We start from the raw sequence: 72,089 nt of genomic DNA on the forward strand, positions 1-72,089 counted from the left end.
GGAGCTGCTCAATTTCTGCCTGTCTTTCCCTCCCTTTTAAATTGCTGAAGTGCCATTTTGCACCAACTTCATTTGTGAGCTTAACTTGTCTGGAATCTATGGGGAGTGGTGTGGTGTATTAAGAGTGTGATTTTTAAACTGCTTGATTTTAGAGAAATGTTATACAACTGATGTGTAAAGAAATGTATATTCTTTTACTCAGAAACCTTAAGTCAGTGTTTGTTTGAATCATAGTAATTGCTTTCCTTTGTGTAACTATTGATACTGCTCACTTGCTCTTGAGATAGGTCTGGCTGCGCAGCCATTGCTACCACTTTACTGTGTAGTACAGGCTTGTACCAAGGGTGAATTTGTACTGTCACTTGTAGTCTTAATGGTTCGTGGTGTTCCCAAAGGGTACTGCATATAATTCTGTCTAACACTGTGGCATGTTCAAACTCATCACTGATTATGAAAATGACTTGACTTGCCAATATGCCTGTCCTGCTCTGCCTTTCCTGTGCATCACCTGCCTTAGTGGAAATCATGAACAGAGAATTGTGCAATGCAGTCCCTTGTCTTTTCAGCCCCATGTAGCAATGAGCTGCCCAAAAAAAGGAACATGAATACATCACATAAAGATAACTATGTTGTTTTTACATTTTCATTTCACAAGTTCAGGTGGAAATGTGGAGATTGCATGTGCAGTCTTGTGACAGCCACCAACTCACTTTGGTGATGCTAGGAAAAACTTGTGTCTTGATCAAGCACCACATGGTTGACTGTGGGACCTCTTCTAGTTGCAGTTCTCCCTTCCTCTCACAAATTCCTTCATGAATTGAAGATTTGCAAGGTGACATCTGTGCGTTAGAGGCACAAGTGCAACGTGCCCTTACATCTATGCACACAGATGTTTATGACTTGGGACGATTGCTTTTAGTTCTATACTGATTATATGAATGTACTTTTACAATAATGAATTCATTAGATACATTTTTTCTTTTTACATGTTTATAACTCACATAAACTGAACTTTGTGCAATCGAGAATACTGCAGCATATAATTGATAAAGATCTAGAACACTCACACTTATCCACATTTGTGCTACTTTTGAGACACTATATTTCATTAAATGTTACACTGGAACAGATTTGACATTTGTGTGCTGCAACACAACAATGAAATTGGAGAAGAAATGGAGGCGGATGATGCGGTGTATTTGCAAGGGAATGAATGTATTTGCAAATAAAATGGAATCAGACATTTGTATTGTGTGGCACCTATGTTCCCGCTCTCTGCCATGTGAAGGGCAGACTGCAAGATATGCAGGAGAGAGTTGATGGAGGAGAGGAGGAATTTAAACCAAAGAGAATACAACAATACTTATATTTTTTTTGGCTTACAGCATGACACGAATAACATCACATTCTCACACATTTTACTTCATGTAACCCACTACATGTAACATCTCAAAAAGTGAGCAATTTCGGATGTGGGCTTTAACAATACCAATTTATACAGCATACAGGCTTCACGATTATAAGGTTGACATTTACAAGGTTGCCTTTGCTAGCAAAGTGACAGCTTGTGCTCTTTGTCCTGTGTTTAGCATTTTAAAGTTACTCAAGAGATAGAGTGAATTCTTGCCTACTGGATTACATATACATATATAATACATGTGCTGGGAATTAGCCAAGGTTTCCTAAAGGTTCAGCTGCCATGGATTTAAGGTATCTGTGCTCAATGGCAAAGGAAGGCTTCAACCTGTATTGCAGAAACAAATGGGTTGTCTGCAGGTTTGAAACACAATGTTATAATTAATGTCCTAAAAGATTCCTGTAGTGTCCCCATATTGGAGATCGTCAATGGCTTCCTATTGAACTTTATCTCCAACATTTTAACTGCATTTTAGAGGTCATCTGTCACAGTTTCTATCTCATTTTTTGTCTACTTTTCATTATAACAATCTGAGCTTCCTTCAATACACTGAGGACGTTTATATTTCTAGCCATAATCCATCCAGATTGGTGTTCTGGTGCTGGAGGTATACACCATAACAAGCCACACGCTCTTGGTGTTTTGTTTCACATGTAAGCACGTGTTTTTAATTTGTTTTATTTGATTCTACACAGTGGCAAGAATGTATTAAGTCAAGTATACATTAGCCTTCATATTTACTTGTGTATTTCATGTCACTAGTTGGCAGAGAAAGTGAAATATGTCCGAATCCGATTCGCTTTGCGCCAATCTGCCATTCTGTCATGGCCTATATCGAAAAAGAGCCATGTGAAGTAAGCTGGTGAGATAGCTCAGTGGGTTCAGTGCTTGCTGCTGTGACATGTGTGTGATCTACAGGATGCTGGCACGAATCTCGGGAAGGCCAACTAAGTCTTTCATCCTTTAGATGTTGATAAATGAACATCAACTGCAGTTGGGTGATATTGTATGTAAATATGTTCTCTGTAGAGTGCTTTGGCAAAAGCACTATATAAACAACACATCATTATAATTCTCGTGTTGCTGCGTGATCTTAGCACAAGTTGAAAAAAACCTGTGCAAAGTTTCCTGTGTCACTGCACAAAACTAGTACTGATTGAAAAAAGACACCTATGAAGTTTCTCGTTTCACTACAAGAATCAACATGGGAACGAAACACTAAGCCCCACGTGAAACTGCTCAAAAACGGGTGAAATGTCAGTGGTGGCGGAACCATAATTCGCTGGTTGACATTTCGCCCACCCACTCGTACGTTGGTGCTATGCTATGATCTGAGCGTATCTGATATTTTTCTCTTCTCTCTAGACTTTTTTCCCATTTATTAAAGCAAGGTGTTCCTTTACTGCAGACTTCTGACGTTAGCATCCCATCAATATATCTATATTTATTTATTTAGCATTTTTAAAGCGCTCACACAGCCGGCAGGCATCGAGGCCCTGTTAGAGGAATTGTTTTGTTTTGTTGTTGCGTAATTGCTTTTTTTTTCTAAGCACGGACCTGGGGATCGAACCTGTGTTGGTGTGTGTTGTCTTGCTTCCAAGGCAAGCATGTTGCCACTGAGCTATCCTCCCGGGACTAGTGAATACAGAGTGAATTTAAAGCAAAATAATGGCACACATCGATGGTTACTAACATGGAAACTTATGATGTTCTTTCCTTTTGTTTTTAAATGCAATGTGCTTGCATATATGAAAAATTGCTGAGTGCACAGCCAAACAATTATACTTAAATTACACGAATATTTACTGTGCACAATTGTCAAACTGAGCCCTTCTTACACTTCAGGAAGAAAGAAATATTGGATCAGTCCAATGTTGTTCTAGAAAACATGTTCATTCATTGTTAAGAATTCACTTCAATTCATGGCTACGAAGGAATAGAAACAACCACGTTCATCGGGCACCACCCTTCCAGATTTAGCCAGCCAGTCAAAGCCCAATTTATGTGAGTGACAGTCTTCTGAACTGTATATGTACTTATGGAAAAAAGTGCTTATGCCCAAACCAAATCCTGAGTGGCAATATCTTCAGAGGCTTACAAACGGCCACAGTCCCAAAACAATAGTCTCTACTCTCCAATGGGTGGGGAACCCATAGACACACCCAGGGTTGATGAGCCAAGGAAGATCTTGAGTGTTCCTACCAATATTGTACTGTATTTAAGTGTTGTTTTTTTTTTTTATCTCAAGCCTGCCCCACACAAAGGCACCCAGACAAAGGCACATCACCTGTTGTGAGCCTGTCTGGGGCCGGATGGGCTCTGGGCATCCAACGCTGCCGCCGTCACACTGGTAAGTCATATCCACCTCATTTTGCCTCCAGAACCTTTAATCGCGCCCGCACTGCTCCACAACATTGTCGTCCCTGTCCTGCCCAAATGTATTAACCCATGGCATAACGTACCGATTTTTCTGCCTAAAACTGCATACCGCCCAAAATCACGCTTCCGGATCACTGAGGCACCGTAACCCGACGCCTCGAAACTTCTCCTCTGCACATGCTGCATCTATCTTGGATCATGACCCACCACTTACTACTGAAGCTGCCGTCTATTGAACTCTGCTGCTCTCTCAAAACTTGTGCCAAATGCTCATACTCGTTTCACAGAGGCGACCACCTCAATGCTGTCCGTTCAAGCCACAGTATACGAGCATCGCTAACTTGTATTCAATGTACTCTTCTGCATGCTAACTATGCATCTTAACATCATTGCCCACGCCATTTATAATCATGTACTCATGCATCCTCTCAGTGTAACCTGCCCAATGCCGACCATACTGCACGTCACATTTGGTGCCCACTGTGTGACTCCTGGTCACTGCCCATTGCCTGCCTACTACTACTGCCTACTGCGAGCATGCAGCCATTATAAACATTGTCTATTTGCAAGCACCCCCCCATGCTTGCCTACTGCTGCCTATTACCTACAACTAGGCTCCCACGTATCGCTCACTGCTGTCACATTATTCTGCGTTTAGGACAGATAGCTATAGGCACCTCTGTACACTTTTTGCCATATTCTTGAAAATCGAATCTAGGTGTACTTAAATGCTAAGACCAGTCTGCCACTGTTAATCACTGTTAATTTTGCCATATTCTTGAAAATCAAATCTAGGTGTACTTACAGTCTAAGACCAGTCTGCCACTGTTAATCACTGTTCATTTTGCCATATTCTTGAAAATCGAATCTAGGTGTACTTACAGTCTAAGACCAGTCTGTCACTGTTAATCACTGCACCCTGCCACTACAGCCACTACTAGCCTAGCCCTGCCTTTATACTAGTTATTGTGCCTTATCTTATGTGTTGACTGTTGCTAAACCGATGTGCCTTACCACTGCTGCCACCACTAGCCTACCATTGCCTCCTTACTAATTGTTGCACCTTATCTTATGTGTTGCCTGTTGCTAACTGATGTGCCTTACCACTGCTGCCACCACTAGCCTAGCACTGCCTCACACCAATTGTTGTGCTCTACCTGGTGCTAGTCAAGGTGCTATATCGCCACTACCGCCTCTCCTAAATGTAATTTGAGATAATCACTCATTATCCAATGTACGCCAGAAAGAATCAAACGGCCACCCTACTATACCTCCTTATGTCCATTACCATCTCTATTGTTGCAGCAACCATGCCCCCAGCAGAAAATGTACCTTGCTCTCTCACAGAAAGAAACCTCAGGCTTCGGGCAAGATTACCCCGCCTCTATGAGCCTTTCTACCACAACAAACTCCCCAATCCCACCTTGAGATCTACCTCACGACACCCTAAAGTATGTCCTTACCTAACCACTCCCTGTAGCAACTCCACCCAACCTAAACTTATCCCTATAACCACCCAGGACCCACCCAATACAACCACTCTATCCGGAGCTTTGATCAACGCTAGATCCTTAGTGGCCCACGCCACAGAAATAGCAGACACCCTATCCACTAACAATCTCGACCTACTAGCAATCACCGAAACTTGATTGCATGAAGCAGCAGGCCCAGCCCTCTCAATAGCCATCCCCGAAAACGATCAAATAATCAGAATGGACAGACCCAATAATAGAGGAGGTGGTCTGGTATCATAGTTAAGACCAACCTCAAGCTAAGATTACTCAATCAATCACCTCTCAAATCCTGCGAGCTCCTCACTGCAAAATTACCCATCTCTAACTTCCGTACCTTAACCATCCACCTCATATATAGGCCTCCCGGCCCTATTGGCTCATTCGAGGCAGACCTATCCAGCCTCATAGCCAACAATACAAAAGACACCTCTCAATTACTACTACCTGGCGACATAAATCTTGGCCTGAACGACCCAGACGAAAAATCAGCACAAGCCATAGCTATCATGCTAGCCGAACACGGCCTACTCCAAAAAGTACTCACCCCTACCCATAATAAAGGCAGGAACTTGGACTGGATCACCACCTTGAACTGCGATACCACCATTACCAAAACCACTCTTCAACATTGGACAGACCATTACCTCATTGACTTCACACTATCACTCAATAAAGAAGTCAGTAAAGGCCATGGCACCACCACTGCCCACCAGAGCAAAAAAATATATAACTCCCAACAATCTCCTACCATTTCTACTGCCAACCCTCAATGCTCTCCCTGACAACCTAAATCCAGAATTCCTTGTAGAAAGCTACAACCAGGCTATGAAAAATGGACTAGACATCGTTGCCCCTCTAAAAATGCAAAAAAGCAAACCTGAATATTTGGTTCACCCCCCCTTTGAAAGAACTAAGAATGCTCAAAAGGAAACTAGAATCCCAATGTCGCAATACCCCCACAGAAGAGAGCAAACTACAGCTTAAACTCTTCGCCAACAATTACAAAATAGAAATCCTTCTCACTAAAAATAACATATTTAATGAAAGAATTGAAAAATCCAATTCCAATACCAGAGAACTATTTGCTATACTAAGGGAACTAGAATCCCCCGTACCCCTGCCAGACAACACAACTAAAGACAAACAATGGTGCCCCATCATACAAAACGCTCTACCTATTAAAATCAAAACTCTCCAAACTAAAATCAAACTGACAAAAGATTCCATAACCCCTAACGTATCATCGCCTAGTCACCATGCCAAAACTACCAACCCATCAAGCTCGAATCCTTTCAGGTTCACCAAAATATCCATCCTAGACACTGAAAGGGTTATAGCCTCACTTAAACCATCCAACTGCAAAGGCGACAACTGCCACCCCAAATAATAAAGGATGCTGCCAGGGACCTAGCCCCCTTTATAACCAAACTGATCAACGCATCCTTCTCCTCCAACACCATACCTAATAATCTCAAATGATCTTGGGTTCTGCCTCTCCTCAAGAAGCAAACACTAGACCCTGCTATTCCCACCAATTACAGGCCCATCACCACGGTACCGTTCCTGTTAAAGATAATAGACAGAGTAGCATACCTACAAATCCAGCAATACCTAGAACCCACAAACCTTTAGGCACCTGCCAATCTGGTTTCCGACCACAGCATGGTACTGAGACAGCACTTATCGACCTTAAAACCCAGATCAATGAAATTAATGACAAAGGTAACACTGCCAAGTTCCTCCTCCTCGACCTGTCAGCGGCCTTCGACCTGGTGGATCACACAGTCCTGTGCAAACACCTGGCCTCGGCAGCCCACTTCTCGAAAGAGGCCATAGACTGGATACAATCATTCTTGGCCAATCGAACTATGAGAATCTTCTCCTCAATAGCCTCAGCAGACCCCATCAGAATAACTTACAGTGTTCCCCAGGGCTCCTGCGTATCCCCTACCCTCTACAACATATTTACCAAGCCCTTATTTCACAAGTTGGACAAACTGGGTGTCACATAAACTAATTATGCAGACAACACCAGATCCTCATACCCCTTTCGGGCAACTTCGACTCAGATACGGCCTTGGTAAACAAAATATATCTCATCATTCAGGCATGGATGGCCACACACGGCCTATGCCTGAACGATGAGAAAACCGAAATCCTGCTCCTTGGCTCCAACGCCAATCTAAAAAAACTCAGCCCCAGCTACAAAGCATTCAACATCGATGGCAATACCATTACAGCTGCCAAAACAGTGAAAACCTTAGGCTTTCACCTAGACTCAGCCCTGTCACTAAATAAACAAGTAAACTCACTAGCATCCTCTACCGCATACACTTGCAAGTTAATCAGAGCAAGCAGAGCATTCCTCTACCAAGCTAGCTGCATCATCATCGCTAATGCCCTAATACTCTCCAGACTTGATTATTGTAATGCCATGTACCTAGGAGCCAACACATATATAATCAACAAACTCCAAACTCTGCAAAACAATGCACCCAGAACAGCCCTCAGCCTACCCTCTAAGGAACACATCTCTAACAAAAGAAGAGAACACAAATGGCTCCAAATCTGCAACCGCATCTCACTCAAAACAGCATCACTTACTTTCAAATGCTTAAACAACGCAGCCCCCCCCTATCTCGCAGCCAGAATAGTAAGAAAGACCTGCACCCGCCCCACCAGAATGATTAACTCCTACTGCCTTCAGGTACCCAAATTTAGACAAAAGAAAACGGCGGCAGTAGTTTCCCTGTCATGGCAGCCCAACACTGGAATGCCCTCCCACTCAATACCAGAGCAGACCAATCCTACCACAGCTTTAGGCGAAACATTCTCACCTGGTTACCATCCAATGATCCCTATGGCTGATCTGCGCACCCCCATACTAACAAACTATAGCCAACTTGACTGTATATATGTACATCCCTTAAACTGACCTGCCGAAATGTAATTAAATGTATGTATATATGTAAATATGTGCCTATCTTGTAACTAAGTTTTTATGTAACCTTATCTTCCTGTCCTCTGTTGCACCCTGTTAACTCTGGGTTTTGCGCACTATACTAAACAAATAAACAAACAAACAAACATATTGTCATTAGGTATCATGTTGCTGTATGATCAACTTACAACTGAATCCCATTCATTCCTTAACAGAAAGATTTAAAGATTCTTTCAGAATGTAAACAAAAGTTATAGTTAGATCATAGATGTTGAAGCATTGCATACTAGCTGATGTCTCATATAATAAGACCCTTACACCTGGTTTCATCCTTCGGATTGTAGGGACAGTGAAGCAAAAATATGATTGAGTTCTGAATCCCCAGTAATCAGTTAAAGTAGTGCCGAGGTCTGCTTATCCTAATCCTTCTGATAAGAGGGGGAAGGACCTATCCATCCTTAAACAACCATGGTGGAACATGAGTTGCCTACTATATTGAGGGGCCCTATGACAACTTCTCTGGCAAGCGCACAAGGAACAAGCAAGTTCTACGATTCTGTTTCTCCTGACCTGCTTGAAGAATGGAGATCGCGTAACCTGATTTGTACCTTTAAGGGGAAAAACCAAGGCAATAAAAACTCTTATAAGCGCTCCATCTAATTAGTGCAATGCACACTATTTGGGGGTGTCAGACATTTCTGTTAAGGTTTTTTCCTCTGTGTGCATTCTTTATGACTGAATGTTTTCCATGGGGTGTAGTGTGCGATTTAGATTCAACAATCCCTATTTAATGTTGTGCGTAGTACAATCCAGGAAAGCATTATCGGATAGTGGCATTGAGGTGTTTTTGGATGTGAGGGCCAGGCAGTGTCATCAACACAATACCTGTTTTGACGTCTTGACCTGCATAAACCAGTCGTACCTTAGGGGGATAAATAGTATGATAACTTCCTCTCCAACCCCTTCCACCATTAATCTTCCACCGGCTTTGCTAGAACCATTTCATCAATCTTATAGAAACACTATGTCCCTCGTTATGAGTTGCCGGTAAGCCGCTGGTACGACAAGAGGCTAACCAGCAACCTCGCCTTACCATTTCTGCTGCCCGATAACCCAGTGATTCGGGGATATTACGCGTTGCGGCGGCACAGTAAGTTAGGAGTCCATGGGAATGGGATAATTGATGCACGGCACCATTTCTAATGGTGCCTCTGTGAAAAGTCTGCTGGTAGGGGCCTGAAATACTGGCAGGCTTGACCTGCCAGTAGTTCACTGCCCCGACTCAGAGTAAGCCGGTCCGGGAACTATGCTGAAGCCGGTTGTACTGTCCATTTTACCAGCATTTTTACAAGATCAGCTTACTCATAATGAGGGCTTATGAGTCTTTCTAATCAAGCTTCTGGTCCAATTTGTGGCTGCATAAATCATGTTCACCCAACCCAGCGGTAAACCCCTGGTGAGCATCCTGCTCTTAGCCTGTGACTCAATAGCCACCACTCTGGTCAACCATACTTGACTCAACCTACTGGGGAATTTCAACATCAAGTTTGAAGTTGCTAATGACTCCATGACACAACCCTTGGTAGACAGCCTGGAGGCACTCAACTTCTCCCAGCATACCACAGGTCCCACCCACTTTAGAGGTCACACCCTTTGACACTTTATTCAGCTCCCCTGACCATGTCTCGATATCCAGCCCCAAACCCCTCATCTGGACAGACCATTTTCGCCCTCCTCTTCTCTGTCCACACACCAACCCCACCAATAAAGGCTCACACCACCCCATTGCACAACCACAAATGATGGAAAATGGTTAAGGTACTGCCTGACCTGGCTGAAGCCTTGCTATGCTCACTCCCCACCACAAACAGACCTCTACTGATCAAATCCTTTCACTCTTGGCACAATGACTCACTCCTCCCTCCCACCCGGCCACCACCCGCAAAGGACCTACCGTCAAATGGTTCACTTCTCACCTGAAGACTGTTAAAACCCATAAACGCTCCCTCGAGCGCAAATGGCGAGCATCAAACACCCCATCAGCAAATTCCTGTTTGCCCACCACTACCGTAACTACAAATTCAATATCCGAAAGGCCCAAAAAAGTACTACAATAAAAGAGTCCTGAACTGCTGCATCAGTAGCAAAGATCTCCACAGGATCATCTTGGAATTCATGAAAACTGTGTGCACCACTACCTCAACCACGCCCATGCAAGCGCTGTTCAACTCCCTCCACTTCCACAGGTCAGAAATGAACAGGACGGCCACCATTAATACCAAACTCTCCATCCTCCCTCTTGCCCAACCAGCCCCTCAAGATCTCACCCCGCCAGGAAGGGCCAACTTTCAACTCCTTCAAGCCCATCTCAAGCAAGTAATTCCTCAAATTGTTGTCCAGCAGCAGAACCTTTGGTTCCCTCCTTGACCCATGCACAGCCTCTCTCCTCAAATAAATCTTCTCCTCCACCTGGGCAGGAGAACAGGCCCGGTCCATAATCAATGACTCCTTCACCTCTGGCACCGTCCCAGAGCCCTTCAAAGTAGCACATGTCAAACCGCAGCTGAAAAAAGTGGCCTCAATCCCCTCCAGCTAAACACTTACAGGCCCATCTCCAGCACCAGATTCCTGGAAAAACTAAGCGACCGCTCTGCCTACTCCAAACTCAACCTATTTGCTGAATCCAACAACGAACTAGACGCCGCTCAGTCTTGCTTCCGGCCTCACCATAGAACTGAAACCACCCTGATCTCGATCTGGGATGATCTCAAAGTCACAGTAGACTCTGAAGAATGTGTCGCTCTGGTTCTCCTTGATATCTCAGCTGCCTTTGACATCATTAACCACTCTATCCTCCTTGACGACTCCACTCCCTAGAAATCTGATACTCTGCACTCAATTGGATTTCCTCTTTCCTGAACATCAGGATACAAATCTTCCCTTTCTCCTCCTACGCTCAGCCAGTGAACACAGGAGTACCCCAAGGCACCTGCATCTCTGCTCTCCTTTTCAACCACTACATGACCCTACCGCCAGGGATCCTCCACTCGCACAACTTTACCTGCTACAATTATGCTGACAACACCATATTATCTAGGGAATCCCCAAAACGAGATCTGATCAACGCCTCAATTTAGCAGCTTGCCTCAATGACATAAACCTATGGATGACAAGAAACCACCTCCTTCACAACCCATGGAAAACAGAGATCATGGTGTGTGGCAACTCCAACCTTGGAGATCCCCCCACCTACCTCCATCACAGTCAAAAACCTTGGCTACATAATGGACTCGGGCCTAACCCTGTCCCACCAGATCGATAATGTATCAAAATCCTGTCACTGCAACCTCAGGCTTCTGAGACGCATTTTCCCTTATCTCACCTTCCCCAACAGACTGGCTTCCATTATGTCCATTTTCATGTCCAGACTAGACTATTCAAACTACATCTACCTGAGCGCACCGCCCTACCAACTTAAAAAAATCCAAAGAGTCCAAACCGCAGCTGCTAGACTCATCCTTGCACTGTGACGAAGGGACCACATCTTGCCTGTTCTCTGCACTTTCCACTGTCTGCCTATTGAACATAGGGCCACTCTCAAAATCCTATGCATCACCCACTGAGCAGTGCACAAGCCCAGCCCGACATAAAAACATGCCTTTTCCCAAATCAGTGAAAGGGACCGCCTAAGGCCACAATTCCTTCCACCAATGGCCAAATCTCTTACAAAATCAGCATTACTCAAAACACAACAGCAAAGGCCACAGAAGCTGACTAACTAATCTAAGTGACAACTGAATACATGACCAGTCAAGGCATGTTGTCTGCCTATAGTCCAAAGGGATCCCAGGCCAGGCATCGGTGGACTGTACGCCCTGGCTCCACCATCATGACATAGCAGGTGTTAAACAATCAAAATAGACGTTCCCCGGCCGACCTAGAAATAAGAGCCAAACACCACCCACAGGAGGCACAGAATTGATTATGCTCTGCTGGACTATCCTGAGAATAATGTGATAACCCAGGAAGCACTCACCCCTCCACCGTAAAATACCAACAGGGACCCGAAATATGTGCATCTTGAAATAATCTGCCCAACAGACCTATCATTTTATAACCTCACCGGCCAGACTATCTCTCTTGGAAATCCACTACCACGGCCATCGCATTTAGCTCCAAAACCAACCCAGGAATGGGGGATTCCGACCGGTAACCACAGACATTCACTCCTACCAATATGCTCACTCTTCACTTTACATCAACAAACAATAGAACGCAGCTACACCCCTCGATCAATTCGGCCTAGCTGCACACATACCTACATTTCTTCTGAAAACACCTCAACAGCCTAGTATAACGCAGCTATACCCCACAAAAAACCCGCCTAACTGCACACATAATCTTCTACATAAGCCCCACAGCAGCCATAATGCAGACACAGAGTCCACCCTCCTCGCTGCGTACATTAACACCGCCCTCTCACATTCACTGCACCACACCTAGAGATAGAATGCAGCCAACCCGCACACACCACTATGGCCGCACACATATCCAAGCACTAATATGCTACTCTTCTCCCTCCACTGACACGGACCACAGTCCCCAAGGGTGTTCAACCCACACCGCTTTGATATCATGCCAATGTTACATAAGGCGCTATACAAATACACCATAACACAACATAATATCTCATGGAATATTGCTGGCTTAAGTGACAAATTGCCAGATGCTGACTTGTTAACTTTTATCCGTCAATACAATGTCGTTTGCCTCCAGGAAACCTGGCTGCTGGTAGTTTCAGTTTGCCCAGAGCAGGGCCAATGGTTCAGATTAATTCCACCCATCACTTTTTAGTTTCAGTTTGTCTCCATTTGTGATAGAGAGTATGGCCAGACGTGGGCCTCTTACTTGCTGCACCATAGGGAACTAAGCTGCATCTCACTGATGAGGCCCAACAAAGGCTGAAACATGTCACGGTTTGCTTGTGTTTCTTGCAGAGTGGACATGGCCTGGCAGTTTGGCAGGGCTGCTGCCATTGGTGGCAGTACCTGACTAAATTGCATATGGCTGGACCCCTTTTGCAATGGTGCAGACAAGCTGATAAATGGTGGTCTGTATGGTTTCCCAGAGCAGTGCCAGTGGTTCAGATTAATTCAAAACCTTCCACCCATCGCTTTTTTGGATTCAGTTTGTCTCTCTATGTGAGAGAGGGGATGCCCAGACGTGTGTTCCTTTCTCGCTGCACCATAGGGAGCCAAGCTGAACCTCACTGATGAGGCCCAACAAGGCAGAAACATATCTGGGGTTGCTTGTGTTTCTGTGCAGAGGGGACCTTGCCTGGCCGTTCTGACAGGGATGCTCCCATTGGTGGCAGGACCTGACTGATTTGCATATGACCGGACTCCTTTTGCAATGGCGCAGATGAGCTAAAAGATTGTGGTGTGGAATGTTGCCCAGAGCAGTGCCAGTGGTTCAGATGAATTCAAAATCTTCCACCCATCACTTTTTTGGTTTTGAAAGACCCAATATTACCCGGCTACACTTGTTTGTCGATATCTGTTAAGAAAATTGTGGCGGGACATCCGATGGGGGTTTGTCTACATGGTTCCGTATACAGTCATCATTCAATATTGTGAAGCTCTCGACAGACCAGGATTTTATCAAGGCTTTTTCACTCATGGGTCCAGTAATGATTTAAATCTGAGGGTAATAAACATTTACCTTGCACCAAAAATTTGCCCTGCAATGGACAGATATTTATTAGACTCACTAGAGCTATTTTTACTATTAGACCCCAGGTAGCATGTTGTTATTATAGACAACTTCAATGCCAATTTAGGGGACTCATCTGAGTCAGAAGAGGAGAGCAGCATCTTGGAAGAAGTATGTGAGATTCCGAGCTGCTTACCTGCTATCCGAAAAACTGATGTTTGGGGACTTGCCTTGCGTTCCATCTGCAGGGAGCATGCCCTTATTGAATTAAATGGAAGGCTTCCGGCTGAATGCCCTTTGGGACCCACGTTTGTTAGGGGAGGTTGCGCTACAACTTTTGATTACAGTATTGTGGTTTGCCACCTATTTGCTAAGATAGCCAGATTTACAATATTTAATAGGGTAGAAAGTGGCCATCTGCCAATAACCATCCTGATACAGTATGCACACATGTTAAACTCAGCCCCTAATCCACCAGCATTTGGAAATACCACAGGGCGATTGAGACAACTTAATATGGTAGAATTTGGCAAAATTATGCATTCTGCCTCAGCCATTAGTATTAGTGATCTCATTCTGGTCGAAGTCCTCCCAGATGCTGGCATAGTACATATGTATGATAAAATCGTTGATACTATACATCACATGCATATTCTTCATAACCACCAAGTACGTCGGAAACAATAACAGAATTAGAGATGGCCCATGGTATGACAGAGATGCAGAGTCAAATCTATACCCTAAACAGGGAGAAGTTGAATCAACTTCATATTTTGCGCGAACCCAAAAGGGATTACAAGACATTGGTAAATAAGAAGAAAATGGAACAGATGGAGAAACAGTACGATCAATTAGATCTGGCGGTCCAGATCAATAATAGTAAACAGTTCTGGAAGCTGGTGGCCAGAGGCTTTGCGGGCCCCCGTGAAAATGGGATGAAGCTTATCTCGGCTGAGAGATGGAGGTCCCATTTTCAAGGGAATTACCTGGACGCTGATATGGCATCCCCGACAATAAGTTCTGTTCCGCGCGCAGAACAATTAAAGTGCAGCCCCGAAGAGATTGTTCTGATTTTGGAATCCCTACCTTTAGGAAAAGCAGCAAGCCCGGATGTAATCCACTCTGATATTATCAAGGGCTTCATATATTGGTGGGGCCTGATTTTATTAAAACTGTTTAATGCACTCGGTTTGTCTGTGGTATTCCCTGGGTAGTAGTCTCAGAGTATTGTAGTCTCCATCTTTAATAAGGGGGACCATGGTGATCCTAAGTGTCATAGACCTATTTCACTGATTGATATTCCGAGAAGGGTATTTGCCAAATGCCTACTATCTAGGGTTGAGGACTGGGCTGATTCTTTGAATCTTTTGATGCCATCCCAGACTGGTTTCAGAAGATGACATTACAGAATGTATCATTGTTTGGTGCTCTCCACATTGCTAAATACATATTTCTAAGTCAGAGGTGGGAAGCTATTTGTCGCTTTTATAAACCTGGAAAAGGCCTATGATTCGATCCCAAGGCAAAGGTTATGGGGAAAGCTAGCAGCCTTATAAATGCTGGTTGGACATCTGAACCTTCTGCAACTTTGATATAGGGACAGGCATGCTTCTGTGTGGGTTTCTACTGAAGACCAGTTGTCAAAACCATTTCAAACCAATGAGGGTGTGAAGCAGGGATGTGCCCTAATGTCATTTATTCTTTACTTGGCTGATTTTAATCCTGAAAACCTGGGAACAAGGGTTAATCCCCCTCTTTGAATGGCACTACTTTTGTTCTCTTTTGTGTGCTGAGGAAACTGCCCTAATTGATTTAACTCCTGGTGGGCTGCATCAGAGTCTTTTTTATGATGAAGAATAGTTCTCCTCCCACAGCCTGAAACTGAACAAATCGCAGACCAAAGTTTTGGTTTTTGGAAAGGGCAGAAATCGTTCAACTTGGGCCCTTGTTCATGAAAGGATCATAATAAAGTCCTACTGCTACCTCAGATTACTTTTCACCAAGAACAGGAAATGGTCAGGGCATGTTGCGGCTACTGCTGAAAAGGCCATGGCTAGGCTGTGTGGACTGCTTAGATTGTATTATATGTATGGTGGACGTATTTTAAATACATTTTTGGGGGTGTTCAAAGCCAAAGTTCACACTTTGATGACTTATGGGGTTCAGATCTGGTGCTATGCAGATTGTACAGCCTTGGAGAAGATTCAAATAAAAATCTTGAAGAAATTAGTGGGCCTCCCTCAAGGGACCCAAACACTGCCCTGCGTCTAGAAATTAGGGTTCTCAACTATTGAGGTCCAGGCACAAATTAGGTTTGTTAGCTCTTTTCTAAAAGTCTGTATGGGTCAGCCAATTAACCGAAACATAAAGAAGGGGGTTGGAGAAATCAGAGGATCCCCTGCTATGTTAAAATTTCAGTGGTATAGCAGTTTGTAAATTATTGACCAAGTGAAGAAATTCATACATGGATTGCCTTCTTATTTACTTATTCTAATATTATGACTTCGGTGAAGCAGAAAGCATTCGGTGGATTTGGAGAGGAACTTTAGGATGGCACACTCTCTATCTTCACTAGTCCTTCTTACAAATGTTTGTGATCACACACTTTGTGATGGTGAAATATGTTTTGTTCGATCTGGGGCTCCGATGGGGCTGGTCCTTATCACTAGGCTGAACCTGCTACCTCTCAGAGATAGGATGAGGTGTGATACAAATGTGTCGACTAGGAATTCCATTGTGACAGGGGCAGGGTGCAGGACCCGTCCATTTACTTCTTTGTCCTTGCTCTTTAGATTTTCATAAAGCTTTTTTAAAACCTAATTTTAAAGCTAAAAATATTAGATTTTATCGTGATGCAATATGTCTGATAATGGTCTGTAAAGAAGAAGAGTTGTTGTACAATCTATATGATTATGTTTCTAGAGCGCTCATTAGGAAGGCTTCTAATTTTAATTGTGTATATTTTTACATTGCTATATTGATGTCTTGGTATTATTAAATTTAGATTCAATGCAGCAATCTCAAAAGGCATCATGTTTCCAAAATTGAGCCACCAGGAGGAACATTATCATGAGAAGAAAAAAGGCAGAGCTCCTTATGGTTACAAAGATAGTCTGCATGTTCCTCACCCACAATTGCGGCCCGGGTACTGGCCACCCTAAGCCCACATACGGGACAATCAATGTCAGGGTCTGTCAAGTTATTATATAAGATAACTTGAAGACAATACTCACGAGGATGAGAAACATGTGGAATGTCATTGAAAGCCTATCAACCCTGCTGATCAAACAGGGACCCAGAAATGCTATCAAAGCATTAGGGAGGATAACTTCATACATAAGACTCTGATGACAAAATCAAGAAGAAATAGTCCTTACAGGATAAATAGATAGATATGAAATATTTATTAAACTCAAATTATTACTTGACAACCAGTTTCAAGGCCCTGACATGAAAATACAAACACAAGACAAAAGAAAGATTTAAAACATATAACAATTCAAACACTATAGACCCAGTGTCATGCCCTGCTGTCAGTCTATTCATTTCATAATTCAAGAAATAAAAAGAAGAACAATGATTTTTCAACCTAGACTTAAAACTTTGCACACAAATTCTCTTTAGAATTGAGATTAGAAAAGCATTCCAAAGACGGCAACCCAGCCGCTTGCAGCACATCTTTTCCACTTGATCTAAGCACTCAGGAAGGAGCATAGTTGTTTGCATTCATACACAGATACTTCAGTGCCATTTCCTGTCTTATTTCTCAGATCTGGTTCGGACTCTAATTTGAATTGTTTAGCCAGCCCAGTAAGCCACGAGACTTTGAGATATGCTCAAACTGTTTCAGCCCATACATCATTCACACTGCATGATTTGCGGCTGCCTGGAGCTTAGCCATGCATTTATTTCAGCAATGCCTAAGCAAATGGTTGGCCAATATTGGATTCTAGATAGAACACACCCTGAACTAAGACTTTTGTTGATATATACATAGCAAATGGCCACATCTTTTTATGCTATATAAATGAATGTCAGCATTTTTCACAAAAGAGTCCACCGGCTTACTATCAAAGAGTACACCGATGTTGCTAACTGTGCTTTTTTCAACAGAAGTGTGGTCTGGGCTGTTGTCAATATAGTAGTATGCATTCCTCTATGAAAGGAGGCATTATTGATATTGGAAACACCTTCAGCCAATACTGAAATTTGCTTTTCTATAAATGTAGGTGGCAAAAGTTCCAAAGATTTACCTGATACAGATCTTTTTTTGATGTTTTCTGGCTTCAGATAATTTCAAGTCACACAGCTTAACTGTCTTGGAAACAAAGAATTATATCAAATCATCATATAAGAGTTGAGAAAGAGTGACGTTGGCTAAAAAGTCACCTTGAGTGTTGATTTCTTGAAAAGTGTGAAAATGTGAAAGACTTCATCAGTATTAGAATGAGCCTCCACTATTCTATTAGATTATGACGTCTTCTTAACTTGGAAAACATAATTTTTATAATTTAAGATATGAAGAGGATAAATCCCGTTATCCCCTTCAGAGCTTGTAGAGCACCTATGTCTTTCTAGTTGACAACCTGTTCTTTATAACTGAGCCAATTCTGAGGTGCACCGTTTATTCACTAAGTGGACTTTGGGTCTTACTTGTTTCTGAGTTACAGGGGCCAGAGAATCTTAGCACCAAATGACTTGGTCGTAAAAATAAGTAAAGCATTCATCTGGTACCTGGGACAGGTCACAACTCTGGTAGATAGATTATAATGTTTGAATCTAGCAACAGGAAAGCAAAGGAAACCTACACATGGGATGTTTGAATTTCAGTTTGACTTCTGGAGGGTTTAAATGTCTCCCTGTAAAGTAGAATAAAGATACCAGAGTTTGATCTGAGTAACTTACCAGTGATATAGAAAGTTCTGAAAGTCAAATGTTCAAATTTAAGACAGATTACAATGTGGAAAACACGTAGGCATTTATGGAGGGGCTGGAAGCAACATCACACCACACCTAACCATCACTAGTCAACTAGAAATAGGAGCAGAGGAAATGAAATTAAAAGCACAAAACATCCCCCCCTCAGGCAGAGAAGGATAGAAAGAGGGTACTTAATTAGGAATTCTCTCAATGAGGGGTGTCTATAAGATCTGGGTTACACTGCACAAGAGAGCAAGGACAAAGAAGTTTACAACACAGAAAACTGGGCTACAGAGGAATAGGAAAACAATGAAAAGTGCTAACTGCAAAATGAAGCCAGAAAGAGAATCCGGCAAGCAGAGCATACTAATAAGCACACTAAATTCGTAATCCTCTGGATCTAGGCTTGATTCATTCAAAAGACGGTGACTAAGAGGCCAATTATGAATTGCACAGCTCTTTCATTAAATCGTCTAACACAAATCCAGCAAAATGCACCTTTTTTATTGAAGTATTAACGTCTACAGATTGAGGGGCCATCAGAGATTGTGTGCTTAGAAATGACAAATCAGCAACATCTGCTTCGATCTTTACTAATTTTACAGAAAAATAATTGGAAAGGGGTGTCCAGTCAAAGGGTCGAATTGAAAAGGGTCGAATACAATACATTCGACTCAAAAGGACCAAAAATAAAAATGATCGAATGCCTTTTTTTAAATGTATTTTTTTGGGGGGGAATTGGTATAGGTTAAATCTGTGTTTTTTGCCCAAAAAACAGAGGTTTGTGGGGGGACCCCCCACAAAAAAAGTGCATTTGATTTTGTTTTTTTCGGTCCTTTTGATTCAAAACTATTGTATTTTGAAACTTTGTATTCGATCCTTTCAACCTAAACCTTGGAAAGGTCGTCTAACAACAACTGCGAGATGAATACTATGGTTGAGAGAGCCGTTTGCAACATTATCTGTATTATCTGTTTTATAAGATAGAAATGCTTCCTTTGCCTTAATCATGGTGATTTTGGCGCTCTGAAGTTGTCTTGTGTATGTGACCTTTGTGACTGGATTTTCCAAAGGCCTCAGTTTCCTGTGTTAATTTGTTTTTAATTTACTGTGAGAACCACTTATGTTTAGTTCACTATCTTCCTACTGAAAGCTCAGTAAGTGGAGCACCTGTCTGCCAGATTAGTCAAATGTCTAGGAATCTGGCCAAGTGTGTCTTGTAGATTAAGTGGTGTCCCAATATCAGATTTAAAGAGGGTTACATTAGCATCAATAGATTTGTATTTTCAATGAACTTCTGGTAATGTTACTAGGCTGTTTATTCATTCATGATTCTGATGTTAAATGTGCCCTGCAAGATCTGTGGAGAGTGTGTCCAGGAGCCACAGATCGATATCATCAAATACAGTTGAAAAGGCAATTATATCGGAGACCAATACAATCAATGAAAGAAATGTGCGCCAAATCGTAAAGCTATGCTTTTGATGCTTAACTCTGAGAATCAGGGATCTAATCTCCTAGTCAACACAAATTAAGGAACCTGTGCAGGGAAGGCAACACATAAAATGGGTACATTTGAACTGCATCTAATTATAATAACCACTCATTTAATGGTTTACAGTTGTAGTCATTCAATAGACTGTTCCCGTGAAAATGCTAAATGTAGCTAATGATGTGCTTTTTCTTTCAGCAATTGGTGGCCATGATTACCAGCAGGTGTTCCAGGACAACTGTGTGATGTTGAAATGGCACTACCGCCTGTAGGTGAATCCTTTTTCCTGTTAGTGGAATCACATTTAGCTGCCACAATAGCACCTGTTATGAACCTGGGCAATGCCGCTCACCTCGTCCCCACCCCTCCCCCCCCCCCTGAGAAAGTGATTCACCTGCTCTGCTTCTCCTTTGTTTTGACAAATTAGTGGATACAAACAAATATTTTCATTGAAAACTATATCCTCCCTTGATCCACAAAGAACACTGTTCAGTACCTGTCTATTAGGGAAGCAATACCCCCAACATATGTAGAATGCTAGCCTCCCTAGATAACTTTTACCACCTCACCACTTAACAGTGTCAAAAGATCTGCAGTACTGCACTTTCTCTTGATAATTTTCTGAATGAAAGAAAGCAGGCATTTTAAGAGGGCCCCTATGAAATGAGGAAACACACCTTTGTGTTATTTCTTCTGCTTTAGTTGATTCTTGATAATAAAGCATAGTGTTTTTTCTTTAATAGTCTAAAAACAATTTTCATAGGCATTGTCTGTACGATCAATTGACAAATAGTTTGCTTACTCTGCCCTTTAGAGGAATCATGCTTTTGACTTTTTTGGCATTATAAAGAGATTCTAGCAATATGATTGTGATTGTTAGTCATATACAATTTAATAGGCTGTGGAATTGTTAGTCTTTCAAACAACCACATGCTGTTTGATTTGCAGGTAAACAGTCTTTACTGTACAAAATGGTTAACATTTCAATACACATATTTTAATTGTGACAGCGTATTCGTTCTTCCAATCATGAAAGTTCCTTCGTCTGAGACAAAAAATAAGCACGGTTGCCCAGAGGAATGTCAAATGTATTTAATGTTTCCATCAACTAGTCACATACTGCCTGCCCAGTACCTGCTTCACCGAGGCATAGCTGTGAAACTAATTACATTTCTTCTAAGCTCCTAATCAAAGTAGCCTACCAGAATGACAAGTAGCTTATCATATCCCATACAAGTGTTCTTATCCAGGTACAGAAGAATTGAGAGCTTGACAGGCACCATGCCTGTCTTCTTAATAGCAGAGGACTACAGAAATCTCGGCAAGTAAAGTGCTTACTTTGTGAAAAGTTCAGCTTATCAACTTGTCTAGCCTCTCGACAAAGAGTGTACTTGTAGATTACACAGTTAGGGATCCATGGGCATATATGATTTACAAGAACAATTTCAATGGGACTCTGCTATGTTAAAACATTTCCATAAATCTCAGGCCCTGTTAGTTTTCCCTATATTCATAGGCTAACAAATGTGCTCTTACTGGCCCAATGCTCAATTGTTTACGCATGTGCTCATTTGATACATATTTGAGTCAACTTATGTTTGCTTTCTAAATAGAATATGCCAAGTTGCATATCGATAAGTTATTTGTGCATAATTACATAGTTTATAAATCATACAAATGCCCTTTCGCAAAATTAGATTGTTCCGTTTAAATGCAAGTCAGATGGAAATGACATAGACTGAGTATGCACAGGCACATTGATTGTGACAACGTTCTTGAAGTTTAAGGAAAATCACAAATTTTGAGATTACATCTTTTACATTTTTTTTTGTTGCATTGTGGGTTTGGGATTTATTCAAGGGGATTAAAACATCAGGATAGTTCAAGGCATGTTGCGCTTAGGTGAAGCACTGTCATAATGTGCTGCTTGTAAAAGACCTGTAACTAATTGTATGCGGCCTTTTCTGATTATTACATCTTGCTGTCAGTTCAAATGACCTTTTGTTTTCTGCAAGAATTGAAGACAAAAAGAGAACAGCCCGGTTGATAAGTGACGACCAGAAAACTACCTGATATGTAGAAACAGATTCACAAATCTGATGCAAAACTCTCAGGAAGAGATTTATATTTAGGTTGCCAGAATCCTAAAAACATTTGCAGAGGCAAACATGCACGAATTGCACCTGATTTGCTTATAAATAGCCATGTATGTATGTGTGTAAATTCTGCTAGGTGTATGCAATTTGTGCACATGCAGAAATGTGTTGAAATGAGCAGGAGAGGGATGCAGCTACATGGACACCTACTTTGTACATGCAAAAGGGGTACCCCGAGGAGTGACAATGTGCAGACAATTCAAATCTAATAGCAATAAAAAAATCTGGGATGAGTGTAGTAATGGGAAACTGGAACTACGAAGAGTGAGGTGGGCATAATGGGGATTGGGATGAAGACGTGTGAGGTCGGGTATTGGGGGAAGAGGACTAGTGAAGTAGGGGTAATAGGGTATGGGGATGAGGAAGAGTAAATTGGAGTAAATGAGGAACTAGGACTAGGAAGAGTGAGGTGGGAACATGGGGGTCCAGGACGAGGATGACCACATTTGTAAAACAGTGAACTGGGACAAGGAAGAATGAATCGGGGCAATGTGATACTGAGAATAGGAAGATTGAGTTGGGGTAATGGGGTACAAGGACGGGGAAGAATGAGGCAGGGGTGATTAGGCACTGGGACAAGGTAGAGTGAGTCGCGGTACTCGAGTACTGGGATAAGGAAGAGTTAGGCTGGGGTAATGGCCTACTATGTCAAGGAAGACTATGGTGGAGGTAATGAGGGATTTGCATGAGGAAGAATGTGGAAGGAGTGATGTGGAACTGGGACGAGCAAGAGGGATCAGGGTTAATGTGAGACTTGGATAACGGAAAAACATCCAAAGGAAACAACTCAAGAAATGTGGTATCAAGGATTTTATTAAACCTGATACTAATTTAATGTATGAAACAAATCATGATTAAATATGCACTTGTAAAATCAATTTACATAGCAGGAAACAAATTTTATTTAAAAAGAACACATCTATATATTAAAAATCCTCTTATTCAGTCATCCAAGCATTCAACCTCATCCATCCATTAGACAAACCACTCATACCAAACACCAATAAATGTACAATATAAAATCTATAAGAAAATTCATCACAATTGATTCATCTGAAAAGTTTATAGAAAGAATATGAAATCAGTTTGACGGGCCACAATAGGTAACATCAGTGGCCTAGGCAATTAAGATGGGTCCCAGAAGTTTCTGACCATGACCTCTTCTTAGTCCAAACTCAACCGGTTTCGACGTATAAAATTTAGTGTAGTGTAGTGACGTCTTCATCAGGAGTAACAAAAGTATATTCTAACATAAAAAGGAAAAGAAAGAAAAAACAAAATGGGAAACATCAATGTATGAACCCACTTTGCTTGGAAAGATAACATATAACAACATATGGGTTCTAGTTACCAAATCACAGACCAGAAAGTGGACCCTTCGTACTTTTACCACTTGTAAAAGTAAGAATGTCATTTATGCCATTCGCTGCCCATGTCAGTTCTTGTTAATGCTTGAATTTAACTTTTTGTAAACCAGAAAAGCGTTCACCTTCCCCGAAAAGGACAAATTAACATGTCTCCACCTCTCAAGGTTGGCTCTCAGATTATTCATCAACTTATTCATATTCTCTCCTATGATTTTGTCCACAACGTTTAAGAGATAAATGTCTAGATACTTTAAATGTTGGTTGCAACAGTAAAAGTTATACTGTAGGAGTAGTTCAAAGTCACCATGGCATCAGATTTTGACCAGTAGACTTAACCAGAGACCTTTGTAAGAAATCAATATGTTCTATCAAAGCTCCAAGGGAGCTTCTTCAGGTCTTTAAGAACCATCTGCATATAACCAAACCTTCTGACAAGCTCCTCCAACATCACACCCTCTAGACTGACATTTTCCTTTAGTTTAGCGCCCCATCGCAATAACAACCAAAAGCGGTGAAAAGTGACAACCCTGGCGCATCCCTTTCTCCAGACAAATGAGAATATATCCCATTTGACGAGACACCTGCAGTTGGGTCAGTATACAACAATTTAATCCAGCCTAAGAAACCGTTACCAAAGGCCATCTTCTTCAGTACCTCAAGCAAGTCATTCCATTTGATTCAATTGAAGGCCTTCTCTGCATCCAGCGATATGATTACAGCTCTCTCCTTCATTCTTTAGGCCTCATATTTACTTTGAAACAATCTTCTCATATTCGTCATTGGATGTCACACTTACAATTAATTACATTTTGAGTATGATCCCCTTATTTCCCCGGGGAAGAGTGTGGAGTGAGTTGAACAGGCTGATTCAGGGTGTTATTTGGGATAATAAGCCTCTGCATATAAAACTATAGAAGATTAAATTGCTTGGGCTAAAGGGGACTTAAGTGTGCCTTACTTTGCTGCTTTTCATTTGGAGTTTTCTGTTAGGCATATTTTACCATTTTCTGGAGGAGATTGCCAATGATTGTTGCCTTTCAGAATCTAGTAAGATTGATTTGCTGGATGCCAGAGGGTTAATGTCTACCAGGTCAATAGGGAATTTTGCATCTATCACCTTGACAGATTATTTATGGAGAGCCTGGATAACGATCGCATCTGCCCTGGGCCATGAGCCTTACAGGAATGGGGACATGTCTGTTTGTTACAATCCTGGAATTAGCAAGAGAAGTCAAGTATTGTTTTGGCCTGAATGGTACTTGGCTGGTATCAGGGTAATTGGTGACCTGCTTGTTGATGGGAAATTGATTAACTTTCACTTACTGAGGGTGGAGAAAGTACTGCTCTGTTGCTCTTTGGGTGATTATCATATACTCAAGAGAGCTGTTGATCATGGACAGGGAATTGAGGAGAGTGTCTGAGTCATTGTATTGTGAAAAATGCTTTGGTGGGGTATTTGGCATCCAAGATGTACAAGCTTATTATTGGGGCCAGGGAGGGGAATAAGCCATTATTGGAGAGTTGGTCAATGAGGTTGCATGAGGAGATGAGTGAGGTACAGTGGATTAAGATTTGTCGCAATGTGATCCTCCCCATTACGTTTTGGAGAGAGGACTAGGCAGATTAAAATACTGCATAGAATGTAGTGGATGCCTGAACGATTGTATAAGCGTGGCCTCAATGATTCTGACTCATACTGGGGTTGCACACATATGACTGGTACTTTGGAATACATGTTATGGGAGTGCACTAGAGTGACGTCCTTTTGGAGTTAATTATTTGTAATCTTTAACAGGGTTTTGAGGTTGTCCTTGAATTTTGACTTTGAGACCTTAATCTTGGAAGAAGATTCTCTGTTGGCTAGGAAGTTGATACCTAGGGGCTGGAAGTCTACAACTCGTCCTATGGTGGCATGGATACAGGAGATGCCCAGGTTGTCATTGATGGAAAGGGTACTTTATAAGATTCAGCAGAATTCTAAACTGTTTAAAGACATCTGTGAAAGACTGCCAAGGCTGTATTACTGTTGGAGAAAAATAGTTACCTTAGGTAAGGGAGAAGACAGGGTTGGGATGTGAGCAGAGGGTGGAGCATTTTGGTGACATGTAGGTTGATCTTGTTTATTTGTTTTTATTGAAACATTCTTTCTACAATGTAAATACCATTATATTAGAATCAAACAATTCATCATGCAGATATATAATGTATTTTTGGTGCTGGAGGCACCCTCTGTTCCATAAAATAAAAACTATTGGACGGATGCATTTTGTGATTCATATATGGTGTAAAACCGTCCAACAGTTTTCACGCTACAGGTGTCAATGGATGAACATATTTCTATATTAGAAAATGAATGGTAGACAGCCGAAAATCCCATTTCATTCTTTTCTTAATCATTTGTTTACTCTTTATTTAATATTCACCGAAATGTACAATTTGGAGGCCACAGATTATTTTGTTTGGGGGGAGGAATTTCTTCTATATACGTCCAACGAGTCAAGCATTATTTTCAAGAGATTTTCATGAAAAGTCTTCCTAAAAAGGTTCACCTTAACTATAGGGTGGCAACTATGATATGATATATGATAAGTCATGTATAACGCACCTGTACACAAGTGTTTCTAAATGTGTATATGCAGTGGGAAATGAGCCTGTGCACAGCTATCCTTATACTTAAACTTGGTAGGAAAAACATCTTCTCCAGGTGACTGTTGGGCACTTATTTAGGGCCTGATTTCACAGCCATTCTATCCTCATAGCCAAATCTTGATGTTTTCTAATTCAGTATATACGGTTGAATGTTAATCATTGTAAAGTTATGGTGAGCGGTGTGAACAATAAAATGAATAGCCCACTCATTGTGCTTCATGTCCTTAGTAATCCAAGAAGTATAGAACACGTTTATGACAGACATATTTGGTCAGACTTATGTTCCAAAAATGTGCTTTGTTTTATGTACATCAGGCTCAAATCTTCACTGACGTTATTGGTCCCATTCCACTTTCTCGTTTTAAAATATTACAAAAGAAGTTATCAGATTGTTCATCTTGGAATGATACATTTCTGTAATAAAATAATTTGTATAGTTATTCTACGTTTTGATAATGTGCTTTGCTCAATAGGACATGACTACTGTTCTGGTTACTACAGAAATATATACTTGAAGTGATCATTAGAAATCAACTATGCACAATTTTAAAAAGAGCCAGATTACAATTTTAATGCTATTAAGTACTTTCTTTTTTTAAATTGCTGCTTTTGGAGAAAAAACAATTCCCCCCTGCCCTCAAGGTATCTGTTTTTCCTTCAGTCCCACAGCTGTCAGATATGCATGGGGTGGCTTTAGCAAATGCACATCTTACAACACCGCACTCACCCTCCTAGAAAGAGTCATAAGCTAGCGTGAGACAGAGAGACAGTGAGACAGAAACAATTCATCCAGTCGTTTTTTTAAAACTGGCTAAAAAGTAGGTTAAAAAAAGTATGATATCTCTGTCTGATCTGTGGACTCACTTCCTGGATCACTGTCCGCAGATTTCTCTGAGCCACTCTGGAACCCACTTGACATTCGTGGACACCAGGGGTGCACACTGTTTGGTAAATTGAAAATGTAAGGTGCATCAAAACCTTTGAAACGGATGCCATATTTTATCCATGAACCATGACCTCCGTCCGCAGACAGCACAGTAGAAATTTGCTCTGAAAATACCTTTGGGGTAATTTTGAGGATGAAAAAGTGTATGGGCAGGGTTGGGCAGAGATAAAATGTCAAAATGAAAGTGGTTTTCTGTGTCGAAAAACAACCTTGGGGGTGACGCTCTGTCCACAGTCTTTTTTGCTGATCGCAAGAAAAACCAACACAAAAAAAGCTATGCAGACGTATTTGATGCGCTGACTTTTCTGGTCATGGGAGTGTGATGTGCTCTGTGATTACTTTTTGATTTTATAAATATGTAATAAAATTAGTGAGTGTGAGTAATATCTATGTGTGTTTGTAATACAAATATATATTTCAGAGGCTATTGAATGGTCTACAGTTTTTCTGACATTGTTGGAGTATATTGTTGTGGCCATGGCAAGTGTCCAGATCCACTTTAATTAGGGCCAAGAATCTGGACACTGGCTGTGGCCACAGTAATAGGTCCAAGTAATTATGGCCACAGTGATATGTCCATAGTAATTATGTAATGGACACTGCCATGGAGACAGTAATATGGCTATATATTTTAGTGGCTATTGAATTGTCTGCAGTGTTTGTGACATAGTTGAAATATATTGTTGTGGCCATGGCCAGTGTCAATGGCATAATCTGTATATCACTGTGGCTTAATTACTGGACATGGGCATTTAGTTGGAGGTGGTACGGAGCCTACAATGTGTGCGTCTTTCTCTGTAAAGAAAATTAAATATAATTAGTTATAGAACATAGTTTGAAAAATATAATAAGTTACAGTTGTACATATATATTCACTTTTTTGGCCCTCATAAATAGTACATTGTATGTATTATGTTTGGTACAACATGTGTGCATGGTATACTGTTGTTGTATTTACATGTAGTAATCATTGGGGAAAAATCCAAGGTGGATTGAAAAAAACATTGCATACATTTACAGTTTGTGATATTTACATGGTTTGAATGTTTGCCTGTTATATTTATGAAAGTGATTTTGTATTTGTCGAAAGTAGTAAAGTAATAATGCGGGAATGGTAAGTGATTAAAAAGTTGAAATTGTAAGAGAATTGAATATAGGGAATATTTCTTTTCTGTTATCACTTATGTTTAAAGTAGTTTTATACCCATTGGCATATTCTAACTGTATTGGATTTTAAAAATAGTATTGTGGTACTATGGATGTATTAAGTACTGATAATCACGACGGAATGTTTTAAGTGTATTGTAATTAAGAGATAACACTAGTGTGTGTTTTTTATGTTTAAAGTAGTTAGATACCCAATGGCATATCGAAATTGCCTATTACTGTAATTGTGATTTCTCAGTGTACTTTAATGAGTACATTTGGGTTTTTAGGAATATTAAGTAAGCATTTGTTAGATCTGCTGGTAACCTATGTGTGTCAGCAACATAACTGTTGTTACATTCAAACCAACCACTTAGTTTATTTTACATATGCATTATAGTGGCTTGAAGTGCTGGTGACACTGGTGTGGTACATTATGTCTACTGCTGTGAAGGTTTTCTTGCCAAGAGATACTGGGCAGTGTGTAAGGTTAGTGAGCTTACATTTATTTTTGGTAGCATCTGCATTGTACCTTAAAAGCATTACTATGACATACTGGGCATGCGAATATATTTGTATGCTAGATTGATTATCTGAATTGCAAAAAGAGCATAATATGCCATGATAAGCATTTTGGAGAAGTCAGTGAAATGGAATGTATTCACAATTTAAAACATGGCAGCAGAGAGTGCATGTATGTTTCCATGTGTATGAAATCAGGAAGATTTCATTTATAGGGATTTTCTTTCTCTAGTACTTGTAGTAAGCACATTAGGAATTCCTGTGGATCTTCCTGTGTGTATGGAGAATTGTAGTATTTGTGCACAGTAGTCTAATTCATGTCTCATACCTGAGACACTGCCGGTATTGTCTGGTGTATTAGTGGTATTTCTTTGTAGGACATGGATTTGTCAACACAACCGGTCTGACCCGTTTAAGTAAATATTGTCCACATTTAGTGGCAATTAGAAGAGAAGATTCATTGCTACATTTACACAGCAATTTACACCAGTTGTGTTACTGAATTTAAAAAGACCAGAGAAGTTTGTCTCTGTTTCGCTTGATGGCCGTGCAGATACTTATTTCTTTTTTTATTGGGATTGTGGGCAGATATGCTATGGGTTCGGTTTCTACTAGTCTTTTGAAAGTTAAATTAAGATGTGGGAGCCCCTCTTGTCCAAACGAACATGGGTAAAATACCCTGTCCTATGAAATCCGGCCCACTCACTGATGAGGCCCGAATAGGCCGAAACAAATACCTGGGGTTAGTGATGGTAGTCTTGTTCAGAGGAGAATTGCCTAGCATTTCGGTGCTGGACTGCTCTTGTGGGTGGGACAATGACTTGCATTCAAATGGATAGTTCTCCTCTTTGAAGGGTGCAGTGAGCTAAGATATGGGTGTAGACCCTCCTGATTGGAAGAAATTCCATGGAACAGGGTATTTGACCCATGTTCATTCTCAATAGAGGGTCTCCCACACTCGTTTGTAACTTAGTCTTTTGAAACATTTCTGTTTTTGAGGTACATTGTACACATCCAGATGTTTGGTGTACAGTGCATGCAGCCTGTTGCATTCTAGGATGCAAGGAATGTCAGCATTTACTTTTTCTGCATCAAAGTTTACTAATAATAGACCATTGAGTGTCCGTAGATGTGACAGTGCTACGTAACTAATTTATTCTTTGAAGACCGTGATGCAAATGTCAATAACTTTGTGGTTGAGGGTTAGACCTTGTGACTTTTGAATAGTGACAGCATATGCAAAATTCAGAGAGCATTATTATCTGCATACAGATATGTTTTTGAAAAGAAGGAAAGGTGCTTTTGTGCAAGGGATTCTTTGAGTCTGCAAGTTTATCAAAATGGATGTTGACAAACTGTATTTGGTTTTTGTGTGGATATGTTTTGAAGCCAGCAACTGTACCGATTGCTCCATTGAGTAAACCTTGTGCTATGTCAAGGTTACGTTTTAGTATCACTCTGCAGTATAGTGAAAGAGTTAACAGTTCGTTTTCCTAAACCAGCTGTGTTGGAGAAACATTTCTCTATACTATTTAGTCGTGCCATTGCTTGTTGACACATGGGGAATGTCATACCATGAACTTCTACTTTGTCTGTGGAACTGATATGCATGGTGGTTCTTCAACATTGGTTCTTTGAATTGGCTACACCTTGCAAGGGTGGACATTAAGCAGATGCATTTTTGAATTTGATGAGTTAATTGTCCCATCACATCAGGGCCAGATGTATTTTGTTCATTAAGCTTATAGATTAGGCTTCATTTTAAGGTGTATTTTGCATCTCAAGTAAGCTGACCAGTTCTGATGCTTTTTATATGAGCATAGGTTAGATCTGCAGACTGTTGCATGTTTTTGGTTAGTTCTCTGTAGTGAACATGATGCCACAGAACGACATTGCCATTGCTGCAGAGTGTATTACAGCATTCTTTGTATCCTACTGTTTTGAATATGGGTTGTCCTTTCACTGGTGTTAACTGTAGGAGGTCTCCAAAAACAATAACATGTTTTCCTTCCGTTTTAGGATTTCCTGCATTCTTAGATTAATTAAAGCCAGTATGAGATTGGAAACCATGCTTGCCTGTTAAGTTACACCTCCTATGTTGTAAGCAGGTAGACCTGTGGGGCTGTTACAATAGCTGAAAGGTTGTTCTTTGTTACTACTAGAAAGTTCTGGATTGTTGTAATTTAGAACGTTTTGCCAGAACTAGCTTCACCACTTACATACAAGAGCAGAGGTTTGTGTTACGCTCACCTTGCTCCCACAGGGGCGTCGGTCGAACCCGGACTGCTGCGGCCTCCACCCACGTGATGCGTAGTGCCGCAATGACTGACTGGATCTGCCCTCCTAATCTTGTCTGCTTGGCCCGTAGAAATATTCTCCTACAAGTGAAGAGATGGATTTAGCCACTTGTGGATTCAAGTGATAGCACCCCCACGGTCCTCCCCACTAATCATCTCTGAAGCGCCCTCTCAGCAATCTCCCCTTATATTCTTGAAGGATGAGCCCTCCATCCTGCGAAGCACACAGGGGCACATTGATGACCAGTTACTTCACTGGCTTGAAGGTATTGGAAGAGTTGTAGATGAATCCTGACTCCAAAAGATCCTGGCGAAGAGCCGTAAGAATATAGTTTGTAAGAGTTCAAAATGTCTGGAATTCACTCCTGTCCAATTCCTCTTTTATCTTGCAGCTTTGACCCAATAAGAAGATTGACAGCTGAAAGCGCTCAGGTAAAAGTCTGTGTTACCCAACACTGTCCAGTAAATAATGCCAAGGGTTAAACTTGATGCTTTCTCCTTATCTTACAGGTGCGGCATAAGAAGATGTGGCGTGCTGATGAATTATACCTCTGGCGGTAAAATCAGGTAAGCATATGGTGGCTAAAGAGTTTGTCTCTGTCTGTTCTCTCTGCTCACCTTGTTTCTTGTCCCCCTTAAGTGCTGGGATTTGGCGATGTAAAGATGGAGACAGCTCCGGATCGAAGAGATGCTGCGTGGAACGGTGAGTTTGGCGCGGTGCTGCTGCTGGCGATGCAACGCTTTTAAAACAAAGTCTTTCCTCCGGTTTGCAGATACGATGAATCCGCAATCAGGTAAGAAATCAGGTAATACTCTTGTTCTAACCTTTGCTTCTTTCCTTCTTTCTAGGTGCTCCAGGTTCGAGGCGGGCGTGGCAGAAAGCTGGATGCTGCTGCTGGCACAGTGAGCGTTACGCTGCTGGATGCAGAATAACACAAAGCGTGTGCTGCTCTTCGGGCATGGTTTAAATAGCCTCCAAAGTAGTCCCAGGTAGGTATTCTTCCCCGACCACACCCGAGTAACAAAATAGTCCCTAAGGTAAAGTAGTCCTTTCCAGGCCTCATATGGGCTTGGATCTTCTTGCAGCATGGTCTGCTTCAGGGTAAGTGTGCACCTATGAGCCTGGCGCCTATGGCGCCAGGACTGATGTCCCAAATGAGCCTGGCGCCACAGGCGCCTGGACTGAACCCAGATAGCCCCTAGCAGGAGTTGCTGGGTTTTCTCAATGCGACATGATGCCTGCTCCCGGGGCTGATGGATGTGGTCTGGATGCCCGGGGGTATGCATCATGACAGCACTCCCCCTCAAGGCCCCTCCTAAAGTCGTTCCTCCCCTTGTCCTGGTTTGTCTGGGAAGTCCCGATGGAATCTCTTCACTAATCGTGGTGCATGAACGTGGTCACTAGGCTCCCATGACCTTTCCTGTGGTCCGTAACCTTTCCAATCGATTAAGTAAAAAAGTTTTGATTTAACCACCTTGGAGTCCAGGATGTTTTTCACCTCGAATTCAGGTTCTCCTTCTATCAAGATAGGATCTGGTGGTTTGGTTAATCTTGTTCCTGGTTGAACTGGTTTTAAAAGTGAAACATGAAAGACAGGATGAAGTTGCATATTGGAGGGTAATTCCAGTTTGACGGCCACCGGGTTGATAATGGCCTTAATGGTGTAAGGTCCCAAATATCTAGGATTAAAAGTCTGAGTTCCTTTCAGAGGTATGTTTTTGTAGCTAGCCAAACCTGATCTCCAATTTGGTACTGTGGAGTTCCACTTTATGTAGATCAGCATTTTTCTTGTTTTTCTCTTTTGTTTGCTTCAAATGTTCTGTTGCTTCCTTGAAGGCTTGTGTAATAATAGAATGTAAATGACTAACTGCAGGCATTTCTAAATGCTGAGGCGAATCGAGTTCAGAGGTTCGAGGGTGGTGTCCATATATGGTATAAAAGGGGCTTTGTCCGGTTCCTGAATGTACAGAGTTATTGTATGCATATTCTGAAATCCATAAAATATCTTTCCAATTACTTTCGGTCTGGTGAAGCATGCAACAAAGTTACTGTTCAAGGGTCTGGTTGGTCCTCTCCGTCTGACCATCGGTCTGGGGATGGTGACTGGTTGATAACCTTACGTCGATTTGCGCCAATTGGCAACATTTCTTCCAAAAATGTGAAATGAATTGACTACCTCGGTCAGAGACCAATACAGAAGGAAACCCGTGTATTCGAACAATGTTTTCGAGGAACTCCTTGGACAGGACTGAAGCAGAAGGTAATCCCTTCAAAGGAATAAAGTGGGCCATCTTGGAAAAAAGATCCACAATAACTAGAATGGTGTTAAATCCATTACATGGAGGTAGATCAGTAATAAAGTCTAAAGATATGGTGTGCCACGGTGTAGGTTGAATATCCAAAGGTTGTAAAAGGCCAGCTGGTTTTTTCTTCTGACTCTTGTTTTGGGCGCAAATGCCGCAAGACATCACAAATGACTTTATATCTTTTCGCCAGGTGGGCCATCAGAAATGTCTCTTAATTTTGGCTTCGGTTTTTGTGATACCTGGGTGACCTTCCATTAGGTTATCATGATAATTGGAGATGACAAGTTCCTGTAATTCCTTGTGTGGTAGGAGTAGTCATCCTTGGTAGTAGGGTAGGTCATTGATGACTGAGTAATCCGGGCCTTTCTTTACCCAGTCCTGCAGGGCTGCTGAATTGAAGAGTTGTGTGATTTTTGAATTAATTTCATCTAGTGTCTGTAAAGTAGTTATGCCTAGAATTTTTTGTTCAGAAATTATAGGCACCGGCTCCGGGTTCGCATATGCTTCTTCCATTCCTATTCAGGATAAGGCATCTGCCCTGCCGTTTTTACAGCCTGGTCGATAAGTGATCACAAAATCGAATTCGGCATAGAACAATGCCCATCGAAGTTGGCGCGATGATTGGGCTTTGGCTGTTTTTAGATACTGCAAGTTCCGGTGATCGGTGATTAGAGTAATGGTATGCCTGGCACCGAGTAGATAGTGTCGCCAAGCTTTGAAGGCAGATTTGATGGCTAATAACTCTTTATCGGTAACCGCATAGTTTAACTCGGGTGCCGAGAACTTTCTGGACCAAAATGCCACTGGGTGAAGTTGACCAGTTTCAGGATCCTTCTGGGACAGGACAGCTTGCATGGCTAAACTGGAGCCATCAGTTTCCACTATGTATGGAAGCTCTGGGGGTGGATGCTTTAAGACAGGCGCCGACGTGAATTTCGCTTTCAGCTCTTGGAAGGCCTTTTAAGCCTCTTGGGTCCACAAAAAACGTTTGTTCTTTCGCAAAAGTGCTGTGATGGGATGTACAACATGTGAGAAGTCCGGAATGAATCTGCGGTAGAAATTGGCAAATCCGAGCATGCTTTGCACTCCTCTAACTGAACTAGGTGATGGCCACTTGAGAATTGTGTCCACCTTTCGTGAGTCCATTCGGACTCCTTTTGGAGTCAAGATAAATCCAAGGAATTCAACTTCCGTAACATGAAAAACACATTTTTCTAATTTTGCATATAACTTGTGCTGGTGTAGTTTCTCAAGGACTGCACATACGTGCTTAACATGGTCTGATTCTGAGGAAGAGTACACAAGGATATCGTCTATGTATACGACAACACAGACGTCAATGAGTCACGAAAGACATCGTTCATAAAATACTGGAAGGCTGCTTGTGCATTGCACAACCCGAAGGGCATCACCTGGTACTCGAATAAACCGTACTTGGTACAAAAGGCCGTCTTCCATTCGTTGCCTTTCTTTACACATACCAGATGATATGCCCCTTGGAGATCTAACTTAGTGTAGATACAAGCATTTTTTACTTGGTCTAGTAATTCGGGGATCAGAGGCAATCTGATTTAGTGTGTGGTAGTCTATGCACATTCTAAGGTCACCTTCCTTTTTTGGCACGAAGAACAAAGCTGAGGATACAGGAGACTTGGAAGGGCGAATAAAGCCATTGGCAAGGTACTGGTCTAAGTATTGTCGTAGGTGAAGGTTCTCAGGTTCTGTAAGGGCATAGATCCTGTTACAAAGGGGTTGTGCCCCGGGTATGAGATCGATTTGACAATCGTACGATCTGTGAGGAGGTAAGGTGTTTGCCTGTTCCTTTTGGAAGACATCCTGGAATTCTTAGTATTCTGGAGGTAGTTGCATGACGGCTGTGGTTTCTGTGGCCAGGCCTGCGTTCTGATTTTTCTTTGGGTAACAGGTTTGTGCACAATCCGGGAAGGTTATTCTCTTCTCTCGCCAATCAATACAAGGATTATGTGTTTCCAACCAAGGTATCCCCAGTATTATTTGGAACTGAGGGGCTTTGATTAGATCAAACACAATAGTCTCTCGATGCCCATCCTGACCCAATAGTGTCATCTCTGCGGTGGAATGAGTTACAGGCCCAGAGGCTATTTCAGTTCCATCGAATGTGGTGATGACATCTCAGGTGGTTTTCCGGCAGAGAGGTAGATTCATCCTGGAAGCCAATTCATGGTCCATATGGTTCCCTACAACCCCGCTATCAATGTATGCCATTACTGCGTGCATACGTGAGGGTTATCTAGGATCAATTAGGACCATTGGTATGATCAGATGCAAGGTCTGAGTGTCCTTCTTTAAGCTCGGCAAGCGGACCTCTACGCTTGTCGGGTGTGGTCGTTTTCCGAATCAGTCTCTTTTGGACTTTTATCAGCAACTCCTACCAACTTCTTGGGTGGTTTTATAGGGCAATCCCGTAGAAAATTTCCTGAGGTTCCACAGTACAGACACAATTGCATCTGTCTTCTTCTTTCCCTTTCCTTTTGAGTTAAGGGTCCTTTGACCCCCCCCAATTTGCATAGGTTCCGATGCATCTGTTCCTTTGGGGGCAACGTTGGATTTAACCAACACTCAATTTTTGAACTTAGCTCGATCAGCCTTTCTATTCTGGAGTCGATGATCCAGCTGGACCAATAAGTCTATAAACTCTGTGCAATCCTGAGGTGGGTTCACAACTTGAGCCAGGACGTCTTTAAGTTCTCCCCGAAGTCCACGATGAAACAATGTAATTCGTTTTTCCTCAGGCCATCCGGTTTCCACTATCAATCTATTGAAGGGTGCGATATAGGTTAGCATATCCTGGTTACCCTGCCGTCGGGACAAAAGTTTGTTATCCAGGGCCTGTCCTTGAGAGTGCCGGACAAATAGTCTTTCCATGCTCGTTTGAAAGCCCTGAAAATTCCGAACAATTGGGTCATCCTGAGTAACTAGTGGAATTGACCAATTAGCTGCACTGCCGCTGAGATATGATAATACAAAGGCTACCTTGGCTTGATCGTTTGGGAAGGCTCCTGGTCTGCATAAAAATTGCAAGCGGCATTGGTTCATAAACACGGCGAACCTTTTGGGATCTCCGGCAAAGCGTTCGGGTGGAGCTAATGGATTATTTCCTGGTAGGTTTATTTTCACAGGGTTACTCGATAACACAGGAGCTGGGTTTCCCCCGGAACCAGGCAGGGGTGCTTATCCAGCTTGAGTTTGCAGCAGTTGTCTAGCGAGATCATCTGTGTGCTCCTTCGATACAATTAGTTCTCTTCTGAGGGCATTAGTCTCTTGGCGAGCGGAGTGCACTTCCGCCCTAAGTTCCCCCAAAAGTTGGGCCAGTTGGTCGGTTTCTGAGGTTTCCATAACACCCGGGTGGGGATTTGTAGATGCCTTCGGGTTCTGTTACGCTCACCTGGCTCCCACAGGGGCGTCGGTCGGACACGGACTGCTGCGGCCTCCACCCACGTGATGCGTAGTGCAGTAATGATGACTGGATCTGCCCTCCTAATCTTGTCTGCTTGGCCCGTAGAAATATTCTCCTACAAGTGGAGAGATGGATTTAGCCACTTGTGGATTTAAGTGATAGCACCCCCACTGTCCTCCCCACTAATCACCTCTGAAGCGCCCTCTCAGCAATCTCACCTTATATTTTTGAAGGATGAGCTCTCCATCCTGCAAAGCACGCAGGGGCACGTTGATGACCAGTTACTTCACTGGCTTGAAGGTATTGGAAGAGTTGTAGATGAATCCTGACTCCAAAAGATCCCGGCGAAGAGCCGTAAGAATATAGTTCGTAAGAGTTCAAAATGTCTGGAATTCACTCCTGTCCAATTCCTCTTTTATCTTTCAGCTTTGACCCAATAAGAAGATTGACAGCTGAAAGCGCTCCGGTAAAAGTCTGTGTTACCCAAGACTGTCCGGTAAATAATGCCAAGGGTTAAACTTGCTGCTTTCTCCTTATTTTACAGGTGCGGCATAAGAAGATGTGGCGTGCTGATGAATTATACCTCCGGCCAAAAAAACAGGTAAGCATATGGTGGCTAAAGAGATTGTCTCTGTCTGTTCTCTCTGCTCACCTTGTTGTTTCTTGTCCCCCTTAGGTGCCGGGATTCGGTGATGTAAAGATGGAGACAGCGCCGGATCGACGAGATGCTGCGTGGAACAGTGCATTTGGCGCAGTGCTGCTGCTGGCGATGCAACGCTTTTAAAACAAAGTCTTTCCTCTGGTTTGAAGATGCGATGAATCCGGAATCAGGTAAAAAACCAGGTAATACTCTTGTTCTAACCTTTGCTTCTTTCCTTCTTTCTAGGTGCTCCAGGTTCGAGGCGGGCGTGGCAGAAGGCTGGATGCTGCTGCTGGCACGGTGAGCGTTACGCTGCTGGATGCAGAATAACTTGAAGCGTGCGCTGCTCTTCGGGCGTGCTTTAAATAGCCCCCCAAAGTAGTCCCACGTAGGTATTCTTCCCCGACCACACCCGAGTAACAAAATAGTCCCTAAGGTAAAGTAGTCCCTTCCAGGCCTCACATGGGCTTGGATCTTCTTGCAGCATGGTCTGCTTCAGGTAAGTGTGCACCTATGAGCCTGGCGCCTATGGCGCAAGGACTGATGTCCCAAATGAGCCTTGCGCCACAGGCACCAGGACTGAACCCAGACAGCCCACAGCAGGGGTTGCTGGGTTTTCTCAAGGCGACATGATGCCTGCTCCCTGGGCTGATGGACGTGGTCTGGATGCCCGGGCGTATGCAGCATGACAGTTTGTAATGTTTACAACAGAAGGTTTTACTCTCATGTTTTAGTCCCTGTTCAATTCAGTGACTTCTTGGTAAATTGGGAGCTGTTCATCATTTAGCTTGGATTTGAGCAGTGCCAAATATTTTTTAGATTGTTTGGATTGATTCATTGTGTGTTTCTACCTCATTCATCACTGTTTCTGCTTCATTTTGACTACGTGGTTCTCCAAGTGGTTCTTAGCTTCCTGTAAGAGGTTGATTGCCCTCAGGAGTGTCTTTCTCTAGCATAATTTATATGTCTTCTTCTTGCTGGCGTTCATTGTCCAACATTTTGCTGTATTGTTTACAGTTGTCATCTGTTACACTGCTTTCATTTGCCTTGAATGCAGCTTTAAATGAGTCATGGTCACCTAGCAATTCTTCCTCATTTCTCCAGTAGGGCCATATGATAAAGTTCTCTATGCTGAGGATATTTAAAGGATAACTGTGCATGGTTAATTAAGCTGGTTTTGGTACCTTAATAGGCTTCCTTCACAATTTAAGACAGAATATTTGCCAGTTGTCTCATTTGGTATAACATTTTTATAGGAATTGTTTTGGGCTATGTTGTATAGGCACATTTCTTTTAAAGTACTTCTATTTGGAAAGCATGTGTCAATCAAATTGTTTTTTTAAAATATAATGTTTGGCTATTGTTTTAATTTCTTGATCAGAATTAAGTCCTCTTTTTCATAATTCAGACAGCAAATGTTTTCAGATTTCCCATATAAGACTATACCTGTCAAACAATGTGATTCTTTATAGGACCCTCATTTTCTATGTGACAGCATTTTGATACCAAAGTGCTACACTTTTTGTGACAGAGTTTTAACAGATGAAATGTAATCCCAAAGGTCTTTTAGCTCAGTCTTCTCAATTTTGGTGAGATAAGTTAAATTGTCTGCAATGTATTGAATATCTATATTTGCATTCCACAAGAGGGCAATGATAGGATTGTAATCACTAATGCCTCATATCCTTTAATGCTATATGTTTTTTTGGGAGATTTGCCCTTACGCTTTGCCTAAAGACATTAAATAATTTAAATGCCCTTTGGTGCAAACTGGTCTAGGGATGCCCAAACATAATTTTGTGTAGTATTTTCCTTTGCTTCTATATCGACATCGGCATTATTTTCGACACATATATCTTTGGAAGTGTAATATTTGTGTCGGTAGGTCACTATGTGTATCATTCTGAAGGTATGTCACAGGTAGGGAAGTGTAATATTTGTGTCGGTAGGTCACTATGTGTGTCATTCTGAAGGTATGTCACAGGTAGGGAAGGTTTTAATAAATTGCTAAAGAGTGTCATCACTGGCATGTCCAAATTTGGGATTATCATTTATCCACATATCCAGGGGGATGTGTGGTGCTCCTCTGGATTGATATTCTTTTCTCCAAAAGAAGTGTTCTACTTATCCCAGTGGAGGAGAGTTTTTATTGCAGATGAAGTGCAGCATGGCAATACAATGATCATGAAATCATATTGATACTTTCACAGGATCAAGAGAAAAATGTTCTCCTCGACTTTTTATGTCTAGTCCTACTTTATTTTGGATTGCAGTACATACGAAGTCATGCAAGTCATCCCTTGCATATTCTGTACAACTTAAAGTGACAAACCATGTAGGTGGCCTGAGGTTCCTTAACATACAACGTACATCAGCATGACCTCAGAACCAGTATTCCCTTGTACTTTGCATATTTGCCAAGATTGTTAACTATTTCAATCAGGCGATACACCCTGGTTTCAGGCTAGTATGCAGCACACAACTGAAATGCTTATTTTGTTATATATATGGATTCAATATTTGAGAGATACACCACTCATATCACACCACTTTTTCAATACTCTGGGTATAGCAACACATATAGAAAACAGCAGAGAACAGAGACACTTTAGAATTATCAAAAAGATATCACTCAAGTTAGGATTTCCCCCTGCAATATTCCTCAACTCACAAATAAGCAATTCTCTCTCTCTCTCTATATATATATATATATATATATATATATATATATATATATATATATATATATATATATATATATATATATGTATAGGGAAGCATCAGGTAAGGAATGAGGAATAAGAAACCAAATTCAAATCCAACCTTCCCTCCCCAAACAAGAGAGAAAAACTGATCTGAAACCCTTACAATGTTAAAATGACACTTGGAAATGGCTGAATAAAACAATGAATGTGTGCAAAAATCCCTAAATCATTACATATCTTTACTGGAGCAACATTGGAAAGATACTAGCAATCATAAGCAACAGGTTGAGCAAAAGCATACAATTCGAAATTGAATGGAAGGTTTAAAACAATTGATAGTAAAAATAACTTGTGTAAAACTTTGCAAAAATGATAATTCCCACCTGAAATTAACCAGACAGTTATTGGTCATTTGGTTGGGGTGTAGCTATAGATCTTAGGTACAATTGGGAAGTGAAATGAAGTCTCTAGCTATTAAACTGAGGGAGATATGGAAAGTAGAATAAGAGGCATTTTTAGAAAAATCAGGTAGTGAAAACAGAAAAGAAACTTAGTTTGGACAAGAACAGTTTTACTCTATACTAGAGCATTCACGCTAGAATACCAAAGATGAACACAGTGAGCTCCAGGGTTGATTCATGAGTTCAGCCCTAGTTTCCCAGTGCCCGCCCTGGCGGAACCAGTCCGATCAATCAAAATAGGATTGATAGTTTAGGATTTAAATCACAAGAATGAGTAAAATAGACAGCGCTTGCACTAGAAATCAATGACAGGGTTGCAATAAGGATTCTGACAAGGTTACAAGTTTTTAAGGTAAGGTTAGGATGGTTTTAGAGATTGGGATAGGACAAGCAAGGCAAGGTTTACTATGGTTCTATTGTTCCTATTGATACTCACAGTCCACTTTTAGTTTGGTTTTTGGACAGTCAGTGGTTCTGGTCACTACACGGGTCTAACACAGGACAGCCGGACAGAATCAGCGGCATGGACTGGATACCGGGTAGCAATTCATGTTACTGGATAAGGTAGGGCATCAGGATAGCAGGATAGCAGCAATATGCAGTGAGTTGCCGCAAGCCAAGCTGGATTTGGATGCTTCCCAACACCACAACGTTTTCCTTGGTTATGGGGATCATTTTAGGTTTGAGGCCTGGCTGAAGCGGAATCAGCAATTCTTGGCCTTTTGGTTGGGATCTGAAGTTTAGATTGATAAATGCAAGATGAAGACAGGAACAGACAGGACGCTGGGCAGGAAATCAGGAATCAGTCAGGAATCAGTGTGTCCTGAGTGCTAGTCAGGGGCCCTTATTTATAATGCCAGATGACATCATTACAGTATATGACAGGGGCAGGATTCACTATGCCCGCCTCTAATAACAGGATTGGGCAAGGGTAGAAGTCTCCCCCTAGCTCTTTGCTGATTGGTTTTCAGGAAAAGGATGCCATGTTTATGAGGTGATTTTTTACTGTATCTATAAACTCCCACATTTACTTTACTTAAAATCCGATTTTGCCAAAAATATGCAGTTGCCACCTCTTAGTAAATCAGATACACAGGGTACATATTTTGTGCAGCACAGATTAGCCCAATCCTCCAGTTTCACCTTTCTGACACATTTTGGTAATTTTACACATTAAAGATTTGACCCACAATTCCCCAATTCTATACACAGATGCAAATTGTCCCCAGGGATGTATGTACAACATTTCACATTTGCGACATGGATGCTTTTGTGGTAATACAACATATATCACCATTGCTGTCCAGAGTGTGTCATGACATACTACCAAGTTTTCAAACACAGCCCACAATTCCACTTTTACGCTGTGTAAATTCCACATTTCTACCAGTTTTGACAGCTGAGATATTAGTCTTTTAAAAGTTCTTTATAAAATAGTCTTAAGACAAATGGGGGTCATTGTCTGCCATAATTCTTCTTCCCAGCTAACACCAACTGGCAGTTTCTTCCAAGCAGGATGGGTGGGGGCTCTCTCTTAATTGAAGGTGTGATTGTCGTTCACACTTGACAGGTGAGTGTCCCAAGACTGCTATTGTCCCAGCCTGGAGCACAGATGAATGTCTGATGAGCTTGTGAACTCCCATTGTTCTGTCCCATACAAAGTTTTTCAAGCTGGCAGTTAGCACTTTTGGTGTCCTGGAAGTTTATGGTGTGCCTCACTTCCTAAAGGAAGTTACAGGGCTGGAACTTGAACAAATAGAATACCAGTTTTTTTTAGAGCTTGCCAGCTCAGCTCATTTGATTTAAAAGTCTTTATTTCCTGATGTCTGAGTCTTGATTTAACAAACCGGTGGAATAAAAATAGCCTATGCATGTATTATCACCAGCCACATAATCCCTTTACATTGTTAAGTAAGCAGGCCTTCACTCAACAATTTACTTTGAAATAGGCAATTTTTCTTCAGTCAGCAAAGCCCATTTTACCACATGTGTTTAAAAACGTGTTTCTTCTAAATTTGATTTTCATCTCCAGCAAATTCACATACTGCGATGCACCTATGGTTATTCTCTTGAATGCTGGAGTTGTTCTGCAGCATGGATACATTTAAACAGGCATGGTCCAGCTATTTAGAGTCTTTCTCTGAACAGCTGATTTGTAGATACTTTTGCAAAGCAAACTGACACGTTTCCCATGTAAACTGAAAACAAAGCCCCTGGTTGATTTCTTTCCAAGCTAAGATGACTGGGCCTGCCATTCAGGAACTAGACATGGTTTTGCTAATACACAATTACTTCTCCTGGGCATGGCCGGGCCTTTTCAATCACAGCAGTTTCATAGTACATGGATGGATTTAGCCTCAAAACAGCATTTTTAAAGGTTGAAAAAAGTGTCATTTTAAAGGGAATTTGGGGGGTTTTCAGCAAGGCAATGTTGCCTATTTCACTTAATTCCATGTTAAACGCTGCAGAGGACACTGGTACACTCCTGCAGTGTGTACTCTGTTCCTCCCCGCCTGAAATGTATGTGGCAGGGTGATGCAGCCATTTTTTTATGGTTCTAAAAACACAATTTTGAGATATTGGCATGCACAGGTTTCAGCCCAGCCATTTTGCTGTTTCTTGCACCAATGCAGCAAAGTGCTGTGGTAAAGCACATCTGGTTGGGTCAATATATCCCACAAGATATTTGTGATACTTGATTTCAAAACTTCATCTTTGTATTTTATCTTTTGAAGGAGTTGAGTAGCTGACATGTTTAAGAAAAGAGAGTCTGTTTTTAGTGTGTGTGCAACTCTGCAACATAGAGTTGCTAGTTCGCCTTCAAACAAGAGGTGGGAAATCTATTCTATATTTTGCCAGTATATTGGGTCTTCAGAATACATTAGTAAAGAATGATATTCTGATGCACTGATTTGTGTTAATCTCTCATTGCATCTTCCTCCATTTTCTGTACAAAGAGTAGTGGAAAACCATGTGCTTCTACACTTTTCTCCCATTTGCTCCTTGGAAACCTTTGGCTTGAGGCATTTGACATTTTTCTAATGCATCTTCCATGGTGCATCTGGAATGTAGTGGGTGAAATGTATACTGGTCTAAAATGTTGTCAGTAGCAATAGGATCAACACATTCCAATTGGCCATGTTTTGGTGTATTGTCAAATAGTTGGATGCTTTATTAAAAGTTTTCCTCTATGTTTATTTCTCTGTAGCTTGATGTTTTCTTTAAGATATTCTAGGCTTGTTTAACTTTGTTTATGTCAAAAAGATGTTGCTAAATTGTTTTGTCTTTTGTTGGCACACCCTTCACTAGTACAATCTTAGATTGTTGTACTGGTCTCCCTACCCCTAAAGTTTCTACATTTTCATAAAGGTCTAATGGTAACTATACCACATTGCCACAAATGCCTTTCAGTAATTCTGATGGGGCCAATTCAGTGGTTTTGGGCTGGAGACATATTATGGTTTGAAAAGGGTGTACTGTTTGAATTATGATGCTCTCATACAGGTTAAGTTGTTGGAAAGCTTTTGGAAGTGGGAATATTTCTAAATTATTAGTGGTAGCCAGTGATGGCATTTGGTTATGATCAAGCTTAGTATTGCATTATGTGCAATCTAGTAAGGAGTTTGTTATTTTGTATTTATTTTCTGCTGTTAGGTATAAAGCTAATTGGAACCATTGGGATTCCTCATTGTCATCTATTTTGTAAGTCATCTCTACTATTTATGTGCACTTTTTATAAAAAGTTCTGCAACAACAGAAACAAACGTTGTCTGAAATTTCAGCAGATGTGTTCTGAAACGTTTAGTTTTTCTTTCTTGTATGTGTTTGTAAGGAGGTAACTGTTGGTAAGCTGTTGGTTGATGTTTTCCAAACAAACTATATTTTCTAAGTCTACTTCAGATCCAAAATATTTACTTTGTATCTTTTTTATTTGTCTAAGGAGTCTTTTGGCTGTTCAATTTAGGAGATTGTTATTTAATTGTTAATTGTTGGAGTGCTAAAGCAGGATGTTTTGCATTGTACAATCTATGGATAAAGTTTTGCATTGCAAAATGGTGCATTGCCAACAATTTTAAATGATGAAAGGTGCTTTTACAGGAAGTTCCTGAAATGCAGGATAATGAATGTCCTTGTAGTTCCGTGTGGATGTGCACTGGGCAAGAGTCCATGGTTTGTTAAGTTCAAATTCTACTTTTGTCTTTTAATTTAACATACTGATTGGCGAATTGTCATAAACATTTGCCCGATTGTTCGCACACATTGCATATTGAGCTGCATGTCCACTTCTACACTGGACGAGTTGTTTGGACAAAAGTAACATTTGTTTGAAAGGTTGTTGGGAACGTTTTTTCTATTAAGGTTTCTTTTGCCATAATGGTGTCAGCTAGCACTTCATATCCTTGCCCTTTATTGCCTACGGCAATTGGGGTTTGTTTGTTCTTGTTTACACACTTCTTCATTGAAGTATGGTTCTGTGCTGCTAGTGTGAAACCATTCACCTGCACATATTTGTATGAGATTCGCAAGCACTCTGCGTCAGAATATTTTCTGTAAAATTTACTTTTTTGAGGGTTTGACTGTGGATATGTCATCAGTGGTTGATGTAGTTTGTGGTTGATGTTGAAGTATAGTTTCCTTACTGCATATTATTGTATTTTTATTTTTGGAATGAGGTGGATTACTTTTTTTAGTGCTGACTGTTTTAGTTTGCTTGAGCGAGGTTGATAGTTTTTCTGTTTGAATGTTTTCTATACATTGTTTTAGTGGAGGGTGACAATGACTTTCCTTTCTTTTTATCTGCTCTATCATTTTTAGTAGGCTTTGCATTGTATCTGTTGGAAAAATGAAAGTGTGTATTTTAAAGTTTTACCAAGTTTATGGGGGTGTTATTGTACAGAGATGAGGGTTCTGTCAGTGTACTTATAGAGGTTTGATGAAGAGTAATGTGGAAGATGAATGCATAGATAGTAGGAGGTATTGAATGAAACATTTGTAGAGGTGGTCCATATGTGGTGTAGTGGTGTGTGGAAAAGGGAGGTGAACATGAAATGCGGTTATGTGTTTTCAGTAATGAATATTATGAAGAACATGGGAATCGTGGAAGCAATGTGATTTTATTTGAGAAATTGTACAAGGATAATGATATGTACAAATAAATCAATGAATTGCTGCTAGTGAAGGTTTATGAGAGAAAGTGGTGGTGTTAGTGGATAAGGGAGTATTGAATAAGGAGGAATGTCGTGATGGGGTGGGAAACAGTGTGGCTGCTGCAATGGAATGAGTAAGAGTGTAATACAATAGTATAGTATTTATTTAGGGTAATACACAGTCAAATTAAGTTATTACAATTAAGGTGACATATAGTATAGCATATTAATACATTTACCTTCTAGGAGTTGAAGAGTTTTCTTTATTCTGTAGGTGTCTTTGTCAATATTATTTTTTCCTGTAAATGTAAAAAAAAGGTAGTTGGTGCATGTGATAATGGTGAACTGGTTTACATAGTAGGGACATAAATATAAGGAATATTTATATCTTTTTTAGAAGTGAGAAAAGCGCACTTGCAAATATTTCGACAGAAGTGCTTTAAGCAGGTGGAATATGTTGCCACTAAAATTCAAGAAATGTGAATTCAAGAATGTGTCTGTCCTGAAGAAGGCCGTCATAATGATGTTGGAATGGACACTAGAGAGAGTGTTCAATGTAATCTAAAGGCCGAAACAAGTCGACAATCTGGAAAAAATAGAAAAGAACCTACAACATTGATGTAGTGTTGTTGATTTAGTTAAATCGACCCCCCTTATGAATTATGTTTTTTAGCAATGATTGTATTGATATTGTATATATATTTTTCTAATTTTATTTAAACATATATTACTAATATAATAAAATCCTTTTTGTAGTCGAACGTAAGTGTGGTTCTAAGACATGTGTTATGACATTGAATAAATGCAATGATTATATATATATATATATATATATATATATACATGTTAATATTTTAATAGTGTAAAAGCACTACCAATCCAGACTCTAACTGGAATAGAGAGGGGTAATCTTTTTCTCACCTTTGATATAGATAGTCTGTAATTTTCTCCCATTTTGTGAAATTGATTGCCCGTAAAAAAAAAAAATAAAAAAAACTGGGAGATTACCTAAGTGTTAGGTTTCAGGTAATAGTTTAGGACATGTAACTGGAATATCCTTGCAGTGTGCAATGAAAAATACTTTCAAAAGGCTAATGGAACTATTTCCAGCAACACAAATTATTTTGTCACAAATTACTCAAGGGCAAATGAAATAGAGATCAAACTTTTTTTGTCACAAATTGAAAAAGTGAGGCAGAATGTTGATATTACTGTATATGCATTTTTACAAGATGTAGGAATGGCATTTTTTCACAATGAGAATATACAACATGATGAAGTGAACACGTTTTGAAAAGATTGAGTACATCTAACCAATGTTGGAAATTAGATTGTTCTTTCTTATATCTAGAATGCTTTGAAACCGTTTTTGTGACAGAAATCAAAAAGAAAGAAGAAGAGTATGTATTATCATTTTGGTAGTAGATCATTTTAAGAGCCAACTCTGTAGTAAAAATAAAAAAGGCAGTATAGTGACGTTAAAACCCCTTTTCCACCATAGTGTGTTCTGCAGACTTATTGCTGTTTACAGACATGGTTGGGGTAGAAAAGTAGAGGAAGTCATCTTGTTTGGTGGTGTAATGTGAATGAGAAGTGTAAAAGCCTTGAGTACTGCTGAAACACCCCCATCCATGTTACACTTATATTTGATACTTTGCATGGTAGTGAACATTATTTGGGACAGAACATTTTTTCTGTCACATTTTCTTTATTTCTAGAATATAATGCTAATGAAAATGTTGGAGAAATGTATAGAGGCTAACTACTTTAAACAGAAATTTAAGGCTAGATGGAGACTACTAGAGCAAGTTGTATTTTTAGCTCTATTTTTTAACTTTGAAAGACGGTTCTACATGGAACCTTTTTTGTAATTCTTTTATTTGTTTTTGAATTTATTTTTGTCTGAAACAGGGAGCGGCAAGGATGGAGGGTGGCGGAAGAAAGTGGCACCAACCACCATAAGGGAGTGACAGGTGGACAGAGGAAGATTTTGGGCCTGCTCTTAAATCTAAGGTAGGGGCAGTGCTTTTCATGTGCCTTTTCAGCAGCCTAAAAGGTGCTACATAGGTGATCCCACTCCAGAGCAGTGTGTCGTAGTAAATACAGAGGGCTGTTGTTTGCAGAAGAAATTGATTGGCATCCTCTTGTAAGGCCTGCAAGGCAGCAGGATAAATCCTCTGCCCCACTGTGGTGGATTGTGTGGTGTCAGGAGCAGTTGAGGAAGATGAAGTAAGGAACTGTCTTCCTCAGGGCAGTCAGGTGGACTTTGAGGGTGTGGCAGTGCTTGGAGGTTGTGCCAAAGAAGTACTGTCCGTTTGGTCATGACTGAGTGTGGCTCCACACTCAGAGCAGTGCACACAGGCAGCCTGAACCTTTGGCACCTCTCCCACGGTGGTGGAAAATGTCTGACTACCCAACATAGGAGGTACCTTCTCTACTTCATCTTGCTCTTCCTCCTGCAGCTCCTCTGCAGTTCCCCTGTTCCCCATGTCTAGGTCTTCCATGTGGTGGAAGCCCCAGGGGAGGAGGGCTGACCATAACAGATGCCATTTCCAAGACAAGGTAGTCTTCTGCAGCTGTTTGGAATATGGTGCTCTCTCCTGGTCTGCCAGAATGAGAATTACTAAAAGTAATGGGTGGGTCCCTTTGGAGTAACCGTCTGTGGTCTATTCTACTGTGCGTGGATGTTGGAGACTAAAAATGGCTTTGGAAAGTTGTGAAAAGTTCAGAGATAACTAAGAATGGCAGTAGCAGGTGTGGAAGCGTAACATCACTTGATGACATTCACAAGCATCCGCAACCTCGCATGTCTGTGAATGTCAGAGATGAAAAGACTGCTTAAAAAGTTGTACAAATGTTATTGGAACACCGCAAATGTTGTGGAAGGGTAACATTTCAACTTCAAATGAAAGTCTGAAATGCGATTTCAAAGTGTCCGTGCAGCACGCACACTGGATGCAGACATGACATTATGCTGCACGGGCGTGGTCACATGGTGACGTTCGCGAGTGCCTGCGATGTCGCCATGGCATTCACAAATTATAGAACTGCTGATGTCACATACATCTTATGCAATGTTCGCGACCGTGTGCCGGCGCTCGCAAACTATTTGAAAGTGCGTCATGAGTTTACCATCATGTCCAAGTCTTTGCATGCAGTGAGGTCATTCAGGACACGGAAGTGGGACCGCAGCCAAGTGGTTGCATTTGTGAACTAATTAAAAGTGCATAGCTGCCACCGCAGACTACGCAGCATGTTCCCGAACTTCAGACATCCAGGTAATGCCAATATGACTAATGTCTGCAAACACAAACATGTATATAGTCCACAGACTTCAGATTGGCATATATAACATATATGTTGAGGTAATTTAAGAAAGGGAGGGGGAATCATAGTGTGAAACAAAAATAGAGGGATTGGTGGTTGTACATTAACCTAATTGGGTGAACTTGGGAGAGAAGTTTCATCAAAATGTTTGTAATTAATATTCATTTCCATTGACTCAGGTGGGGGAATCAGGGTCACAGGTACAGCTAGGGTAGTGAAAATTATTATATTAATCACATGATGCTTTACATATGTGTCTAGTTCTTTAATTTCATTTCTAAGTTCTCCTGTTTGTACAGATAAGTTGCTCATTTGACTTTTCAGATTTTGTAATTTTGGATCGCTTTTTGGTACTACACTTTTTTCATGATTAGCTTTGGGTGTGTCTTTTACATTATGGAGTGTAAAAACATGTAAATATAGATTTTTAATAAGTCATGTATAACTTACATTAATTGATTGCATTGTGCAATATGATTTTATTTACGATTGCTTAATTGTTCATCACACATATTATCTTTGGGGAAGTACCCCTCCAGCCACTCAAGAGTGCTTGCCATTTCTGTCAAAAATTAGAATGATGGTATTTATGAATGAAGTGTTTGACTTGTTTAATGTTTCCATAATGATTGCTTATACTATTGTAAATGTAATTGTAATTGTTTATTTATAACGCGCTTATACACAATTTAAGTGCTTCAAGGCGGGAAGGGTACACAGGAATTCAGAAGAAATTCTTAGGCCTTGAATTTTCCGAATGATCTAACATAAAGTGACTAGCATACTAGGTCTGACAACATCACTACTAGTACAAGTGCAAGACAAGAAGGAAGGAGAGAAAGTGGGAAGGAGATGGAGAAGGAGATGGAGAAGAACAAACAATCCATAAACTACCATACTAGGCCAAAGACTTTTCGGATAGTGCAAGTGCATGACAAAGAGTGAGGTGATAGTGCAGGAAGAGGGAAACACACATACAAAACAAAAATAAACTACGGTGCTAGGCCTGGCAAACTAGGCCTAGTACATTCAGGTCATGTAAGTGCGCAGACAGGAATGCAAGGGAGGGGGAGAGGAACATGTGCGCCCAATCCAGCAGGGACCTGAGTTAAGTGCAGAGAGGTTACGGAACGAATTTCAAAGTGCAGTAGTGCTGTACAGAGTGCAGAAGCCCAGAGACAAGTGCAAAGACTGACGGCAGAGCCTGGGACCTGCGAGGCTCTGGAGGTGCACCAGGCAACCAGACCCGCAAAACTGAGCAGAGTTAGGGAAGGGAAGGCGGATGGAAGTATGTGAGAAGAGAAAGGAGGTTAGCAAGGGAGAGGGATAGAGAAGGAGGAAAGTCTTGAGGAGTTACTGGAACTTAAGGAGATCCGGCTCAAGACAGAGAGAGGCAGGGAGGTTGTTCCAGAGAGGGGCACCTGCAGAGGATAAAGATCTACCCCAAATCTCTGTTTGGAAAAAGGGCTCACCCGCAGAGAGTTGGAGGAGGACGAGCGGTGGGCTTTAGAAGGAGAGTATTTAGGAAGAGAGCTTTGTAGATAGTGCAGCCCCAGCCCCAGAAAGCCTTGTGGACTATGCAGAGGGTCTTGAACTTGATCCTAAATGCCACGGGGAGCCCATGGGGGGATTTCAGCGCTGGCGGTCCCTGGGCTTGAGATCAAGGATGAATCTTGCGGTTCTGTTCTGGATGAGTTCTAGAGGACAGAGAGTAGAAGTAGGAAGATTGAGAAAGAGGCTGTTGCAGTAGTCTAGCCTAGAGCGATCCAGGGCTCTGGAGATGGTGAGCCTTTGGGGGAAAGTGAATACCTCTGGGGAGGTACAGCTGGTAGTGGGACTTTTAGAGATGTCCGAGATGTGAGAAGAGAAGGAGAGAGTGGAGTCGAAGATGGCTCCCATGTGGAAACAGAAAAATTGATATGAGGCCGGGAAGCCCAAAGGAAACACACCAACACAGGTTACAAAGAACATACAAAGTGCTTTATTCAAAGATACAACAATTACCAAAAGTCAATTGACAAACGGATAGCTATTCGGCCCTCAGAGTAACAGAACGAACTATCAACGGTAGTTTGCCGTGTTAGTGTGAGAGACCGTACATTGGGATACTCGGGTTTTTATACTTTTTTATCCAGCTCTGGCCAACCCCCTCTCGGGTTAACCATTCTTAGAACCAGGCCTAGGGTTCGTCGCCAGGTCAATCCCATAATGTATGCATTTTGATCAGTTCGGCTGATACAGTTGTTCATTTACACATAGGTCAGGGATAGGACAAGGTCTCAGTTCGCGACCCCAACAAGTGGCCTGCGGGCATATTACTTATTCATGTGTGCGGGGGTCACAACGGCCAGAATCCCACTCGAAATATCATTCGGCCTCCATTTTATTGTTCAGGGTTCTTCCACACTACAAGAGAACCTAAAATGGCGGCTAAATCCAAGATGGGGATTTACACAATACATTAAGGTCAAGACCTTGCCGCGGAATCTATTTACACAATGTTTTTAGACAACTTGGCGTAGGCCAACATACATTCAAACAATGCGATAGGAGATATAATGTTATTTCGATTTTGACAGACCCTCCTTTTGGCCTATGCCAAGTGCTAAACATCATTCCTAATACTTTTGAAAATAACTCCATGTGTTATCATCCATAGATTCCGCATCATTGTCTGTAATGTCTATAGCCATAAGGTCGTTCATAAAAACCTCTTGTAGCATGAATTCTTTAGATGCTGTATCTGGGGTATATATTTTATGCCCTATTGCACTCACAGCTTGAGCACAACACCCCCCTATCATTCCACACATACTTGGGAGGTATTGAAAACAGCAACAAAGGAATAACAGAATCCCTAAAATAACCAGAATAACAGAAAGCACCTTCCAACCCCAAGATCGCAAAGAATCCCAAAACCAAGTACTAAGGTTCCAGTCTCCTACAGGGATATGGACTTCAGAACTGAGTGTATGCAAGTTCTGAATTGCTTTAAAAATTGTTGGTGAGGAGTCTGGTACGAAAACACAACAAGCGGACCCCACTAATTTGCATACTCCACCCCGTTCTGCCAAGATGACATCTAATGCCATCCGATTTTGAAGTGCTACCAATCTTATTGCCTTTTGCTCTAAGGTCATATTGTAGAGTATGTCTGTGGTCCGGTTGATCGTTCTCTCCAGTACCCTTGCTAATCCCCTAATGTTCTCTGAGTTTGCTATTTGTCCCCAAAAGGGCACAACTGATTTCGCTATGTCCCCCAATACTTGCCCAGGGGTATCTCCGTTGTCGTCTCGCCGCGGGCGAGCCTTAGAAATCTCTAATGTACTTGCTACAAATACCCCGGGTAACAATATTCCTAAATAACAGGTTCCCTGCCAATCCTTGGGCAACCAGGGAAATGATAAACTACCACAAACAAAATAAACAGGTCCCCCTACATATAGAGGCCTGTTTTCCCCAGTCAAATTTACAATGTTTTTACAAGCTTCAAAATCTCCCATTGGCCTAGTGCCATTTCTCTGTACACAGAAGGGAACCGAGTCAGGACTATGATTTATAGAATAAGAAGGAGGTACAGCGTCCTTATTGCCTATCAGAGCCATTTTAAAGGAAATCAGAGTTTGAAAAGGAAGAGATAGTTTGTCAGACGGCCTAATAGAAGCAACGTTAGGTTTACTTCTATTTGCGAAAAGCGAGCATCCGAGGGGAGTCAATTCACGTTTCTCGAAATCATTTAAATTAGTTCCATCAAAGTTCCCTGAGATGCTATCATTCCATCGGCCAAAGAATAGTGCTCTAAGAGAGGCATAGCAAGCAGTCGTTAAAGGTAGAGGATGTATATACCATCCCAGTCCCTTGTTCCCATGTTGCGATAAATGAGTACAAATCCAACAATTACTCTTATTAAAAATGGCATGAGTAGCATTCATTACTATCATCAGAGTGTTATTATGATACTTTTGTCTATGTTGGGAGTCTCTAGAGGACAGAGTGTGAAGGTGTACAGAGGGGGTCAAAACAGTTGGTACGATCTCGGTCGGTAATAAAAGTTTCAAAGGATAGATTTCTTCGAAATACCAAAGTCCTACAGCAGCAGTTGCAAAAATAACAATAATCATTATCAACACACAACAGTACGTTTTCGGGGCCCAGGCACATTGTTCATTGTTTGATTTGGTCACCCCCTTATTTACAAGTTCAGTACGGGAGCAGCGGTGAAGGTGGCAGGCATCGTAGTTTCTCAATCGACGGCCCCAATGTTCGTTGCTGGCGACACTTCGGTCGCGTGATTTCTTAGTCCTTCCCAACCCTAGCCAGCAGAATCCCTTTTGTTCAACAAAACTTTCTTATAACAAGACAATTTTCCAATCACTTCCTTTTTTCCAGAGGCACGAAACTTGTGCCGTAGTTCTATTTCCTTGGTCGAAGGTTGTACCTGATGGTACCCAAAATTGTCTGGTCCGGAAGCAAAGTATCGTCACTTCCTGAGGGACGCGACGTGTCGGTGGCGACGGAAGTCGCAGAGCTCGAAACAGTGTTTTCCCGAAGTGATTTTTCAAAAGAGTGTGGATACGAAATGGACTGTTCCTCAAGCTCCTCAGGCTCAGAGAACTTCTCCGACGCACTCACAGTGCTGTTTGCTACTCCAAGATCAGAGACTGTAGCGTCAGCGAGGGGTTCTGCTTCTTCTGTAGCGTGTGGCGTCGGGTGAGGAAGTTTCTTGACGTGCGTCGCGTGGATCCAGTTCTTCTTTCCAGCCACCCGCACTGCTGTCCTGGTGACCAACAATACCTGATGGGGTCCCCGCCAGCGAGGCGCGAGACAGGAAAACCTCTCATAGGCCTTCACGAGGACCCAACTTCCAGGCTGCATATCGTGTCCTGGGCCCGTGAACCGTACAGGTAAAGCAGAGTGCACCTGGTGGTAAATGAAATACAGGTTTTTAGTTAACTGGTTACAGTAGTCTACAAGCAATACATTTTCCACCTCCCTCAGGGCTTTAGGTTTCGGGAGACCCCAAATGTTAGCAGGTCTCCCCATTACTACTTCAAATGGAGAAAGCCCAGTTCTAGTCTGAGGTGTGGTACTCATAGCTAATAACACAATAGGCAAAGCATCTGGCCTTTTTAGTTTGGTATCAGCACATGTTTTTGCAAGTTTATTCTTTAAAATACCGTTGTGTCTTTCTACCAACCCAGCACTTTGAGGATGCCTAGCTGAATGAAATCGTTTCTCAATACATAGGGCTGCACACATTTGCAAAATTTCTGCTGCGATAAAGTGCGGACCATTATCCGACCAGATTATCCTCCGGAGCCCAAATCGAGGAAAGAATTCTTTTACCGTAATCTTTGCAGTGGTCATGGCGGTAGCATCTATGATGGGGAAAGCCTCAACCCATTTACTGAAGGCACAAATAATTACAAGAACATATTTTAGATTATTACATCGCTCCATTTCAATAAAATCAAAGTGAATGACCTCAAAGGGGACAGAAGGGGGCCCAAAACTTCCCCTCGGAGTCACTGTCCCCTTACCCACATTGTGCTGCAGGCAGATCATACAGTTCTGGACGTGCCTATTTGCAGTGTCCAGAATCTTGTCATTCACCCAAACCTGTTCTAACATTCTCGTGATCTGCTGGGCACACACATGCGTAGGACCGTGTGCCATCGTAACCATTGCCAATACATAAGAATCAGGAAGCAACCATTTCCCTTCGGATGTATCCACCCAACACCCTTCGTCATCCAGTTTCCCCATTCCTTCAGCCCACTTTTTAGATTCTTCCATTGTGGCATCAGTTTGAATATCTCGCACAGACCCAATACCTTCATCCATTATGCAAGCATCTCCCATTTCCCTCGAGGCATACATGTCCGTGCTAAGGTCTGTGGCCGTTTGTCTGGCTATCAGATCCGCAAAAGCGTTCCCTTTGCCCACATCATCTATGACCTTGCGATGTGCTGCACATTTCATGATCGCTAACTGTTTAGGGAGTGAGAGTGCCAAAAGTAATTTCACTATCAAGGGGCCATGCTGGATCTTGGTCCCATGTGAGGTCAGGAACCCTCTTTCCGACCAAAGCTTTCCAAAATTGTGAGCCACCCCAAATGTGTACTGACTATCAGTATATATATTGACTCTATGCCCTTGGGAAAGTTCACAAGCTCGGGTCAACGCTATAATCTCTGCGGCCTGCGCGGAGTTATGCGAAATTCTCTTAGTTTCGACAACTTTGCTCAATGTAGTAACTGCATAAGCAGCTGTAGATATACCATTCGAAAGTTTGAAGCAGGAGCCATCGCAAAACAGCTCCCCTTCTGCATTATCCAAAGGAGTATCTATGAGATCTATCCTGCCCTTCGTTTCTTGTTCAGTGGTATACAGGCAGTCATGTAATTCTTCGTCACCGCAAACAGTGTTTTGCGGGAAAGGTAAGAGTTCAGCCGGATTAAGAACACAACACCTCTTAATTTGGATGTGAGGGGCAAACAGAATTAGTTCATACCTTGTTAACCGTGCTGAGGTGAGGTGTTGCGTTTGAGTTTTGTTCAATAGGATATCCACAGACTGAGGTACCATCAAAATCAAATCATGGCCTAGGACCATTCCCTCACTCTGTTTTTCAGACGCGGCAGCGGCAGCGACAGCGTGCAAAAATCTTGGCAAAGCGCATGCGACAGGATCAAGGGCGGAGGAGTAGTAGCCGCACGGCCTATTCTTCCCTCCGTGTTCCTGTGTTAACACAGCCAAAGCACATCCATCACATTCATGCACAAACAACACAAAGGCCTTGTCATAATTTGGAGTACCCAGAACCGGTGCCGAACATAGCGCGGTTTTGAGAAGCTCAAATGATCGTTGATGTTCCGATTCCCATGGCAGTGGCAGAGAAATGCCCTTCTTCGTCAAAGCCAACATCGGTTTTATCACTAGTGCGAAATTCGGGATCCACAACCTACAGTAAGAAGCCATACCTATCAGGGCTCTGACTTCCTTCTGTGTATTTGGAACAGACATGCCAGAAATGTGTTTTATTCTTTCAGGTGTCAATCTTCTCCCCTCCTTTGACAGGAGGTAGCCTAAATAGGCAACCTCCTGACAACAATATTGAAATTATTTAAGCAAAGCTTTGTGACCATTTTTAGCTAGATGAACAAGCAACAGTATAGTGCCTTCTTTACAGGCATTCTCAAAATCTGCAGCCAAAAGCAAATCGTCAACATATTGAAGCAACGTGCAAGTAGGTGGCAATTCAAGGGTGTCGAGCTGCTCTTTCAAAGCTCTACTATAAATACTGGGACTTTCAGTATACCCTTGAGGTGCCCTTGTAAATGTAAATGAGCGTCCCCCCAAGGTGAACGCAAACAGATATCTGCTTTCTTTATGTATAGGGATGCTAAAGAAAGCGTTTTTTAAATCCACAACGCTGAAGTGCGTAGCCGTAGCAGGGATCATTGTCAATATCGTCGTTACATCGGGTACAATAGGAAATTGTGGGGCGACCACTCGGTTAATAGCACGAAGATCAATTATAAACCGGTATGGAATTGAATTGTCGCCTTTCTTATATACGGGTAAAATCGGACTGTTACACAAACTACCTGTAATCTCCTCGATCACCCCATGATGTACAAAATTGGAGACAATGCATTTCAAAGCACGTTCGCCTTCGACTGATATTTTATACTGCGGGATGCGTGGCAGTTTCACCCCATGTTTCAGGACTATTTTAACGGGCTCAATCTGTAACACTCCGACATCATTGTCGTCCACTGCCCACAAACATTCCGGGACAATGCTCAACTCGGGAGGTAAAGGTCGAATCAAGAACTGAGAATTAGGAAGTTGCTGTGGTGAAACCATCAGCTGTACTCCATCTGAAGAACAATGAATTACTGCGTTCAATTTCTTTAACAAATTCAACCCCAGCAAATTCTCTCCACAGTTTGAAGTGAGAAGAAAGGGACAATGGTCCGTAAAGGGACCCAAAGAAACAGATACCGGCGCAGAAACCGGACAGACAGTTGGTACACCAGAAAACCCTACGGAAACATTTGTTTGCCCTGACAGTGGGATGTTTGGAACCCGAGAATGATCAATGGAGCACTTCTGTGCTCCAGTATCAATTTAAAACTGGTGTTTCCTATTCCCTACTAATAATTCAACGTAGGGGCCTTTCTGATTAACAGGAATAGGCGAAGGTTCCAAACCCTGCTTCGGGCAATCCTAATGAAATAGAGCCTTGTCAGAAGGAAGCTCTTCAGAAAGGTAGGCAGCAGAAGGGTGATCAAATATGTTTCTCGAGTCCATACTCGAGGTCTGATTTTCCCGTGAAAAAGGTTGCTGAGAATCTTGTAAAAGCTGACCTCTGTCAGGGCCCCCTGCTCCAGGGCGGCCCCTAGGTCGTCTACCCATACCCCCAAACGCACTGTTTGACCTCTGGCAAAGGACAGGGCACTGTGCTCACCAATGACCTTCCTGGCGGCAATAAGCACATTGATCAATATTCACAGGACTCAAAGGAGCATTTCCTTTTGGAACGTACTGACCTCTAGTCTGTGTCGTACCTCCTCTGGGGTTTCTAACAATTTGCTGCAATAATACTTTGGTTTTCAAATCTCCCTTTCTCTTTTCAATTTTTTCCTTCTCATTATTAACACGGTTCTCATAATACTGAGCCATGTGCAAAACCTCAGATTGAGATTTTGCCTGCCAAGCGCTCTCAGAGGACATAATCTGTGACTGGATGTCAGGTAACAATCCACGTACAAATTTGTCCACAAACAACCTTTTCCCCGACTCTGTACCTAAATCCTGTCCACTGAAGTCAGAAAATACCTGCTCGAATCTATTAAAAAATTCGGTGGCGCCTTCAGTTTTCCCTTGGACACAGGCCATAAGCTTGTCCCAAATAATCCTTTTCTCTGGAATTATAGTTTTTAGTTTAGCGACAATCCTATCAGGTAAAGTAAGTATAACCTGTGGTGGTTTCTCACCAGGTGGTCTTTCTCCATCAATTCTAATCATATTTGCCCACGTATCTCCCAGCCCCGGCACATCATCTATTGTCCGAACCGGTTTCCAAACATCTACGGGTAGGAGTACAGGGAATAACAAGTCAATGTCACTCAAGGTGAACACAGAGGACTGTAAAACAGACTCTATTTCTTTGTAAAACCCCGTCGGGTTTTTCCTAATATCGGGAACTGATTGTCTAATTGTGTTTACTTCCTGTCGTGAAAACGGGACCTGAACAAATTGCGATACATAATGTGCAGGGATATCCACAGCGGGGGCACCAGTCCCAGCGTTGGCGGGGATCTCAACTTTTGGGACAAAGGTCAGAGGAACCTCTCTCATAGGCAACTGAGATATAGGTACCTCCAGCTGCTTACTAAGCAATAGAGCCAGGTCGAGCGCTAGGGCAGCTGTAGAAGTGTCGGGCAAAAAAGCCCTTCTACAAATCCCCAATAATTCTATGGGGCAACTAACCCTCTTCCTTACACATTCCTCTTGCAGGTGCTGTACCATCACCTGAATTACCTTTCTTTGCATTTCTACTGTATACTGACTATACGTGTCATGCACTTCGTCTGGCGGTATCGATGAATCCGAGATCCATCGAACCGCATCTTTAGTACAAATTCATACTTCCTCAGGTGTCGCTTTACGGCACGGGAGGAACCGTGTTTGTACATATATTCTATCATCTTCATCGTCCTCATCTCGCGATTTTTCGAAGTCTTTCCTAAACTCAAACAATTTTTCAACATGTCCATATACTTTCTGCTCCGTGTCCCTCGAAAGTGCCAAAGCATTCAGATCTCTCACCCCTTGTGGAAGATCCAAATTTTGTAATCTACCCCACATCACACATAAATGAGTCCCCAGACCTTCGATGAAAACATTTTTCTCGGGAAAACTATTCAAATTAGATAATGTGGAAAAAACATTAACTTGATCACCTTTCTCCATGCAATGCTTAGCCCATGCAAACAATTCCTGTTTCTTATCTGCAGAAACAGTACTACGGGTCACAATCTTTGATCCTGCACCTGGATCGACTTCGGTCAATACGGGGCCACTCGGAAGCAGAGGTATAGGTAAATTTAACAAAGGTGCCACTATCGGTGCAGGGGGAAGGGGCGGTGCAATAGGCGGAGGAACAACAACCAAAGGACTAGGAACAATAGGTTGTATAGGGGGAACAGGAATAACAACAGGAGCGACAACAGGAACGGGCAGGGCGCCCAAAATAGGAGCATACGGAGGTGGCGCTGAGGCATCGGGCCTGCGTTCATTTAATAATTTCTCAATAAATTCTTCAGAAACATGGAAATCTTTAGAGGGGTACATTTTTTGGACTCCGAGTGAAAAGGCTCTATCCATATTTTTAACTAATTCTGACCGCTTTTCTTTATCATATAATAATGCTTTTTCAGCGTTTGTTTTATGACGACGTGCATGTTTATCCCTACTTTTAAGCTGCTGTAATGCTTCTTTCTTTCAATTTTGTAACACATCAAAGGCTGCTGGTCTAGCCTTTTTCTTTAACAAGATCGATTCTAAGTATTCAATACGGGGGATCTCAAAACTACCGTTGATTGGCCACTGAAATTCAGAGGCATGTCTGGTCTGTCTGTGCCAAATATCATTAAATACTATACTTCCAATGCCATACTTACAGTACATAGTACACGCCGGCGACCCCTCCTGTGGTACCGGGTGGCTAAATTCCAAGGATTGTCGATCGCTGCGGAACAGAGCCCTAAAGCAGCTAAACAATTTCCCAGGCATTTCACAAAAAATTGGTGTTACCTGGTTTAATAATTGTGTCTGCAGATACAATACGCCAAATTCAAATTGTCAGGGTTAAATTAAGAGCCGGGTCACGACTGCACCTGACCAAACCTAAGGAGGACCGTACGGTTTACCAAAGAACTTACCTAACGAATTTTACCTTGTGTTTGGTGGTTTCGGCAAATCTGCCCGCCTCAAAATTGGACCCTCGTCAAGATGCCGTGTCAGACCACACGACTATCGTCCAAGGATCGGATCGTGCAGCGCTGCCGAGGTATCGCGTCTCAATTGGTCGGGCCCGCAGAATCACACCGTCCGATCCCGGTTCGATAGTCCGCGTCAACCTTCAATGATCCGGCATCAATCTTGAGGGTCCCTATTCGGGCGCCAACTGTGGAAACAGAAAAATTGATATGAGGCTGGGAAGCCCAAAGGAAACACACCAACACTGGTTACAAAGGACATACAAAGTGCTTTATTTAAAAGCTACAACAGTTACCAAAGTCAATTGACAAACGGACAGCTATTCGGCTCTCAGAGTAACGTAACAAACTTCAACGAGGGTTCGATACATTAGTAGAGAGACCGTGCATTAGAATACTTGAGCTTTTATGTCCTTTATTCAGCCCTTGGTCAACCCCCCTCGCGGGTTAACCATTCTTAGAACCAGGCCTAGGGTGCGTCGCCAGGTCAATCCCATAATGTATGCATTTTGATCAGTTCCGCTGATACAGTTGTTCATTTACACATCGGTCAGAGATAGGACAAGGTCTCAGTTCGCGACCCCAACAAGTGGCCTGCGGGCATATTACTTATTCATGTGTGCGGGGGTCACAACGGCCAGAATCCCACTCGAAATGTCATTCGGCCTCCATTTTGTTGTTCAGGGTGACTTCCACACTACAAGAGAACCTAAAATGGTGGCTAAATCCAAGATGGCGATTTACACAATACATTAAGGTCAAGACCTTGCCGCGGAATCTATTTACACAATGTTTTTAGACAACTTGGCGTAGGCCAACATACATTCAAACAATGCGATAGGAGGTATAATGTTATTTCGATTTCGACACCCAGATTTTGTGCCTCACTAACAGGTGGGGGCGCAGGGCCAAGGGAGGCCAGCCAAAGTGAAACAGGGAAAGCGGCAGCAGGGGTCCCAATTAGGATGATCTCTGTCTTACTGGCATTGAGGCAGAGATCATTAACAGCACACCAAGACTGAATTGTGGACAGACAGTCAGGAATGAGCGAGGAGGAGGAGCAGGATGGGGGTAACCTGAAAGAGAGCTGCGTGCCATCCCCATAACACTGAAAGTTAGCGGTGATGGTTGAGATCCTGTGGGCCATAGGGGCCATGTAGACATTGAAGAACCAGGGGATAGGTAATAGAGAGACAAAGGACCCACGTTTCACCTGGGAATGGCAGTCAAAGAGAAAGGAGGTCAGCCATGCCAGGGCCTGATCTGTGATGCCCAGGGAATCATAGAGACGGGAGATCAGGATGTTGTGGTTTACAGTATCGAAAGCTGAAGAGAGGTCAAGAAGAATGAGGACAGAAGGAGAGTTAGAGTCCAAATTTGAGAACAGATTCCGTGTGGAGGGTGAGCTGAGAGATAGACAACTTCTCCAGGTGTTTGCCAAGGAAAGGAGTAATAGAGATTGGGTGATAGTTTCCTGGAATAAAGGGGTCGGCAAAGGGTTTTATGAGCAGAGGGTGCACATGAGAGTGCTTGAGAGAGGTGGGATATCTCCAGTGGTGAAGGCGAGGTTGCAGAGGTCGGCCAAGGCTGGAGCAAGAGAGTCAATGTTGTCCTTGATGGTTTTGGAGGGCCAAGTGTCCACTTCTTTGGAACAGGCTTTCATAGACCAGACTTGTCTACAGACGTCCTCAGGTGTGATAGGGGAGAGGGAGGACAGAAGAGGGGGAACAGTGAGGGAGGCCGAGAGTGGCCCAAGAGATGTTGATGTAGGAGGTGGTGCAGAATAGAGAGAGGACAGGATGTCCAGTGTTTTGGCGGTGAAGTGTGCAGCAGGGCCGAGCAAAGGGCCTTGGTGGGTGCCGTGGAGGATGAGGCTGTAGTAGGATTGGCCAGTTCCTTGCAGACTTTGAAAAGTGTGATTGTGTTATTAGATGTCACGGAGATGCAGACTTGAAAATAGACTCTTTTCTTGGAGCCCATGCATAGTCTATAATACAAGAAAAAAGACCGTTTTGCACTGTCTGTTTCCTCAGTTTCTGTGTCTGTGAGGTGTTACAGTGAACTGATGACAGAAGCTGTACAGTTATAGTTATAGTTTGGTATAATGCATAAAATTGTGTGATAATTTACAAAACAATGTTTACATTTCTAAAGGTAAAATATATCATCCATTTACATTTATCTGGTATTATTTGTTTGTATTGTTTCTTAAGTATAATGTTAGCATTGAAAACAAACAATATACCGGGGAACCCCCACCCTTCACTTTTGGGTTACATTGATGCTACCTGGGCACCGGTATGTCAGCTGACTAGCAATACTGTCTGCAGATGTTGGAGCTGATACATTGCAGTGTAGTATGATGTATAGATGTAAAGTTTTCAAGGAAATATTAGGAACTTGCAGGAAGTAAGGTGCATTGGTAAAAAAAATTCAGTGAACAAACTTTGCTAAAATGATGTTATGGTTAAGTTGCACTTATTTAAACCTTTGAAATTAATTGAAAAAACCTTGTTAAAGGGATGTTATGGTTACACGGTAAAATCGAAAAATCAAAGAAATTTGCCAGTTATGGTAAGCTATGCAACTATAACTTGTGTCACTGCCATGCGCTGCTAAGACTAACACCCAGGACATCAAAGATGATATCACAAATGACATCATTGATGATATGTCTTTAAATAGGGCATAGATGTTCTCATTCTTTACACTAAAATCCCAGTCTTGTAGATAGAATATACTCTGTCGTATCTTGCAGCGAGTAAGCATGAACTTGAGTTCCAATTCATTACATAGGGCCTCAACTAGGGTGTTCGGGATAACCCCAAAAACATTTCACCAGATTTTGCCTTAAAGCACCCTTAGCCAATCAAGTTCTCTATCTTGGAAAATATCTAATCCATAGCTAGTGCTTGGAACAATCCAAGCATTAAACATTTGTATTAGGCCTTCTGTTGAATAACTCCCCTTATGGGATGTAAATGACACTTTTGGACCTTACACATAGTTTCATTAGCCATCGATTTACAATGAAAGGAGTCATAAATGGACATGCCACGGTAAATGTATCAGGATACAATTTAATTTGTGGTTCCCTTGATTTTTCACCAATAATTCTTAGTTCTAAAGTCCTTTTTTACATTAACAATCACAATGAGCTTTCCTCAAATTAATATCTAGTCCATTAAGCTTAGAGTACTCTTGAAGAGCCTTCAAGCTACTTTGGAGTCCTACTGAAGTACGGTCTAAAATTACTGTGTCATCTGCAGTGCACCATAATTTAAGTGTATCCTTGTTTTAGGCCATAATCCGTTGGGATGGCATCCACCAGCTCCCCTTATTCTTATCTGAACTGCAGTATCTGAATATAATGCCAACATAAAATGTAGTGTTGTATAATCAAGTCCCCACCAAAATAATGTTAGCCATAGTCACTGTCTATTCACTGTATCGAATGATGCCTTTTTATAATCTATAAATCAGATATACAAGGACTCCCCCTTTTTTGCATGTGTAGATCAAGTTAGAATGGATAAAATCCCTAAACTAGCAAGGGTATTCATCCCTTTAGGGATGCCTATTTGTTTTTTTAGTATGTTATGATTTGTTATACAATTATTAACTCACTTTAAAATGAATTGGCAGAACATGTTAGACAGGGAATCGACCATTGCTAAAATTCAGTAGTTTTCAGGTAGTAATCTCTGCCCCTTCTTATAAATAGGAATAAGAATGGACTTTTTCCAAATATAAGGAATGAGGCCAGTATTAATTATTACGGAAACAATATTTTCCAAAATCAAAGACCACTCACTAGGTTTTGCTTTGTAACCTATATTTGCCAACTTGTTGGGTTCTGGAGCTCTGGAGCTATTTAATTTAATAATGCACTGTTCATTGTCTTCAGCCTGAAATATAAATCCATCTCCAGAATAAACTAGGTTCAGTTTTGATATAATTCCTTTTTAAGTATACTGTGTTGATATAGTTCAGTAACCAGGTTTACCCAAGTTTTTGCAGACATTGAATTTATTGTGTACTTATTAGTGATAGTTGTATGGCAATTGTAAATGGTCCAAAACTTACAAGAATCATGGTGTTGTAGTGCACTATATATCAAATTCCACTCTACAGTGGTCATCGATTGTTTATGTGATCGAATCCAATTCCTATAATCTGTGTTAAGTTTGCTTTGTTTAGATTCACTAACACTTGTAGGGAGAATGTGCTTCTTTATATTTGAAACTTAACTACTATGTTCTATCTTTTTTGAGGCGATTACAAGGTCATAGATGTGGCAAGGTCGAATAATTGTAGAGGTACTTCTTTTTGAGCTTTCACATAATCCTACTATTATTTCAATTTGTTCGTAATACTCAATGAAATATGCAATTTCATTATTTGAGAAATAACCTATAACGTCCTTTGTTTTCAACATCCTTTTTTCACCAAATAATAAGATTAAATGAATTTTTCGCAATATAGCTACCAGGAAACACATCACATTCTTTTCTGCAGTGGAGAAAATACCTAGTTTGCTTACAAAGGGGTCGCTCCAAGTGTTAGAAATGAGCTGAACATTTTGTATATATTTCAGTTGATCACTCTGGATAAAGATCTAATCAATCCAAGAGTAGCGTTTACCACTGAGCCATGTATATGGTCTAATATTCACTGTTCTTAGAGAGGCACAGCCCTACCTCACTGATGAGGCCCAACCAGGCTGAAACATGTGTCTGGGGTTGCTGTTGGTACTCTTGTTCAGAAGAGAATTGCCAGGCATTTTGGTGCTGGACTGCCCTTGGGCAGGACAAAGACTGATGTGCAGTGGACATTTCTCTTCTGTGAAAGGATGGTGAGCTAAAGACTCTGGTTGAGACTCTAACCCGGGATATATGCCGGTAGTAGAGAAACTCCCAGAACCTTCCTTGCTTTTGCATATTAAGTAGCTTTGGGTTTTCACCCTAAGTTACTAGGGTAATCCAGACGTGGAACCCTTTCTCACTCTTCTTAGAGAGGTACAGCTCCACCTCACTGACAAGGCCCAAACAGGCCGAAACATGTGTCTGGGGTTGCTGTTGGTTCTCTTGTTCAGAAGAGAATTGCCAGGCATTTTGTTGCTGGACTGCCATTGGGCCGGACATAGACCGATGTCTAGTGGAAATTTCTCTTCTGTGAACGGGCCGTGAGCTAAAGACGTTGGTTGAGACTCTAACCCGAAATATAAGCCAGTAGTAGAGAAACTCCCAGAAACCCCCTTGTTTTTTCTAATATTCGTAGTTGCAATATCGATATATATTTGTAGTGGGTTCGAGCTAAAAAAAAATTATTCCAGTCTGTCAATTGCACAATTAGGATATTCCTGATCCTATCAAGTCTCTGAGAATTTACATAAACCACAAGGAGAAACTTTGTCACAGAATCACTAACCTGGTCAGCAGATGCATACAAGAAGATAGTGAGAATCCCTGTGAGGTCCCTACTGTTCCCAGCCTACCAAAAGGAGGAACTGGGCACCGCAGGAATCCCAGGGAAACCCTCTGGGGTAGAAAACCCTGCTGCGACACTTTAGGAGACGGGTGGAGCGTCTTCACCGGAATGTTGTGCGTTGCAGCTTTACTCAGGCGAGTCAGGTAATGTGGACGTCTTGTGAGAAGGCTAGAGTCTAATAGATGTAAAATAAATAGATTAGTAAAGGGAGAAGGCAGAGTAATGCAGTAGGTTGGAGGATTCTAGAGAGGAGGTAGGGCTACCTGAGTAAGAACCCAGAAGAGATCACGATTTCGTTCCGTAGCTCCGAAGGTGGAATTGGATACTGGGAACCACGGGATTTAAGAGGTAAAGTCTAAGGGTAGAACAAAGGAGGATTGCATTGGATGGTAAGTTAATGTCGCGAAGCCCACGGAAAGTTTTCCTACCATTTCGGGGCAGAGTACTTTCTCGGACGGCGTGGATCCGCCTGATGGAAGAAACGGCGGCTGAACGTTGCACGAGGGAGGAGCCTCGAACAGTGAGCGGGACTGGGAAAGGTGTTTGAAGGTAAGATTTCTGAAACGATACAAGGTATTAATAGTAGGCAGAAGAAAGAGAACATAGAGCTAGGAGGCTGCACAAAGAGGATTCTAGTTGCAAACTTACGGAGCGTCTGAAAGCAAAGTAGCGACGCAATGCTGTGTTTGTGTTCCTGCTAGAAATACGGTCACCTGACCGTCCGGGGGTGGAGACTCCTCTGTACCAGAAACTGTAGAAGGCTGGTTCGGCACAGGTCTGTGAAGCACCGCCATCTTGGGAGGATTCTATGCAACATAAGCCCCAGAATTAATGCAACAGGCACAAACATATCGCCGCCGATTCCTCCGCCACCAAGTCCATCTGGATAACGGAGTCATGACAGATCCATGGCCATATCTAATGTCGTGACCTTGTGCACATTTTTACTAAAATGGACCCCTGTGTCCTTAACATGGTTTGTCGGCCTAGTGGGATACCTTTAAAAATGAAGGTCCCCCATGACTATGAAAGTGCCTCCTGGGTTGGTTTTGAGCCATTCACTTAGTATCGATTCTTCATATAGTACGATTTTTTCTCTGTTTTCATTGCCCGATAATAATCATCAATATGTGGCCAAAGGGGGCATGGGATTTTCGAGAGCAATTCCAGCAAGCACATATTTGAATTCAGAGTTAGGATTATACTCTTCCAATGACAAGCCATTTTTGGCTCTGATGATAAGGCCACCCGAGGACCTATCACCCGATTGAACTATTAGGACTCTCTGTATAAGACGGTATCCGTCTAGGCTAAATTCATTTACCAACCATGTTTCTTGCAAAAGAAAAATATCTGATTCTCTTAACAGCCTTTGCCCAGTTGGATTGGTACCAACTTAATTATAACCCTGGGTATTGAAGATTATCATTTCTAAAGTATCCTGTGCAAAATGTATGGTCACACCCATTTTATTGGCACATTTCCCTTATTTTTAGTGATGGGTTTATCAAAAAAGTTCAAGTGTACACTATACGGCTAGAATCAGTTTACCCATAATCTTCTCTAGTTCTCCACTTTATGGGCAATCTGGTGTTCTTTTATTCTGCTCAACGCAAGGCACTATAGTTTTACGAACTAGTTCTGGTACTCGCCGGAGGCCATAACCTCCACTAAAAAGTTCTTGTGAGTTGGACATGATGAATTCAATAAGGACCGGCGAGACCAGGTGAACTAATGCCAAGTTCATCTCTTTGTGGCTGAGTGGAAGTTCAACCTGGGCAATTTCTTTGGTAGGAATTAATTGGAGTTGCGGAATGCTATGAAAAATCTCTAGTATTACAGTTCGGTTTTAAAAAAGCACTATTGTCAGTAGCTAAAACTTCATGAACCATTATTTTGAAGCATATATCTCTCTTAATCCAAATGTCAGGCTTAGGCTCGCTTGCAATTGGGCAGTAATGGTAATGGACCTCATTCTTTGTTTCAGACGTTGGATGGGTTCCATGTTTAGATAGTCAAGTGTCCAAAGTTTCACTTTTTGCACATGTTGTTGTTTGTTTAGTTTCAGAGTCGTGCGAGTCTGTTGCCAGGCAGCGGAATCAATTTGACAGTTCATTGTGGTAAATAATGTTTCCTGTGTCAATCGAGATTCAAGCAGGAATTTAACAATTGCCATCATTGTTGTTGTTTGATCCATATTAGCCTGTTGCCGTATTAATTTCAGCTTTTCGCTTCCTCTTGTTTTTCCTTCTCACAGGGCCACGTTTATTAGGTGGAGGTTGTTCATTTCTTCCGTTATACTGATTAGACTTTAGGCCGACTTGTGCAGCAGCAGGGATGTTGCTAGGTCTGGAAAAGGCCCGGGGCTACGCTGATGTCAGAACTATCGAAACTGGGGGCTAGCTAACCTTTTGGTTGTAGCTCCTGAGATTCTATCCGGGGCTACAATCAAAAGACCAGGGGCTATAGCCCCCTTAGCCACCCCATTGCAACGCCTCTGTGCAGCAGTGCTATTATCAGCCTTTTCTTTAACATTTATTTCTGATACCACTGTATGCGATGCTAATTCTTTTGGATTGATTTCTTCCAAGTCCAAAGACTCATACAACCAGTTATCATAATTGTTTTCATCTGCTGGTCTTATATGTTCAGTCCTAAGGCTAGAGTCATGCTTGTGAGCTTCCAATACAACATCCACTAATTTTGTTAATCCAGCTTTTAGCCTTTGTTGGTCATTTTATAGACCATTACATAGTGATAATATTGCTTTGAGCATAGTCATAGATTCAATTTCAAAGGGGGATTCAAAAATAGAGGAGTCAGTGGAGACAGAGGAGGAAGACCTATCATATACAGCCGATGAAGAGTACACACTTTCTGATATGCAGACCAAGTTGGGAGATTTAGACAAATTAGAAGAGTTGGTTAATGCAGTGCCATTAATATATTCAGATGGTATCAAATTAGCGTTAGTCAAAGCTTGTAAGGACTCTTCTATTCCACTCTTGAGGGATCTCGATCAACACATTGAGCAACTAAGTCTGTTCTCGAAATTCCAGGTTGGGTTCAGGAGAAACATGGGCACTTCATTAAACACCACTATTCTTGTGCATCTCCTTTCCAATGTACACACAAAGGATGTGGGGGAGGTTTATATTGCCTCCTTGCATTTATACAGTGCCTTTGATTGTGTGGTGAGATCACAATTGTGGAATAAACTTGTAAGCTGGAATGTACCTAAAATGTTGGCCCAGCTTCTGGCGCTGCTTCACACTAACACCACATTGATAGGTGCACCTCATACGGGAGGGATCTCTGTCTTCTTGCATCAGGACATGGGTAGGTTTGAAGCAGGGCTGTACAGTTGTCCCTGTCCTCTTTAATCTTTATGTACGAGATGTGGAGGATTTGTGGAAGGGTATGATCATGGCATCTGCAAGACTTGGCAGCCTCATATTGAATTGGCTAGCCTTTGCAGATGATTTTATCCTTTTCGATGGAACACTCAGTGGCCTCCAATTTAAGCTCAACATATGTGCCAATACTGTATCTCCAATAATCTAACCTCCAATGGGGGTAAATCCAAAATTGTTATCTTTTCCAAGGGACGGAAAGTTGTGAAACACGGTACTTGCAGTCTGACTGGGGAGAGACTCGAACATGTGGACTCCCTTGATGTTTGGGGTACAATTTGAGCAATCAGTCTTCAGGTGTTATATGCAAGGAAGGCCTACAGATCAAGCTGTCCTCCTTGACCTCCCAATTGAAAAGCCTCTTCAGAAAGGTGTGTACGTTTTCTGTTTGGCCAATTCAGCATTTCTACTTGACTAAGGTAGAACCTGTGCTCTTGTATGGTCTTGATTATTGCCTACTGGACATGGCTGACTACTTTGTTGTGGAAGGTAATCTGTGGAAACAGGTGCTGGGTCTTTCTACTGCTATTCCAAACTGCATCATTAGGCACAAATTCTGCCTTTTCTCGCCCAGGGCCCGCTCTACCTGGTGCATGTTGGCTACCTAGTCTAAGACTCTCCGCCCGTCGCTTAATAGCCTTTACACAGACTTGCTCTGTATTACTAAAGAATCTACAGTCTTTTCTCTTAGCTCTTTTGTTAAAATAATGCAGGACATCCTTATTCGTATTGGTGGCACAGAAGAAGAATTCGTTCAACGAACAGGTTATGTAAAGGCAAAATGATACACGCTAAATTGAGTGGAAACTGTGGATGCAATTTATTTATACTCCACATATATTCAATAAGCCAAATTCACTCATAAAATAGAATGCATACCCAGGTATCTGCAGCGGCTGCCTTGCAACAAAGTCTGTGATGTCTACCTACTTTTTCACCTCAACCAATTTCATTCGCAAGAACCCATTTTTCATTGGAAGGGTCAACAGGGTCAATTTGATAACATCTTTTGTAGGTTGTGCGATAGGACGGTGGACCAGTAAACCCTGAAACACTGGGTTACTGCTTGTCCATACTTTCTGGAGTGTAGAGCAAGATGTTTAAAACAAAATGTTCCACCTGAATATGACTTTTCTATTGACGTTTTCTGGTCTCGACTAATGTGCGGTGCTAATGTATCGCTTATTCTAGCTCTGTATCCATTTTTATTGTGTGTTTCTGATTTTATACAGTGAGGATTGTTTAACTTTTCTTAATCTGTTGTTTTATCTGTTTGATATGTATTTCTTCTTTGTGTTAGGTTGCTTTGGTAACCAATATGACAGTAAATAAATACAAAAATAAGGACTTTTCTATGACTCCCTTTGTAAATGTAGACACAAATTAAGGAGGGACGTGTTGCCTACTGCATTAGACATTACATTCTCCTCATGATATGGTACGCCATGTGTTTCTAGCATAGATTCAGCTTGTGCTCCAATGTTAGGCGGCTGTGGTATAGACCTCATACATATCATGACTGTACTTTGTTGTACTGGGGATTGCCATTGCATGCACCTATCTACTACTGCTGCTACAATGCCTTTCGCAGTAGCATTCACGTGTAGTTTTCTACGAATGCGGTTTCTAAATCTTCTGCTAGATTCTAATGCCTGCTTACGCCTAGAGTTATTTGCGCTATGTAGATGGTAAGAACTGCCAACTGCTCTCACTGAGACTTGCCAGAACTTGCACGGAGTGCCACAAGAGCAACGTAAAGGGTACCATGCCCAACAGTCACCACTCAAGATTAGGCGGTAATTTGGCCTTCTGTTAGTTACTTATACATTTCGATTTGCTGTATGGCAAATGTATGGGACACCTCCTAGCTCCTATCCCATCCTCAGCCCATTCATAATACAGACAACTGAGAGGGCCAAATGATATCCCTAGGAGTAGGTATCGCAGATAGCCACAAGTGAGAGGCAAATAAAATTAATTAAAAGCAAAGATAACAAATCACTTAGACTTCAGGCTCTGGCTCTCTCAGTTAAAGCGTTCCCCAGCAGTGAACACAGCAGGATCCACAGCCGCTGACTGAAAAGCCTTCGGGTGTGAGGTAGAGAAAGCCCCCACTAGTTCTCAGCGCGGCCCCCCTGGCCCTCTCGGCTACGGCACCGATTTGGCCCACTACAATGCCTCGTCTTGCCTCACTATCTTGCCACTAAACTCACAGCAGCGAACAGAAGAGGAATAGGGAGGAAAGGACCTCTCAACGTGCAAGAGCACGTCAAGCCACACCTCAGATTCGCAATTCTGTCCGTCTGTGAGGCTGCTTCCAACCCTGATTTGCACCTTCAATGCCTGCCATCAACTACCACCAAGCAAATATTCACACTCATCCGCTGCCATTACCAACTCTAACCACACCTAAGCTAGAGCCGGGGTGGCAGTTTGGGGCTTAGGGCAAGGATGTTTGTCCTGGCACCTTCAGACTTACCATTTCTATGCCGCAAGTGTTTATTGCATTGCAACTCGATGGACACAAACTTTACTGAACACAATACTGCGTGTGACATCATCAAAAGTTGAAATGCATGCACAGTTTGCTGTGATAGTGTAATGCTGACTTCCATGCAAAACCCGGTATTGTGCACAGCTAATCCGTATAATTAACCTAAACGTACCATGCATAACGTCACTCAGATCATTGT

The sequence above is a fragment of the Ambystoma mexicanum genome, chromosome 10 (assembly GCF_040938575.1).
Source record: "Ambystoma mexicanum isolate Mex_15411 chromosome 10, UKY_AmexF1_1, whole genome shotgun sequence".
NCBI classification, from domain to species: Eukaryota; Metazoa; Chordata; class Amphibia; order Caudata; family Ambystomatidae; genus Ambystoma; species Ambystoma mexicanum.